The following is a 72,089-nucleotide window of genomic DNA, read 5'->3' as shown; positions in this document are numbered from 1 at the left end:
CTTGTGTCCAGTGCGTGTACAGTATCTCTGTGTTCAGGCCCATATGAATCAAAATCCCTACATATATTTGTGCTGCCACATAAGCATTTCAATAGCATAGTGCATGGCACAGCTTGTGCAGAGCACAGCTTGAGTACTCGCCTGTCTATGAGGGCTTTGCTTGAACTCTTAGGGGCAGATTTACTAATCCACGAACGGTCCAAAGGCATCCGAATGCGTTTTTTTCGTAGTGATCGGTATTTTTGCGACTTTTTTTTATGTTCCGCGACTTTTCCGTCGCCGTCGCGAAAAAATCGAATTGGTTTTTCCTTAGTTTACAATCGCTCAATATGAACAAGTCGCGACGGCAACGAAAAGACGGCAAAATGTTCGTTTACAATCCGAATTTTTCCCTTTCGGGATTTGGATTCGTGCATTAGTAAATCTCCCCCTTAGTGTTAATACTTTTCTTCTCAGTCACTGGGAGCACATGGCTATCTATTAGGTCTAGTATGACTTGCTATTGATTTCTCCTTATAGCTTAGTCAAAGCACTTGGCACTTTTTTCCCCAGACTTTATTCCAAATAATTGCTTGCATTTGCTGTGGATGGCATCTGACATTATGTACACATAAATCTTTGTCAATTACAATTGAAGGATGAACTGGGGAGGAAATAAGAGATTTACAGGGTGGAAGCTGTACGTTTGTGTCTGTCATTTTATCCTAAACAAACAGTGTTTACTGGACTGTTATTTCAATTCAGTAGGCTCTAGATATAAAGAAAAAAGAGAAACTTTACTCCTCATCAGTACATATTGGCTGAATTTTTAACCCTTGCTTTAGGGCCCTAAGAGCACAACACAGGGAGGTGTGTGACTGTGGGCTGGTGGTACAGGGATTATGACCGGAATCAAGTACAATTCAATTGTTTAGAATGTAAAAAGAAGGGCGCAAAGCCTTGTCCTTCTACAGATTCCACATTAGGTAGGCGGTTGGGCAGGGCAAACACCCCACAGACTACAGGCACATAGTAGCATTGCCACTCAGGTATTTGCCCCCTAGCCCATCCTGACAGCTACACAGTCCATAATTATAAAAGGTACTATTTCATTTTACAGTAAAAAAAAATTATGGGGGGATTGGTTAAATTTCAGAATCTCACAAGGGGGTAACCATCATGATGATCTACCATGATAGTACAAATAGTTAACATGTGCCTTTTGCACTAAAAATCAATTTTATTCTAAACATCACTTCTCATTCACAAATACAATATCCATACAATATGAATATACAATACTCATTTAATTAAAGGCTCATGAAAACACATATAAATTAAGTCACGTGACTGAGTCTGAAGGGCGGTGAAGGACTCTATTTATGTGAATGTGTTACTCTTCAGGATTCAATACCAAATATGTGATTCTATAAATGGAGGGATTAGCAGGGTTGACACTCTATTCAATGAGAATGTAGTGGAAGAGAAAATCTGCTATAAACAGCTCTTCTGTGACAGATGTTGTTGTGCTAATGCCTTCACAATGGTTACCGGCCTATAATCAATAATATGCTCACAGCTGGATTTGCTATGCCCTCAATCCTGTGATCGAGATGATTCAACATGTCAGGCTGCTGTGTCTATAATCGGTTTTAGCTCTCGTGCGAAGCTGTGCAAACATATCACAATATTGTATATATAGTATATGGCCATATAGTTATATGGCTGCAAAAATATATAGATGTGTACCTGACATGCTAAGAAGGTTCAACATTGCACATGTAACCAGGGTGGTATCAAGTATTCTGCGTTGTGTATTTGAAGATGAGGGCAAGTTGGCATCCAGAGAATGTTGACCCTTATGGCTTTGTGCCTTACTCCTCAAGTCTAAAACTGCCACAGGGCACAGCGAGAACCCTTTACTTACCCAGGCTGCCAATGATAATTTCAGGTTTCCTACTAGAGTAGTGATCCCCAACCAGTGTCTCATGAGCAACCATGTTGCTCACCACCCCCTTTCATGTTGCTCCCATTGGCCTTAATGTAGATGCCCATTTTAAAATTTCTGTCTTGGAGGCAGCAGTCTATATGGGGCTACCAAACAGCCAATCACAGCCCTTATCTGGCATCCCCAAAAAACATAGTGTGGCTGACTAGTATAAAAGGTTGAGGATCCCTGTTCTAGAGACTTGCAAACCACAAAGTTAACTGTTTCTACCCACAATTGAGATTCCAACCCGATACACCTTGCCTTGCAAAAACATGGAACTGTCATCAGTGGGGAATCTAAGTGAAAGGATGATAATGCATAGAGATATAGCAAAAATGTAAGATACCAGGATAATACAGGTAAAATATATCTTTCTCAGCTGGTTACCTGTCTCCTATAGACCTCTCCTTCTTGTGCCAGGCTATATACATATATCTGGACATATTGTGTCAAGGACACGTCTTTGCCATTGTATTATTCACCCAAAGCCCCTCAAGCTCCCCGCAGCTGTTCCACCTTCTGCTCCCTCAGCTGGAAGCTCTTAGCACCTTACACTGTGGTATAATAGCCAATTAGCACCTAGATAAACATGGCTTCACTGTGCCCTCTCCTGTGCAAAAGCTGACCTGTGATTGGCTACCCATATACCACTGTGCTTCTGGTTAGCTTAGAAAAGAAAAGGTCTAGGTGCAAGCGGGGTTTAATCCTACATGTTTCATTCACATAGTTAGGACTCATGTGACAATAGACTGTCTATAGCAGTTGAAAGCAATTGTCATGGGAAATATTAGTTTATACGAAAGTGAAATTTGCAGGTAACTAAGGAATTTTAAATTTATTTTAAAAAACTAAGAAGGTTCATCTGTGCATACAGTGTATGGTTTTAATAAATTATCCCCAATGGCTTTAGGCAGCTTCTATATTAAAAGAGACCAAAGATCTCAATGCACATCTCAATGCATCTTTGAAGCTCCTAGTTTTATGTGTTCCTGGTTGATGGGATGATCTGGTCCTAATATTCCTTGTGCCATTGCTAGGTTTAGGGGTGGGATTAGCTAAACTGGAGTCATTTTTATCTAGGGAATAATCTGGATCTTAAAATAGGAAGACCAGATGTTCACAGGTCATAGGGAGAATTCATACTGCAGAACATATCTGAAATCAATGCACTCATGAATTATGCAGGTTTCATAAGCAAAGTGGTTTAAAGCATACAGTAGTTCTGGAAACCCTACCTAAAGAAGAAGTCAGAAAGGACACTGTCATGTGGAAAAAAATGTCAACGTTTTGTTGAAGGTCATACTAAACCCAAGAAAGGATTTTCTTTCTTTATCAGTGACGCAGTGCCGATGAACGGTTGTGTGTGATATTAGAGATGCAATGATATTAATTGTTAATTGCAATTCCGTTCTCTCTGGAGCACTGCCGGTTGCCATAGCAATAGGGTCATGTGTGAGCAGTAAGCCAACCAAACCTCCATTAACATTTCATGCCACACAGCTAAGCTGAAGCTTTTTAAAGAGGATGATACCGGTCCTGAAAACATTATCGGGTTATAACATTATATCAGTATAATAAAGGTGCTATATTAAGGGCAAGGATCTTATGTCTTGCAATCGATTTTCCTTGCAGTATTCAGCTAGGAAATTTGAAGGGGATAAAAAATGACTGGCACATATAAGATATGTATAAATTCATCTAAAATATAGTCTAACCATCTACAGAACTGATAATTACACTGAACATTTTTAACATGTGTACTGTACATATACAGTTTTGTAATGATATATGTAATGATTTCTACCCTATACCAATGTAACATTAGAGAACAAGGCATAAGCATAATGAAAGCAAAAGTATGACTGCTTGATATGGGTTATTTTTGTGGAATAATGCTGGAGTATTCTTGTTGCTTCATGTTAATAAATTAATAAATTATATTTTAGCCATAAAGCAAGGAAACATTAAGTCTATAAAGAGTCAGTTCTTACAGTTACATGGACTAATCGACATATGCAATGATATCTCCAATAGAAATACTGGGGATGATTTATAAACATAGGCAACTGATCAGCAGCACTTTGTTTTTATTGTGTAACTTGTAGTAGACTGTTCAAAGCTATTTGCTGATTGGTTGCTATTGGCAACCTAGCTTGTAATATTATGTTAGTAAATGAGCCCTAGTGTCTTACAATAATGGAACACATGCTTAGGTCTTAAACCAACATATAAGTGCCTATCCCACTATAATTAGTTTATTGAATTAAATTTAGCAAATATCTCCCCAGTGTTTTCCTGTAATAAAAACAATTGTATTAAATGGCATAATGATTTCAGATGCAATTATACTGTAGCCTAAGCACTACCCCTACAGGGTGACACTTTGCTGCAAATTAGCTTTAATGCTGTATCACAAGGTAAAATCCTAAATTTTGAGTCATGCAGTAGCTTCACCTAAATCTCTTTTTCAAGCTCAGATGTCACAGGAGGAAAAAGGGGGCCCAAGTACTGACAGTTTGGCAGGAGGGCTAAACTGAGCAGTTGTTTAGGGTTTCAAGATTTCTGTGCCTAAGCACAAGAATACATTGTAAGCTAAGGTCAAAAGGGAGTCAGCAGGATGCATGTAGCACAGCACAAGTAATAGACATAGTGCTCAGAAAGTATGTAGTGAGCAATGGATAAGAACAAGAGGGTGAATGTCAAAGGCTTAGTGCCCCTGGGCAGGCAAGAAGATCACTTGACAACTAGGCATGACACCCCAAACACTACACAAAGCAGAGCAAAAACCTTTAGAATAAATAAACCATATGTCTAGTTGTCTAACGTAATTCAGATCCACAGTTCCCCATTCTTTATGTCTGCATCAATCTATTTAGTGGGTCGCAATCACTCTGCTTTTTATAGTATACTGTGGAGCAAATGAGTAATGTATGCACCCTGTTTCTATGCTAGCTGACACTACAGGGGTTAGACTGTGAATCCAGGGTATGGGATGTGGCAGGATAATTCCTGACTGCAACAGCAGCATTCAGTCACAGAAGTCATAGTATTTTGTAATAGAAAGAATCTACCAAGTTCTCTTACTTCCAAAGTGTCTTGGAATGTGAATCACTCCAGTGTTAAAAGAAGTCAAATGAAGATGGGGAAACTTCCAAAGCTTTATAAGGCATAACCCAATAGAATCGGTTAACATGTGCTTACACAGTGAAAATAGCTTCTTGCAGCCCCAGGTGCACGCTGTACCCACTGCCCGGGCAGATAAATTCAAGAATGAAGAAAACAGCAGCACTCCGGTTGTTTTGAAAAATGTGAATCTTTACTAAGTGCCAAAGGCAACGTTTCGGGCTTCACTCCAGCCCTTTATCAAGCCTATTAGTACAAATACAAACAAGTGTTTAAATACCCACAGGAAGAGGAGGATCAGTCCATATTCACCTCCATTTAACCCATAATATTCTGTGAATATATTTAGTGCACACAATGAAATGCAAACTAAGTGCCTATGTATACAATATAAGAAGTGCCCTGTGGCATGTATCACATATAACATATATAACAAATTAAACAAATCTTGAAATGGACAGCATCCCACTGCAGTGTATTTCATCCCTCAAATATCTTTCTGGCTCCAATGCCGAATTAAGGGGACAATTAACCCCATATTCACTTCCATTTAACCCATAAAATTTAGTGAATATATTTAGTAAATACAATAAATCACAAGATAAATGCCTGTGCATGCAATATACTAAGTGCCCTGTGACATGTATCACATATAGCAAATTGAACAGCTCGTGAAATGGACAGTATCTTACTGCAGTTTATTTCATCCATCAAATATCTCTCTGGCTCCAATGCCACATTCAGGGGACAATTAACCCCAGAACTAATATGGATCAGGAGCTCCCACATCTTTAAATCTTACTGTCCTAAAGAAAAATGAAACAAAACATATAAGCAAAAATTTAAGACATAAAACACAAGTATTTGTTAAAACCAAGCACTTAACATCAACTTACTCATATAAACATCATAGGGGTATATTCCCTATTGAGACCGCCAGGTGACAGGGTACCTAATGTATTAATCCAACGCATTTCCAATTTTTTTAGTAATCGCTGTCTATCTCCTCCCCGTCTAAGTGGATCGACATTATCTATCACTTGATATCTTAACTGTGAAATAGAATGTTTCATTTGATGAAAATGTGCAGGTATAGGTAATTGCAATTGTTTACAACGTATATTGGATTTATGTTGCTTAATCCTATCCTTTACCTTCTGTGTAGTTTCCTCTGTTTGAGCTAATTGCTTCAGCTCACTTTCAATCATCTGGAGGCGCTGCTTTGTGTCTGCAACTTCACTCTGTAAATACTCAATATTTAACAGAATAATATCAAAGGAGCATTTATTCACTATTTGTTCATATTTTGTTGTAAACTCCACATTGTCTTTAAATATAGTGGGGCGCAGACTCACTCGCAGACCCCTAGGGATACGCTTAGCCCGATAATATTCAGTTAGGGTAATCACATGCAACTCCAGTCCAATTAACTTGCGTTTCTCCCTTTCATAATCTTTGATCACATCTTGGTTAGACAGAGAAAGTAAAAAAGTACTACTACCTTTACTTGATTCAATTATCCTGGCAGCTTCAACCTCGCTGTATGCAAAAGTAAGTGATTGTTGATCCGGCTGTGTTGATTGAGACATTGAGACAATCACTGGAGCACCACTGGCAATAATAAACAAATAGAATCGGTTAACATGTGCTTACACAGTGAAAATAGCTTCTTGCAGCCCCAGGTGCACGCTGTACCCACTGCCCGGGCAGATAAATTCAAGAATGAAGAAAACAGCAGCACTCCGGTTGTAAGGCATAACCCACCTACTGTAGGGCTGGCACTCTGGAAGACCTAAAGGATAATCCACCATGAATTAATTGCTGTTCCAAACACCTAAAGCAACTATAGTTAAATAATGTTTTTATGTAACTACAATAATATTGGCTGCTAATATGTGTGTGTTATTTTATTTCTGTCTAGGGTAGGGCTAAACAAAATCGTAAAGCATAAAGATGGGCTTGAAACAAAAAGAGTCAAGCAATAAACAAGTGTTTAAGAAATATACAACTTGATGGAAGATGTAGGAAGATTAGTTGGGAAGCTTTATAGGAAGCCGGTATATTATACGCTGAGACAGTGAGCATCAGGTGTCTAGTGTCCCTTTAGTTAATGACTATGGGACATGGGTGCAACCTAGAAACACAGGGGTGGGGAGGGTAAAATCATTGCAGTAGTAGGAAGTGCTTGCGCTTTTACTTGCAGCAGGATAAACTTTCCTATAGTTCTGTCATTCTGATTCTGTTACTGATATTCATGTCAATAGAGTGAAATAACTGATTTGTGTACTATATAGTGAAAGAACTGATTTGTGTACTATATGTATAATATGTGTTAAGCCACAGAGATAAGGTTATTAGAACTGATATGCCTGCAGTTTATGGACAGCTGCCTCTGAAGTGTTGTACTGAGGTGCAAGGTGCCTAAAAGCTGTCTCATTTCCAGTATGTAACATCTGTTGTACAAAGCAGTCTGCACAGCACAACGTTCTCTATATTCTAAATAGAGAACTGGTAAAATAATTTTGCACATACACACACACACAGCCTACAAAAAAAGTGGAAATTTTGTGGCTATTTTTCATTCACAGAAATGACTATAGTGGCTCAATAACGTGTACTCGTCACTGTGTTATTTCAAGCTTCATACATGCCTGATAGAACCATTTTGTCCTGCGCATTACATTTTAAGAGATGTAGTAAATCAGAAACAATATAGACAGCTTTCTAGATTTCCTCTGAGATTAAATCATCTTTAGTAGGGTGAAAAGACATCAAGCTATTTAGTAGCAGCTACTTGCCACAGCTACTAAACGCAAGAAAATACCCTGCCATAGACGAGACAATTAACAGTAAATGGTCAGCATTGTCTATTTTTGTATCCATGACAAATAGCTGCATCTAGTTGCTCTGTGTGTGTTCACCCTTAAGTTAAAGGGCACAGAGCACGTCACATGGTGATGTTTCAGGCCATAGCAGACAGTTATCAAGAGATGTAGATAATAACACTACCCTTGTACCTGAGCCTCAGCAACAGCAGACAGCTGTTCTAATATACAAACGAAATTCTTCTAAATGTAAACAATGTATGTTTAAAATTCAAATACAATTAGGAATTGAAGTGAAACATAGTAGCTATGTGAACCCAACTTAGCTTATTTTACACTTTTTCTCCCAAAAGCCGCACTGTATCCTATTATAGAATCCCACACAAAAGCTATAGCTGGGAGTGCTGTGAGTCATACTATTAACCTTGTAATCGTGCTTCTATTCCAGTACATTGCCTCATAACGTATAATCTTATAAAGCTTCATTTTCCAGGCCATGTGATGCTTTTACAGTCATTCCATGACGAGCGAGAGATGAAAGATCTGGTTTTAGTAAGGGAAATGTCTAGAGTATTGGAAGTGATTGGGAGGAATAAAGGTGCCCTGTCTAATATACTGGACCCAGCAGTTATAAAAATAGCCCAATAATAATTATATAGTCAAGTTTTTGTATAGATCAAGCCCACATCTCCAAACTGCTTTTGATGTTACATTAGGGGATTAAACAGAGCTTTATGAAGAGCTCATTAAATATACTGGGAATTTTTTTAAATAAAATAATCCTGATTTAAAACTCCCCTTTTCTACCAATGCTATCAATGTAAGGGATTGTTGATGTCAAGGCATCACTCAAAATGCTATATCACAAGGTTGCAGTCCTGAAACCCTTATGGGCAGATTCATCGAAGTAAGAGTTCGAATCCCGAAATGTGTAAAATTCGGATTAGATACGATAATTTCTGATCATCGCAAATATCACAAAAATGCTTACGAAAAAATCGTATTAGTCACGATAATATCGTATCGGCGATCCGAAAGTCATGAAATTTGCCGTATCCAAACAATCGTATGGCGGGAAAACCTTTCTGGCTTTGATCCTTCTGTGCATGATTTTGGAAGCCTCCCATAGGACTCAATGGCACTCTGCGGCTCCAACCTGGCCAAAGGAAAGTCACGATACCAAAGCTTGAATGAATCCGAAACTTTCGTAGTCGACGCGACAATATGATTTTGTCCATAATTTTTGATGCACAGTACGAAAAAGTCACGCAAATTAGCGAAAAATCGGCGAAAATACACAAGGTAAGAAAACTTACAGATAAAAAAAACTTATAGATAATTGTTTTTTGTATTCGGAGGCAATCGTACTTTGATAAATGGGCCCCTTAGTGTCTGCTTCTCCATATTGTACATGTAACACTGTATGTCTTTATTTAAAAATCCTACCTGTTAGCTGTTTGGCGCTAGACATTCTAAGTGGCATACGCCTTTAATTGTAGGCGAAGAAAGAGTCATAGATTAGCCATTCTGTTGGGTATTCTGCACTATATCCATCACTAGCCAATGACTGACTGCTCTAGCTGGTTTGCTGGTACCTTGAGAGACAACTGTGTGTAATGTGACATAAATGTCAGAACTGAGTGATGGTTTCCAGCTTATTAACAACAGAAATTATCCTCACCTTCAATGTACAGGTAATGCAGTTGCTACTGCACTGTACATTCAGGTCAGAAGGGTAAAGATGCGCAGTTGCAGCTGTAGCTGTACATGTGCATTGTGTTGTATAACTGTTCAGTAGTTGCTACAGGAGCCTGCATGTAGTTATGGGAATGCTAGGATGGCAGGCCTGAGATACTGAGAGTAGCCAAGAAGGTAGGGAAGAAATGTTACAGTGTCACAGAACAATGTCTGAAGCAAAGTCATTTTGATATCATTCACGTCACAACGGCACACCGTTATCTGTTTAAACAGAATGACATGAGGGCTCATTTCTGTCTGCAATTTCCCTGCAGACAGTTGTGCGTAAAACCACTTTCATTAAAGGGACTTGCAGGCTCAGAACACTTGCCCTAAAGAATCTAAAGCAGCCTTTATTCACACACTGAAACTGAAAATGATATCAGCAGTGCTTGATTTACCCAAAGTGTGCACATAGTTGCAGTCATTTTTCTGAATCAGGTGCAATTACGGTAGGTATAGTGCTATTGCTTCAAATGCATCTCCCATAGCAGAGCTCAAACCATCTAGTATGTCTTCCATCAACAATAACTCTCATAACGCTGGATGCACTGCCATTTGTGGGTTATAACAACAATACTGACTGAATTTAACAGCCACTATTGCAGCACAATCAGACTGCAGATTTGCAATTAATGGTTAAAACACAAGACTAGACTGTAATATGAGACAGAAAAAAAAATCAGATATAATTTTCAGTTTTCTCCCAGACTGCGGCTTCTTTACATAATGTAACCTCTGAGAGCACTGGCAGCCTCTTATCACAGCAGATACAGTATTTGTTTCCCTAAGTGCAGAGAGGCTGCTTTCTAAAATGTGGTGCTGTGTGTGAGTTCTAACATATTTAAAACCATCGCTACACTGCCAGGAATAGATTATCATTTATTCTTTCAGCATTTGTACCAGGTAACTCTGCACATCAGAAAGAGATTCTTCTGCATCCAAATCAATTGCTTTTTAAGAAAAATAAATTTGTAGGAGATGCAACTGATGAAGACTTCAGCTTCTCTAGGTTACTGCATGCCCAGGCTGGCATACTCAGGAGACTAACACCCTTCCCTCTGGCTAAAGGCAAAAATGCAGGGGCTGAATCCTTCAAAGAAAAAAAACTAAATTATATATATAAAAAAAAAGAGTTATAATGTAATAGGACAAAGCAGAAATAGCTCAGTGTTGACCAAACTCATGGCAATACTAATGGTAAAATTCAAATTGATTGTATTTGGGGGACCTTTTATAAATTGAGAATCTTAAGAAATGGTTTTCCATTGCTATTTGGAAGGCACTGGCATTTCGGTTAAAGATAGACCCAAACAGCCCCCCACATAGTGACTGTCTATGGCATCTTACAGCAGCCCCTCTGGTGTCTGTGAGAATCCACAGATTGCCAGTCTGGCCCTGTTTGGAGGGCTTGTCAGGAGTAAGTTTCTTGGGTTACCAGGGTAATACCATTCACACCAGCGTAAAACTGTGCCCTTAAAATGCAAAAAATTGTGCCATAAGGAATAAAGCAACACTGTACAGTGTCACTGATCTTGCCTGGATCCACATATCTTTGCACTTTACACCGCAGTGCAGAAAAGGAATTATTCACAAGGAGGAGTGAAAGCTAAAAAGGCTGTTGCACAACCTGGAACATAAACATGGAATGAAAACATTTTTTAAGCTTATTCTCTTTACACCAAATCAATGTTCCTATACACAACTGCTATACAAATGAGGCTGAAGAGATCATTAGTTTGTTTCCATAGAAACACTACACTCAAGCATTCAGTACAGTATGCCTTTCTGTGTTGTTAGAGGGACAAAGCTGCCACCTGGTGGAATCATGTAGAAAGGCAGTGGTGTAATGCGGCATTGGTCAATCGTTATTTTCATCTGAGCCTCTCTTACTTATAATGGCTCTACGTAGCACCCATTTGAAACATTGCTACATCTAAAATTACAGTTAATCCCCAGATATGCCAGTATAATTACTGTAGAAATGGCCAATGAGCACTTCATTAACTCCAGACATGCCAGTAATAAGAATACAGAAATGGATAAATTGAAAGTATTCCCTCACCTACCCTTGCACAGACAGGATACCAACACCAAAGTTCTTCTTTCCTGCTGCCCCCACACTGCTTGTCTCTCTCTCTGCCTCTCTCTGCCTGGCTCCTGTAAAAAAAGATGGTCATGCATCCCACAAATTGAGTTAATACTCTTAATCAAAACACTGCACCATACATTTCCCATTTTCATAATAAAATATAGGTTGCTACACAGTGGAAACAATGTTTCTTATAGCTCTGGTTGCACGCTAAACCCTCTGCCAGGGTACAGTACTTCAGAACAATAAAAAAAGAGCACCACTGCAGTACTCCAGTATCTTGTAAAAGTGAAAAACTCAAGTAACATTGTAACATAGTAAGTTAGGTTGAAAACGGACACACGTCAATCTATTTATAAACTGCCTAACTGCTAGTTTATCCAGAGGAAGGCATCTGAAGCCTCCCTAATTTGCTGCAAAGGGGGAAATAAGTGCCAAAGGCAATGTTCTGAGCGTTAAAGGGGATGTTCACCTTTCTAACACTTTCAGGAAATAAACATATTTCTATTTAATTAATATTGCTAATTTGCTTTCACTAACAAAAATGCATTGTATCCAATATATTTACCTAGAAAGGTGCACTGCTTAGGATAAAGGATCCTTTATCCTGCCTAGAGAGTAAACAATGTCGCAAACTCAACCTGGGAACGCAGGTATCATTCGCTATTGCACATACCACCTTTATTTGCATATATGCAAATGAGAGAAAATGACCAGCAAGGGAAGGGCAAGTGCTCATGTTTGTGACTTCATCAGATTTCTCATGGTGGGGGAGTAGACTCCTGGCTACCTTTCTACATGAATATATTATTCATTTTGCTAATAAAAACGAATTTAAGGGTGAACATCCCATTTAATTCAGCACTTTATTAAGCCCTATTTAGATAGAATTATAATATCACAATCATCTAAATATAATGAATTACACTAGCTGTGTTCACTAAGGCTGAAAAAGAAGTACTGGTGTTGGAAATAAAGAGTCCTCACCTGGGAAAAAGGGGAGGGCTATGAGTAAGCTCTCTGTCCAGGAAGTAGGATGTAAACAAATAAAGCAGTGAGAGAATATGAAAAAACTAAAAGACTGCAAGTTAAATATTTAGAGTTTTCCTGGCTTAAGTTCCACTAATAGTGACCAAGGCACTGTCAAAAAGCAGGTATCTGAGGTATTCAAACTGCCAGTGGACCAATCTGGTGGCAGAAGAATGAACAGTATGTTGTACATTTAATATAAAAGTGCCCTGTTTTGTAGAAAACCCTGCTGTGAATAAAACACAGGTGAATATCTGCTTGAATATTACATTGGGTTGTGGCATCTCTTCCTCTGGGAAAGGTATAGCAACTTCTGCCATTTCAGTGAATGCTCACACTATATAGAGGCTTGGAATCTATTATGCAGAATGCTTGGGACCTGGGAAAATGTGGATCACCATGCCTGAATGTCACTAAAGAACGTTTAAATATTAACAAGTTAACAAGGTACTGCCATTCATTACATAGAGAATACAAATCAAATAATATAATTCTATATAATGGTTTCCTGTTTAATAGACCCCATGCCAGTACTTTCCTGCACATGCACTTGGCTTCAGTACTCAACACAGTTTTGGAATTGCTGCTAATTCCCCCCGCCATGCTCTATCCTCAGCCATGGAACAAAGCTTTGATCCTCTCAACACCTAGTACTCTTGCTTTCACACTCTAGCTATCTTGAGTGACTTTTTTCTCAGCAGCAGTGCAAAGATTATTCCTGCCACACTTTCATGTTATAGCTAAAAGCATCAAGTGTTTTCATCCCCTCTCAGAATTTTAGCATTAAGGATCTAGCTGTCTTGCATCTGTGTTTTATGGCATGTGTGCTTTATGGACAAGCTCTTATCTTGCTATATCTTATCTGGGATTAACACAAAAATAATGCAGTGATGAAAAAGGGGGGGGGGGGGGGTGTTTGTAGAAACTATTGACAAAACAGCTGGAATTACTGACAGGCCCAAACATCCCTTGAATCAATGTCTGTATCTGTATGTAAGTTGTTAGGGGGAGAAAGCTGCCTCAATACTCTATCCAGAACTTTGCTGGACTGGCCCAGGTTCAGACTGGCAATCTGTGGATTCAGGCAAATGCCAGAGGGGCTGCTTTAAGATGCCATAGTCAGTCACTATTTACTGGGCCTGTGGAGTGAAGTTTGAGCCTCTGTGTACTTGAAATGCCAGGGCCAATTCTGAATCCTGGTCCAGACTTGAACTGGTTATATTGCAAAAAAGGGAACCACATGGGGGACTGAGCAGTAGATTTAAATAGCTGTCAAATCTACTGCTTGCCTAGTCCCCCATGCAATTTTCCTATTTGTGAGCAGGCCAGCATCCAGCATGCACAGTTGGTTTTGCTTCCTGAGGGTTTGTGGGGGAAAAATTGGGAGGGTGACAACAGAGCAGTTGGGCATACGGGACAAGACAGAGAAATCCAACCCTAAGCATGAATGGGTTGGCTAGTACATTCTTATTGGTCCATCATTAGAAAGTTGCTGTGGATGCAATATAGCAGGTGCCCCCAGTTTGTGGAATTCTGGAAAAAATACAAAAAAAATCTATTTGCACCAAAAATGACATCGCCATTGTAAATATATTTATTTTTTTTACAAGTGCAATGTGCAGAGTGGACAAACAGATGTAAAAGTACTTGTGCTGACATATTCACCTAATTTGTGGAATTTCCAATGCCCCCCTTGTGCCTGCTATGATGAATTACATGCAAGTGCAAGGCTTTGCATATGGGAACCATGAATTACCATCAGACAAGGCCTGCCAGTGATTCCAGGGATTATTAGTGGGTTGTGCCAATAGCTGCAACTGACTTGTGCCACATAAACTGCAAGCTAATGATGTTATTAACACTCTGTGCCAGAAGCAACAACATTCTTACTCAAAATCTAAGGGAACTATGCACCACAACTTATGTGCAATATAACAAAATGAATGCTAATTTGCATCCTTATTTTTGCATTGCATGCATGTTTGTAAATTTATAGCCCACAATATTCCAGGTTGTTGTCAGAGTGGTTTTATCTAACACATCAAGGCCGATTTGTAAAAACAAGGACAAGTGCAAAGTACAGACTTTCTTGCTATGGCACAATTAAACACAACTTTCTCAAGGTATTTACGTACATTCATGTTCCTCTATAACTGTGCTTTGCATTACGGTGCCAGTTCATTTGCCTTATTCTGAAGGTGCAAAGAATAAGACCTACAGTACAAATGCAAGGCAACCCTGGAATCAACACTTGCCTTGAGAAAACCTTACTGCCAGGGCTCCCTATGCTTGCTTTGCCTACACACTCAGTCGCCTTGTGCCTAATGAATCACTAACACAATTTTCTGTGGAATGAGAGTCGTTGTGGTGAAAATGACCTAATCTGCACATACTGACTGCAGAAATCTACAACTTCCATGTCATTTCCATGTCATTTTTTGCTGAACATACTTTTGACTATTGGTTTAATTAAGAAATATCTATGGCTTCTAACGCATGATGTGAATATCATCTGTTTTAAGAAAGCTCTCATTGCTTGTCTTGCATTGGAGGAGGGCTTTTGGGTTCCTTTTAACCCTTCTCCCCCTGACTGGAATGGTTTCTTTGCCTTATTATTGTTAACTCATTCCAGTTCACTCCTACCTCATGTATAAGCAATGACAAGGAGATAAGTGGGACTGGGAATTATATATATTTGCTTAGCTCCATGACCCTCTTTATGGGGATATGTCCATCTTTCTATTTGACTCAGGGGCACAAACTTCTTTAACTAGGAATATATTTTCATAGAAAATGTCTGTCATCAGGGTATAATATAAAGGGAATGAAGCTCTGCAAATACATCATTTGTATAATATAGCAATTTTTCTACAACTGTATGTTTCCAGCAAACACCTCAGGAAGGCACTACGTGGTTTGTGCCACAAGGCGGCGCAGTGCGCGGGAAAACTACCGTCACAGTGAGCCCAGTGCAGCGCCCAGTGATATGGAAGGGAGGAGTGGCCGTAAGGTGAAGGCTTCTAGTCGTGACACCTCAAATGAGAAGAAACTTTTCAAAGCGATATATATAAATCGCTTCGGAAAACACAGCTCAGGGACAGTCTTACAATATGGGCTTCGGTCCGGAGACAAGAAGGTCCTAATTTCTGTGGCAGGGGAAAACCAGGCTAAGAGACAGCATGGGAACCTGAGGCGCAGTAGGAAAGCGGGGAGTAAAGGAACCGCGTCCCCTGAGATCCCGCTGTTGCGGCCTAAACACGGATCCTGGATTGAGACTTCAACAAACCGAGAAAGAGGTGGCTAAATTGTGACTAGGGACACTATTATGGCCTCATTCAGCATTGCTGGGCAGATCTGTATTACAGATATGTATCCCATGGCAACCAAATATTGCTGGCTCTGTTATATCTGCAGCTGAGGGAATAAAGCTAATCCCTGGCTCGTCGCTATTGGTTACTGCACAGGTGCAAATTTGCCAGGTTATTGATAAACTAGTCCCTATAACATGAGGGGCAGGATTATGTATATGTTTGTGTATATTGTATTGCTAGTGGGATCCAGTTAAATAAGTATTTGCCCCACATCTCACATTAGTTTGCTTTGGCTATGGGCTAGTCCCCATCTCAGGATATACAATGGGTGCCAGCCCTATAGTTAGGCTTTACAGCATTATATGCTGCAGGCTGTGTGGTGTTTGCCAGGCTCCATGGCTGCCCAAACCATAGCCCTCCAGTTGTATTACCCAGTCAGCTATAAGCTGCTGAGTACTGTAGCCCAGGCCTACTGGCCCAGGGCAAATCATCTTTTTTCTCTGTGGGGTTAGGGAAAATGCACTCAGGCTTTTGTGCATGTACCAGTGTTCAAGGTGGGGTGCATTCCTATGTAGGAGCATATATCTTGAATATTTTGCTAAAAGAAGCCATATTGGAATGGAAGTAGCCATGCTGCAAACCTAGTATTTATATCTGACATAGGCACAAAATTTGCAGTGGAATAACCCAAATAAAGATGTTTCTTTTTAAATAGGTAACCAGTATATGCTACCTGCTTATTGGTTGCTATAGGTGACTATACCTGTTGCTATACCTTAATACAATGATCCCCAACCAGTGGCTCAGGGGCAACATGTTTCTCCCCAACCCCTTGGATGTTGCTCCCAGTGGCCTGAAAGTAGGTGCTCATTTTTGAATTTCTGATTAGGAGGCAAGCTTTGGTTGCATAAAAACCCAGTGTAATTGCCAAACGGAGCCTTCTGTAGGCTGTCAGCACACATAGGGGATATCAGATAGTCAATCGTTGCTCTTATTGGCACCCCAGGAACCTTTTTCATGCTTGTGTTGCTCTCCAAAACTTTTTCCATTTGAATGTGGCTCACAGGTATAAAAGGTTGGGGATCCCTGCCTTAATACATAGCCCCATAGGTGTGCCAAGTTCAGGTGCAGGGTTTTCTGTGCTATTCAAGATCCTGTCTGTGCCTCATTCAAACAATAGAAGTCTACATAGCATGGTCAGGGTACTTGTGTTTTATCTAGAGATATACTGTACTTGTCATATGTTATATTCACTTGGAATAGCCCATTGATAAACTAAACAGAAGGTCCTATTTGCCCAGTTTGTGCTACAGATTTTGGTGTAATTGTCATCAGTGTTGGTTAGAGCAAGTGCAACTAATTAAATCACAGTATTGAAAACATTTTTAAGTCTGCAAGAAATTCAAAAATTAAAAATACAAGTCATACAAAGTCATACCCCATGTATGAAGCCTAACACATTTCATGCTAATCTAGCACTTAATCATAGGCACAACAAAGTTTGTTTACACATCTATATATACATGGTAAGGCATTAGCATGAAATGCATTAGGCTGCATACATGGGGTATGACTTTTTAATGATTTATAATAAAGACTTTTATTTTTAATTTTTGAATTTGTTGCTGACTTAACATTTTTTCAATATTGCATTTCCTTCCTTTGGCCACTAGAGGGTTGAGTCTTTAGTATACTATATTTAAATTGATTTTTTTTTCCTAGTTTGGCCTTTTTTGATAATAATTAAATCACAGTTCTAATTATGACGTCTCTGCATTATGTGCCTCAGGGCTTATGCACAGACTTCAGTACATTGCACGTGACTAGATCTGACAGCTGACAGTGGGATCCAGCTTTGACTCATGTGCCCATCGTTACAAGTTTACTGCAGGTTTATATGGCTTTAGAGTTAAAGAAGCACTATATTTTTAGAAGGATTCTCAGTAATTATGAGAAACCATGGGACATTGCCCTGGCAGTGCTGTATCATTCCCCTGTGACATCATGCAACAACTTTTTTTGGCTTTTGGGATAGGATTCTATACATAGTAGCTATGTGGGGGGGGGATAAGGAGATCAGTTTTTTTTGCAAGGTTGCCAAATTTGTTGCTCTTTGGCCATCCATGTGGTAGGGTCATATCGGGCTGATCTGATTGTTTGGTTTCAGGTCCAAAGATTGGATCATTATGCAGGCCCATGCAGACCAGGAGAGAGGGCTCGATAAGAAAATTACCCCTCTGCCTCAAGTCTTTCTTTCCTGGTTCTTGATGATGATGTCACACTTGACGCGTAGGTGAAAGTCTGAGCCTGACTTCTGAAATGCATCAGGTGTGATGTCATCATCAAGAACCAGGAAAGAGAGACTTGTGGCAGAGGGGAACGCCAGCTTGTAGATCCATCTGTACCCTCACAGAATCCTGAACTATGGGACTTGAATGTTTTTATTTAGTGCCTTGGAAAATGGAAATCTAGTAAGTGCTATATTTATATTTTTATAACTTGAAATTAAATGATTTTACTCTATTTGGGCACTCCCCCCACTTTTCATATATTGTAGTGAATAGCTTTGGAGACCATCATCATCATCATCATGTTTTATTTATGTAGCGCCAGCAAATTTTGCAGCACTTAAATTTAAACATACAGGGATCTTAAAAAGTTTGAGGGGTCTTTAAGTACCCACCTTAATTATCTGTTGGAGTATGCATTTTGGCATCTGTCAAAAAACTTATTGCCTCCTGTAACTATAGGGAAGTGGAGAAAAAATTGAACACTTTTACTCTAATTTCAGACCTTCAGTCGTCTTAATAGTGCCCTTAAGTGTCCCCCTATTTCTCCCATTCAGAAGATCAGAAGTCAAACAGGAAGAAAAAACGCTGAGCTGGGTAAAGAAAGTTCCCATAATGCCTCGCTCCTGCACAGACACCAAGACCAAGTGAACATGCTCAGTTAGTAAGGCTATGAGTCAGCTTCCTGCTGACTCGGATCCACATTCCTAAGGGGGGGGGGGAGTGAATTCTTAGCATTCTTGAGGGAGGGGGGAGCAGGAGAGAGCAGAAATCTGCGTGTCTGTGGCACAGGAATTACAGACACAAGAAATCTTTTTACAGAGAAGTCAGTGCAGCGTTTCTGTGTGCTTATGGCTGTAGTTACATAGACCTTTCTGATAAAGCTTACTTAGTTTTCACCTTTCTTTCTCCTTTAAATGTATGGGGTATTGCATATGAATATGTTTGTTTTGGTTGTTGAGCTTAATTAATGGTCTCATGCATAGTGACAATGTTCTTAATCTGCTGAACAGTATGGAATACCAGTAATTATTCTTGATTTCTTCAATATTTTGCAGGCAATCAGCATACAAATGTACATAAGTGGGGTGAGCATACCGCAGATATAAATGGCAGACACAAAGGCAAATCTCATAATAAAGAGGTACTTGAAAGCAAATTTGTTATGTTATGTTTTTCAACAGCAGTAGACTTGTACATACAATTATCATTAGACCTTATGCAAACTGGATATGCAGCCTGAGTGACTTGCATGGGAAGTTGGCCAGCTGTATGTAACTGTATAGCAGAAGTCACATCCGTTGTATTTAGCGCAAGTCAGATGCAGTTTCTAAAGGGACATTTGCATCAGTCAGATTATGCTCACAACAGTCTCGGTCACACTGATATTGCTTTAAATTTACCTATAATGCAGACACCAGTGTACTAATTTAAGAGGGGTAATAATGGTTAAAAGAGACCACCCTAAAATGTAATGCTAGGCAACTTTCTAATAAGCATTATTTAAAAATTGTCAAATGGCTTAAAGTAGGAATGAACTGAAACATTTCAGGATTAGGCTGAATCCTGCGTGAAAGATTTGGCCGAATCCCAAACTGAATCTGAAGCCCAATTTGCATATGCAAATGAGGCGTTAAAGGGGTTAAAGCGAACCACACACTGCACACGGCAAAACATTTTCAGCTTCCATGTTCAGGTATCGAAAAGTCATGTCAGTTTTGTCAGGTACTTGGATTTGCCCAAATTCTGCTGTAAAAGGCCAAATCCTGGATGAATCCTGACTAAATCCTGGATTCAGTGCATCCCTAATCAACATTTTCTAATGTTATTGCTATTGAGACCAGTATCTGGCTGACTATATTCTCTGCATGGAGGAGAACTGACCTCTTCTACGGTACTTAGCAGTCAGAACCACAGAACAGAATGGGATAGAGAGGTGCTTGAAAGTTTGTGAACCCTTTAAAATTTTCTAGATTTTTATATGAATGTGACCTAAAACATCATCTGAATTTCAAATAAGTCATAAAAGTAGATGAAGAAAACAGAATTAAACATATGAAACAAAAATTATTATATTTGATCATGTATTTATTGAAAAAAAAAAAATGATCCAATAACATATCTGCATGTGGCAAGTAAGTGAATCCTTAGAATTATCAAATAATTTGAAGGTGAAATCAGAATCTGGTGCTTTCATTCAATAGGATGACAATCAGGTATAAGTGAGAGACCCTGTTTTATTTAAAGAACGGGGATCCATCAAAGCAAAGCTTGATCACACAACACATTCGTGGATATGTATCATGGCTCCAACAAAGGAGGTGTCTGAGGACCTCAGAAAAAGAGTTGTCGATGCCCATAAAGCTGGAAAAGTTTGCTAGATTGTCTCTAAAGAGTTTGGACTCCACCAATCAGCAGTCAGACAGATTTTGTACAAACAGAGGAAATTCAAGACCATTGTGACCCTACCCAGAAGTGGCAACCATCAAAGAAGAACCACAAGGATATTGGAAGAAGGTTTTGTGGATGGATAAAGCCAAAATAGAATTTTTTGCTTAAATGAGGAGTGTTTGGAGAAAGAAAAACACTGCATTTCAGCATAAGAACCTTATCCCATCTGTGCAATATGGTGGTAGGAGTGTTCTGGTTTAGGCCTGTTTTGCTGCATCTGGGCCTGGATGGCTTGCCATCATTGATGGAACAATGAATTTTGAACTACACCAGTCACTTCTAAAGGAAAATGTCAAGACATCTGTCCATGAATTGAATCTCGAGTGGGTCATGCAGCAAGACAAAGATCCTAAACACACAAGTCGTTCTACCAAAGAATGGTTAAAGGAGAATAAAGTGAATGTTCTAGAATGGCCAAGTCAAAGTCCTGACCTAAATCCAATTGAAATGTTTTGGAAAGACCTAAAGTGAGGGGTTTGTGTGAGTAAATCCACTAACATCCAAGAGCTGAAGCTGTTCTATATAAAGGAATGGGCTAAATTTTCAATGTTCAGCACTGATCAACAGTTACCGCAAACATCTAGTTGTCGTACTTGCTGCACAAGGGGTCACACCAAATACTGAGAGCATGATTTTTCAATAAATACACAAACAAATATAATAATTTTTGTTTCATCTACTTTTAGGACTTGTTTGAAAATCAAATGATGTTTTAGTTCACATTTATATAAAAATATAGAAAATTTTAAAGGGTTCACAAACTTTCAAGCACCTCTGTAAGTACATTTTGCCTTCAGTTTATAATAATATCATGTGTGTAAGATGTATATGCTTCTAAATTAAATTACACTCTTACACTCCATTACAGTAAATTCTATTCTATTCTATTCTATTCTATTTAGTGAATGTAGTTTATTCTGCAACTTAGCATAATATTGTAATCAATATCTGAATAATGGATATTCCTTATTTTAACATTTAAACTTTTTAGAGAAAAGTCTTGGATGACCAATTCCGTTTGAAGCGAGGGGAACCAGCACGGCACAATGGGACACCTGCAACATGCAGTCAGAATGTTAAGGTAAGTTGGAATTGTAAATGATCTTCCCTTTACTGGAGCAGGGAAATCAAAGTCATTTTCTAAGAGGATATACATATATTTTTAAAACCGCTTTGGAGTATTTTTTGTGTTGTGGCACCTTTGCAGATTTCAGCCCTCATTGAATCCTATTGAAATCACCTGAAATTGTTTTTTGAGGCAATTTTTGCCTGACAATATATCAGTTTGTGTTTTCAAGCAATAATCATTTGACAAGTATAGGTTTTTGCATCAAGCGGCTCAGTGCTGAGCATTTTTGGCATTTAGGTCATGCATGTTCTGGCCAAGCACTTTTGCATTTAGTAGGACTGACTTTCGGCATTTTAAAAGGGCTATGGTACAGTCAAAAAAACGTGCTCCTGGTAACTTTAAACTGAAATACCAATTTTTAAATTGGAATTTCGACTCTACTAGCACAACTGAAGGCTGCAAAAGAGCCTGAAATGCCCGGGTTCATGGCATCTACCTTTTCATTATTGCACTTGTAAGGGAGAGTATGGGTCTAAAGCATTTTTGTGAAGGATATTGCAAAAAATGTATTTTTATTCCCTAGTCGTCATTCTTATTTTCATTCTCTACCACATGTTTATTTCTTTACACTAATTATTTTTAATTAGTTGTGGTTTTCAAAGTATGGTTTAGAAAAACCATACACATGCTCTGTGCTGCTGTGTGCAATCATACACATGCTCTGTGCCACATGTTCTGTGCTGTTGTCAGTTACCTGTACTTAGGGACCGACTTACAATATATAGGGGCACATTTACTAATGCACGATCTGGCCGAATGCGTCCGAATGCGGTTTTTTCGCAATGATCGGTATTTTGCGATTTTTTAGGAAATTGTCGCGACTTTTTCGTATCCATTACGAATGTTTTGCAAAATGTCACGACTTTTTCGTAGCGCTACGACTTTTTCGCAGTTTTCGCGCAGAGTACGAAAGTTGCGGATTCATTCAAGCTTCAGTATGGTGACTTTTCTTGCACCAGGTTGGAGCTGCAGAGTGCCATTGAGTCCTATGGGAGACTTTCCTTGGGCCAGGTTGGAGCTGCAGAGTGCCATTGAGCCCTATGGGAGACTTTCCTTGGGCCAGGTTGGAGCTGCAGAGTGCCATTGAGCCCTATGGGAGACTTTCCTTGGGCCGGGTTGGAGCTGCAGAGTGCCATTGAGCCCTATGGGAGGCTTTCCTTGGGCCAGGTTGGAGCTGCAGAGTGCCATTGAGCCCTATGGGAGACTTTCCTTGGGCCGGGTTGGAGCTACAGAGTGCCATTGAGCCCTATGGGAGACTTTCCTTGGGCCGGGTTGGAGCTGCAGAGTGCCATTGAGCCCTATGGGAGACTTTCCTTGGGCCGGGTTGGAGCTGCAGAGTGCCATTGAGCCATATGGGAGACTTTCCTTGGGCCAGGTTGGAGCTGTAGAGTGCCATTGAGCCCTATGGGAGACTTTCCTTGGGCCGGGTTGGAGCTGCAGAGTGCCATTGAGCCCTATGGGAGACTTTCCTTGGGCCAGGTTGGAGCTGCAGAGTGCCATTGAGTCCTATGGGAGGCTTCCAAAATCATGCTAAGTCTGAAAGTTTCGCCCGCCGCTTACGAGCGCTCAATACAAAAAAGTCGCAACAAGATACGAGCAAATCGTAACGGCCACGAAAAAGTCGTGACTTTTCGCGCAAGTCGTAATGGTTACGAAAAAGTCGCGACAATTTACGAAAAGTCATAATGGCGACGAAAAAATCGCAAAAAATACGAAAAAGTCGCAAAATGTTCGTTTTCCAATCGGAATTTTTCCAATTCGGATTCGAGTGTCTTAGTAAATCAGCCCCATAATGTTCCACTTTAAAGGCAACATGATTACTTTTTTATAGGGATGTACTGAATCCACTATTTTTGGATTTGGCCAAACCCTGAATCTTTCATAAAAGATTCGGCCGAATACGGAACCGAATCCTAATTTGCATATGCAAATTTGGATACAGAAGGGTTAAACAGCAAAACATTTTCAACTTCTGTGTTTATGTGACAAAAAGTCATGTGCTTTTAAGGATTCGGATTTAATTCGGCCGAATCTGAATTCTGATGAAAAAGACCGAAACTTGGCTGAATCTGAAACAAATCCTGGATTCGGTGCATCCCTGCTGAAACACGACTTGTGTGGCAAACAGATAATTGCTTGGTATTTAATTTGACATCTCGTGTCTGCTGATCTGAATGTAAATGTTATCCACATGTTTGGCTTTCTTTGAGGTTTCTTATTCCTAAGAAAAAGCTTTGTTGTCTTCATTTTTTAGTTGGACAAGCACCATAGTGTATTACATGTTATTGCAAAAATGTTAGAAGAAAATGAACAACTGAGACAGAGACTTCATGACTGCAGTCAAAAATGCACCCAATGTAAGTTTCAACTGCATCATTTGTCACTGTTGCTATTTGCATTGTGGTACAAAATAACAAAAAGTTGTTTTAATATTTCTCTTTGTATTATAGAGAAAGAAAATAGTCTGAATCCTGCCCTGAATCCTGCACTGAAGAAGTCGACAAACTTTAGTTACATTCAAGTCCACTGCATTGTTGGTTCTCTACCCCCTTTACATTGAGTAACAGAGTTATTGCCACAACCTTTTCAGCTAGCTAAGCCAGCTGCACCATATATATACATGAAATGGCATGTTTAGTTAATATGTTTTGAAGGGACCATAGTGTCATAGGAAACCATGCAGGCTGCTAACATGGTAAAACTACTTTTGAGGTTTAGTTCCACAGTTTTTTGTTTACAGTATTTTTTGTAGTGTTTTCAGCAGATTGTAAGTTATAATTATGATAAATTATTTTGTTTGCAGTTTATGTGCCGTGGTCTTATTTAAACCCTTTTCTGTTCTAAAAGTGCAGCTGCAATGACTACATTTACTACTTCACTTGCCACTCTTGCATTGGATCGGATGATTGGGTGCAGCAGCAGAAATACATTAATTGTGTGATCTCATATTTTGATGCATGAATTTTCATGAAGGGACATTATAATCACAGATTTGTGAATACAAAACACAAAGAACTTCAACAAGCAAACTTAGTACTCATATTAACCAGGGATCTTTAGAAAGTATGTGGTTTTTAACAAAAATTTTGAAATTGGTGAGGGGGATCTGTCCTCTGGTTTTAGGAGCATCCTCTGACACTGAAGTCATGATGTCGTTGATTTGTTCCTGGTCCCTCATCTGCGCTCACTATTTGGCGGGGGACTCTTAAATTCCTCTATTTGTGGGTAAGTTCTCGCTAATATACCTCAATACTTATTAATAATGTGATGTAGTTTCAGCATTGCTGGATGAAATGTATGAACAAATGGAATGCGTTTAGAACTAGATTCTCTCTGTCTGTCACCTGTTAACAAACATACTCAATCTGTCTGCCTTACTTTATGTAATTCACTCTGGAGTAACTCTGATGGATACCCTCTCTGTATAATCATTTTATCAAGTCTCAATTCTAGTCTCTCTTCTTCACTTACTATCCTCTTTACCCAAAGGAATTGTGACCTGGGCAGAGAATGTATACAAGCTTGGGGATGGGTGGAATTATCCTGGAATTATATAATTGTTGTGATCCGTCCCTTTCACGAATAAATCTGTTCAAATCTTTCCATCCCTTACATAGACAGTAGTATCCAAAAATGTTTTAGGATCATATACCATTGTAAATTGTATTGTAGGTAAATATATATTCATCGCTTCCTTAAATCCTATCAGGGATCCAATGTTCGACTACATAGGTCCTCTGCGCCCAGCCTTCCAGACCTCATGCATCAAACCCCCAGCAATAGAGCCGCACTCCTAGCCAATGTCCAATCGAAAAATATATATAGGGGGGAGCACAAGACAAAAAGCTAAATTTCTGAAAAAAAGTGCTCTTATTTTTATGCCATACATGACATGTTTCGGGCCTCTTTCATGCCCTTTATCAAGTGGATCCAATGTCGCCCCCCAGACAACCAAAAGGTTGTCTATAAAGCACCACCAATATAAACAATTCTGAAATAATGGATTTGGATACACAAATGTCTCCTCAAAAAAAATATTGGCGTATGCAGGGGCGACACTGAAACCCATCGCCATACCTTGGCATTGCACATACCACTGGTCTTTAAAACATAAAAAAAATTGTTAAATATGACCAATTCCAACAACTCCAAAATTAGTTTTTGCTGATCACCTGTGTAGCTAGAGCCCTGGAGGGCCCAGCTTATCCCCTCCACCCCCAATCTATTGGAAAAGGATTATATATATATATATATATATATATATATCTATATATATATATATATATATATATATATATATATATATACACACACACACGCATGTAGCACTTTATAAATAAAGTTATGCATACATACATTATACTCTCCTGTTTTGCACTTCACTTCATGGTTCTTTCAGTCAAACCTTTGGCGCCACCATGTGGTTGTACTGAGTGAACCACTCCTAATACACTGAATCCCTTTCAGCTGCTTCTACATTTTTCTAGCTTCCCTCTTGTTTGGTGTGAACCACTTTTTTTTTAGTATGAATTATTTATTGGGAAATGTAGAGACATTTCATGTAGACTGCTGATTATGACAAACAGTTTAACTTATTGTGCCTTTTAGATCTGAACGAGAATATAGAAGAAATAGCAAGTTATTTACTCAGTTCTTAATAGCAGAGCCACTTTGGCATTTTTACTCTGTTATATTCAACAAAAGAACAGTATTCCACTTTCTAAATGTCACTGCGCTTGCAAATCAGGCAGCTAGCAGCTGGAATGCCTTTATATAATGTCACACTGGTGATTATGTTACAGAAAAAAAAAATCTCCCAGGAGAGTTTGTACTTCTTTCTCCAACAGAAAAACAATGTGACAATGGATGTGTCTGTATGAGGGTGCATATTATCATTTTAGAAATTTGCTAATTTCTGTACTGTGTATGTGCCCAGCATTAATAGGTTAAAGGAGAAGGAAAGGCTACCAAAGAGTTAATCTCAATCTGCAGGCATACTTCAGTAGTCTCAATAGTGCCCTTAAGTCTCCCCAAATTGCAATCGTTCAGATGATCAGAAGCCAAACAGGAAAAAAAAACACTGAGCTGGGTAAAGAGGATTCCCATAATGCATCGCTCCTGCATTGACTTGGTGACCATAACTGTAGGCGTTGCATGCGCAAATGACCCTATTCAGCACAAGCAGGTGCCCCCCTTCAGCACATGATGGCGCCCTCCCCTTCAGCACAAGCAGACGCACACCGGTTGCGCTGTCTGCATGCGAGAAGGGGAGCGCGCAGGGGAGACGGAAAAAGTTCTTCGGGGGAGGGGAGCGGGGGGGGGGGGGGTTGGTGACTGTGCCGGTGGGTGTCTGTGCAGGAGTGAGCAGCGCGGGGGGGGGGGTGGTGTTGCTGCACAGCCTGCAAGTGCTTGAGCGGGGGGGGGGGGGGGGGTGTTATTGTGTGGGACTGGGACAGACGTTGCCTGCAGGTGGTGGGGGGGGGTGCTGCTGCTGCTGTTATTGTAAGGGACAGACGCATGTGCAGTGAGGTAAAGGAAGTGACCATCCCTATCAAAGATGGCGGTGCTGTTCACTGAAAAGAGTCTATAGTATGTAGTAAGTGTATCTCAATAAATCTTTCTCTAGGCAAGCCAGAAATATAGCGTTTCTACATAGTGATAGTAGTACTATTAAATAGTGTGCTTTATTGATTTTCCTTGTCCTTTAAGGGGATGCTTGCAACACAAAAACGCAACATGGCGGTTACAGAAAAAGTACCCCATATGGTGTATTTTTGGTTGTAGTAGAGGGAGGGGTTGGGGGCTACAACTTGACACCCCCAGTGATTCTACCTTGCCTCCACCTTTAATAATGAACCCTGTGGCATCAGCTTCTGTGCCAGACTAAGCTCATTTTCTACAGACCCTATGCTTAGCTTCTAAGGGACACTCAAATGATACCCTAACAAGATCAAGGATGGAAAGTTGCTCTCATTTCTTTCATCTGAGTTGCAGTTCAATGTTCAATATAAATACTAGTGGGACCTACAAATGTTTGAAACCCAGCCCCACCACTAAAGATTTCAATGCTAGGGATGTGGTTTGGTACAAAACCCCAAAACACAATTAGCAGTATTTGTAGCCTACTTCTCATGGAACTAGATCCTACATTTTGCTTAAAGGAGATTCCTTATATGTCAGGCTTGTGTACCAGCCCAAGGCCACCACAGCTCTTTAACAGTGATTGGTGCCTCCATCAATTCCCCCAGTAGCACCCTATCTTCTTTTCTGCTGATTCCCAGTATGCTCTGTGCTGCTTTTAGTTACTGAGCTTAGGGTCCCATGCACAATATACTGTATATTTACTGTAAAACATTCACAATGCATGGCTGATAATTCTGATTATCATTACAGGCAGCAGAGAAAGCAGGACATTCTGCTTCAACATAGATTAATAATCCTGTAGCATACACTGCTAGAAATTATTTCCCAGGACCCCTATGCTTAGCTTCTTAACAGCAACCCAGTGCACACGGAGCATGTGCAGTGCCACTGACAAGATGACCTAACAAGATCAGAAGAGGGAAAGATGCTAGAAACTTAATTTGAAAGCCTGGCTGATTGCTATTATAGGGCTGCGGAAACGCATTTCTTGCCATTTACTTTTTTAGGATATAATACTCCTTTAAACACATAATACTTTCTTAGAATGACGGTGTATGTTCACCTTAAATCAGGTGCTCAGTGCTTTCGGACCAGCCGTGGAACCGATTGGATCTGGCAAGGAGCTATTTATGACTGCACGATTTCACAATTCTTTGCTGACGTAGGTGAAAGCGCTAGGTCTTGGCTGCTTTTAATCCCGTCTCCAAGGAAACATAACACATATTTTTACCAACCTCGCAATGCGTTTCACACTCTGCCAAAAAGTAAGGCGGACTCATTAATTCGTACTGGCACCGTCTCCATACTGGGAGGCATCTAACCCTATTACACGCCGGACCCGTCATCTTGCGGGGCTTGTGTCGTGCTTCTCACACAATGTAAAGCATTAGCAGCAAAAGGAATAAAATGAATATTTTGCCTTTTCTTCGTTCTCTTTATCCTGTAGGAGGCAATACCGGTTAAGAGAGGTTTGAGAGCCGCTAAACACCCACTACTTTAGAGTTGCAATGTACCTTTCCAACAGCAGGTGGCGCTGCCGGGCAAGTGACTAGCAGAGCGCTCCAGCCGTAGTGCCGCAGAAGCAGTGTAGTGAAGCAGTGGGCGCCCTGGTCGCTTTCAGTAGCTGTTCAGCACCGCGGCCAGCTCCCGGCTCATTCTGAACTACTTGCGCTGTGCTAGGAAGAACGCTTGTGTGGGTAAGTACATGCCCCTTACGCTCTCTTCCTACTCTTCTATTGTGTTGTCAGTGTCATTATAAATACTGGTGGAGGTAAAGGTCTAGACAATAACCGCGATTGTGCGCTGTTTTCATCTAGTCTTAACACACAGGTGATCATCCTTCATATACACGTACCCTTTATTCTCGCTGCTAGCCTGTCCTTGTGTGCCTCCTACACAGCAGGCAGTTACTGGAAGCTTTGCTTTTCTAATAGCGCTAGGATTGATTCTCTTCTGTCTGGTCTAATCATCATTTGCATTCTTCTTGTAACCCATACTATCTTTATTATTTTGAGGTCTGGGAAGTGAGGATTAAGGATGGTGAAGCTGGGGAGTAATCTAAGCGACAAGAACAAGGAGCCTTCTGGTGAGGATGGCTTTCAGACTGTTCCCCTGATCACACCCTTGGATGTTAATCATCTGCAGTTCCCTGCTCCAGAGAAGGTAAATCTTCCTCTCTATCTGCTCATCTGTTTGTCACTTAGCTTTATGTCAGCATCCATCAGTCTATTGGCACCTATCTATCTATCTGTAATCAAATGGTCATTATTCATCTATGTTATGTGGCCAGAGCTTTAGCCAGTAAATCACAAGGCAGGATTTGATGTATCTCTGTGTGAATGGGGTTGATGCATGTCTATTGACAAGATGCTTTTATAGCCTATACGCACTGTGTTATTGGGGTGGAAATAGCATGGTCTTTAGAGAGAAAAACATTTCAGATATTTGTTTCTTATTGCCAATGTTAGAAGCAGGAGTGGCAGTGTGTAGTGCATTTAAAGGTCTGTGTTGTGACCTAACTTCTTAAAGGGGACCTCCCAACCCCATGATTTTTTATTATAATGAAATGGTTTTTCTAAGCAACAATCCAATATACTATTAATTACAAATGCTCAATGCTTTTAGAATTATTTGTAAAGTTATCTGCTATTAAATGCAATATATATCTCCTTCTTTATTCTTCATATTGCTAGTTCTGTCTCTTGAAATGGTGTAACAGAAGTCAGCTGATTATTAGACCTGTAAGAAACAGCATGCACAGCATTGTGGGAATTGGAGTATAGGCTGGAGGAGAGAGGGCTGCTGTCTTTTCAAGAGTCAGACCCAGCAGTGCAGAAAGAGGCAAATATTGTATTCAATTGCAATTAACTTTACAGCTACAGGTATGGGGGCTGTTATACAGAATGCTCAGAACCTGGGGTTTTCTGGATAAGAGGTCTTTCTGTAATTTGGATCCCCATACTTTAAGTCTGCTTAAAATAATGTTAACATTAAATAAACCCAATAGGATTGTTTTGGCTCTTATTGTATCTTAGTTGGGATCAAGTACATGGTACTGTTTTATTATTACAAAAAAAAAAAGGAAATCATTTTTATAAATTTGAATTATTTGATTGTAGTGGGGTCTATGGGAGATGGCCTTCGCATAATTCAGAGCTTTCTGGATAACGGGTTACTGGATCCTATGTCTGTACTAACAGTTTTTTTTTATTCATGTATTCTGGAATTTTGCTTAAAATTACTTTTTATTTAATTATGCCAGAATTTAAAAAAAATGGGAGAAGCTAATCACTGTCTGGGCATTTCATCATTTGCTTTGGTCAAAACAGCAAAAACAGCATGATCAGTTTTCTTAAAAATATGCATTTGGGTTAAAAAATAATGATGGCCAAAGTAACCACTTGATTTATTGGCATCCTCTGGATTGGTTCTGGTTATGCCTGTTATACAAAGTGGTTCTGCTCACAGTCATGTTGCCTAGTGGGGGGGGGGGGGGGTCTGCTCATTGCAGAATACACAAAAATGAGTTAGTGACCTCAGTGGCACCCCTGTGTGCAGCATTCAACAAAATCATTGTAGAACAGAGAACTTATTGATATCATTATCCCAATGGACCCCATCCCCCTATTTATTTAACACACCTCCCTCTATTACTACAGCCAACTTGATCCCGCAGCCTAGTATATTAATCTCCTATGATGGAGTGCAGGTCTGGCTACATTATGTGGGCGGCACAGAAAAAAACACTCTGTCTGAGACATCAGATGCTGTTGTCTGCCCTGTCAGATGATTTACACTTTTTTTTATTGAAGAATAAAGGCTTTATTTTATTATATCACTCCTGCCACTCCTGGATGGTGACCATTGTTTCGAGTGCAGTCTCCTTTGTCCAGGGCCCTCTTGTATTGGTTGTTTTGTATGTTTAATGTATACACCCACTTATTGTGCATCTCTGAGGAATATGTTGGTGTTTTCTAAATACATTAATAACAATAATAATGAATCTCTGGATTTCAGTTGCAAGATAACTCGCCAGTGAGAATCATCCTTTAGAGTGATTTTTTCTTGTTAACGATACACTATTATTGAACTTCAGGAGGGCAGATAAAGTACTCCATTGGTGTTAGGGACATGGAAAAAGTCTTAAAGCCTTGATAAAAGAGAGTGAAGTATAAACAAAGCAGATGGACCTCTAATATATATTAGGCTTGAGGCCCTGGAGGAAGCATGCTAGTAGTTGTAGACAAGCAGTATTTGGTTAGAGCAAGGTTGCTATGCAAGGTAAAGGTCCCTTTTAAATTTAAACTAAAGATTGTCTTCCTTTTGTTGTTCCTTTAACAAACAGTAAACTATCAGGGTATGGCTAATTGTGGCTTATTACAGAAAAAGAGAAAATATATTCGGTAGTCTACCTATGCACATATAGTAATATATATATATATATATATATATATATATATATAAAATATAAATAAAATAAGTAAAATATATATATAATTTACTTTTAAATAGATCCAGCCCAGTCAAGGTATGGCAAACAACTTCTGTGAACATTATCCATTTTAATGGGAGCTGACACATTACTTTTCCCATAGCACACAGTTTATGGTGTTTAGCTGTGTGCAGTCAGTAAAGTCTTAGATGGATTGTGTATCATCTGCATCACTGCCCAAATATTGTTTAATGTGACCAACAGTTACCTTTATAATATCCAACCAGCATTTTGTCACAGTAGATGCAGTATATGTTATGTATATGTGTGACTTTGTAAATTACAATAAATTATAATCTTATTATGATAAAATTCTATTAATTAATATTTGTCCTATCATCAGCATTTTATTTTGTTGTTTCAGTTGCTGATAAACTTATCATTGTGCCAATTTTTTTTTTTTTTTGCTTCTCCTGTTTTGTAGCCTCTCATTATTGTTCTTTAAATCTAGAGAGCACCAGTTAAATGAGCTGTTTTTCCTCACTGCTTTTTTGTGATGTTAATTGTTTCATTTGATAATAACTTCACATTGGACCCCACCAAATTGCCTATGTGTTAGGATCTTGCAATCTATCACAACCTCTAGGGGTTTAAAGAAAACCTAAATTTTTCTCTAGGCTCTATCCTCTGCCTTCTATGCCAAAAGTTTTCTTTTTCCTCTTCAACTTTCTTGCAAACTTACATTATGATTCAAGGCATGTACAGATGTAATACCCATGCCATGAATTATTCTTCTGATCACATTCTGCATTATCATTCTGGAAACTTTTACATTAAGGCATGTAGGGATGTACTGCTGACTGGCAAGCTGTTTCTCAGCAAGTGAAGGTTAAGGGCTTTGTGTCTAGACCTTGTGTAGTTATTAGAAGTTTCTTAACACTTTTTAAAAGGATAGTTCATCTTTAAGGCAACGTTTAGTATGTTATAGAATGGCCAGTACTTAGTAACTTTTCAGTTGGTCTTCATATTTTATTTTGTATAGGTTTTTTAATTATTTGCCCTCTTCTGTCTCTTTCTAGCTTTCAAATGGGGGTCACTGACCCCAGCAGCTAAAAACGATTGCTCTTTGAAGCTACAATGTTATTCATATCAATTATCTTTCTTTTCAGTCCCTCTTCTATTCATATACCAGTCTCTCAGTAAAACTATGGCATGGTTGCTATGGTCATTTAGACTGTCATTTAGTTGCTAAATTCCAAATTGGAGAGCTGCTGAACAAATAGCTAAACAATTAAAAAACCACAAATAATAAAAATGAAGACCAAGTGCAAATTGCCTTAGAATATCACTCTCTACATCATAGTAAAGGGTAATTATAAGGTGAACAACCCCCCTAAGGTTCAGGAAGTAGAAGGAGGCATTCCTTTAAAGTGAGGTCCAGGAAGTTGTGGCCTGTCACCAATAAGAGTAAGCAGAATTATGGTTTGAATACAAGTACTATAACCAGTTAGGCTCTGTCCTAACAAAATATTTAAATTACATTCTGTGTGTATAGTATATCACATGGAGTTTTGTCAGTAAATCAGAAGTGTAATTAAGGAAATCAGTAGGATAAACAAGTATTTTAGAACAGAAGAAAGCGGTCATCATTTCATGCAATTTGTAAGCTAGGGATATAGTAACGTGCTGGGAAAAGCAAATGAAATGAGACGTTGAGAAATAAGACATTTAAGCAGCAGTGTGAGGGAGGTTATAATGGCACTTTATGGGCCTCTTGTGAGAACTGGCCCTTAGCAAGGCAATAAACTAGAAACTATCTGAGTGGTGCTGCTGAGAGTGTTGCCTAAATAACAGTGTATATTAGGAAAGATTTCATGAGTTTAAAGAGCAAGTAAATCTCAAGGTTAATTGTAATTGAATTAGTGCTAAGGCAAATGGTTCCAGTGCACCTTCTCACAGACAGGACCATATGCCTATAAAGTTGCTGCATCTCTTTCAACCCCCAGTTACTGTCTGGGTTCCTCAGGCACTTTTCATTCAGGAATGGGATCCAGAAAGCAGGGTATTAAAGCACATGCAAGGTATAGGCTTCTCGACTACAGAATCAGTGTCTTTATAGAAGACACTGCTTTTTTAACATATACATAAAAAATGGCATATCTAAAAAATGAATATTGTTGCAGGTGGTCGTGAAAACAAGAACAGAGTATCAGTCTGAACAAAAAAACAAGGGTAAAATCCGGGTGCCAAAGATTGCTGAGTTTACTGTCAGCTTCACGGATGGGGTGACAGAAAGGTTAAAGGTAAGCAACATATTATAAGAATTCATCTGAAATTGCTGTATATTGCTGTGTATTTAGTTGCATGGATCAAATAATAAATATAAATGAATGGAGGGCACTCACATCACAATCTCAAATTACAATATAGGAATTTGGTGCAAAAACAACAAAAATTGTACCCCCATTGTACCAGAGTCAATATATTTTACTTAAATAAGGACTTGCACTCAAATAATCACAGGGACAGTGGTAGTATTAAAAAGTAATTATCTTTTATATAGTATACAAAAGGATTAACAAAATAATACACTAATCAAATTTAACCAATACAATACAGTCAACTTCACATGATTCTATAAGATAATGCATACCACAAAAATGTGCACAGGTAAAGACAAAGGACACACAGGTAAGCGGATACACTTGCCAAAGATGAGAATTACCCCAACGTTTCGGCACAGAAAGCCTTTTGCTGGGGGTCACTGTATTATTTAAGGCTGTGGATCAGTGTGTCATTTAATGCAGTGGGTCACTATTAATGCTGTGAGTTACTGTGCCCTTTAGCACTGTTAATCACTGTGCCCTATTGAGCTGGAAGTTTATGCACCATTTACGTATAAGAGTCTCTGTGCTATTTAGTGCAAGAAGTCATTAGGGTTGATTCACTAAAGTGCGATAACGCATATCGCATGCTTGTTTGCGTTAAAATTGCTGCAAAAAAAACGCGTCATTCGCGAAAGTATTATCGCATGCGTTAAGTCGCATATCGCGTGCGTTAAATAGCGCGCAACCGCATTCATTAATTTTACTGCATTGCATTAATTCTTGCGCAGAAATAATACTAACGCATGATTCACAAACACTTAGACGCGCTAAATATCGCATTAGTCTGTGCGAAAATTAACACCTAATAGGGGCAGGCGGTAATTATAGAAAAGTACAGTTCATGAGCTTTTGGCAACGCAATATGGACTTTGCAGTGTGATTTATTGAAGTCTGTGTTGGCCCTAGAGTGATGTAGCCTCCAGTTTGCAGGGAAATAGTCATTTTCACAAAAAGTAGTTTTACGAACGTAATGGTGTGTATGGCTAATATGGCGTGTGCGCGACAAGTAGCGTGCTATGTTAATTAGCGTGTTGCGTCGTATACCGCACGAAAATAGTCTTTGCGACTTAAATAACGCAAACAGCATTGCGTCTAAATTAACTCAAATATACTTTTAGTGAATCGCGTGTTAAGACGCGGTAAATCAACCCTATTGTGTCATACAATGCTGGTAGTCACGCTGCCATATAATGCTGTGGCTCTCTGTGCGATTCAACTCTGTAGGTCACTTTTGCCATTTAATAGGGTTGACTCTTTTGTTTGAACCAAAATCTGGGCAAAGGGGTTGGGTCTGTTACATTGGGGGAGGGGTGTGATGTTGGGGTGGGTCATTGACATTTGTGGTTTGAAGGTAGAGCTATGACATCACACATTATGTGGAGCAGGGGATTTTGCCCAGTTTTTCTACCTGGCAGAAGGTTTTGAACCAGACAGTCCCTTCAAAAACCAGACTATCTGGTTAAAAACTGGACAAGTGGCAACCTTCCATTTAATGATGTGGATTCGCTGACTATTTAACAATGGGAGTCATTCTGCCATTTAATGCCATGGGTCACTGTATCATTTAATGCTATGAGTTACCGTACCTGTGGTCAATATATTATTTAATGCTGGCATGGCCAAGGTGTGACCAAAACCCCCTAAAAATCACCTCTGGAAGGTTGACACTGTACATATATAAATGTCTTGCAGAAAAAAAATCTCACATGGATTAAGAATCATGATTATTATGACTGTTTAAATCAACCATTTATTCCTATGAACATTCAATTAGCCATATCTTTTGCACATGTATAAAATACAATAGCTAACATTAATATTCTTTTCATTAACAGGGATAAAAGATTCTTTGTTTTTTTTTCTAATAAAATATATAATTATCTCTCCTCTCCATGAATATTGAATTAGTATGCCAAAGTCAGATTTGATGGATAAACTCCCGATTGTTGGTTTAGAACTGCCTGCAAGTCTTTTATTGTTTCTTTCTGTATATTCCTCTTTATCTTTTAATTCAGCCATTACAATGATAAATGAAGGGCAAACCACCACTGCCTGGTCTCTCTAGAAATGTTAATTATAGAGATGACAATCCCTTTGGTTGGTCATGCATTGCAATATCCCTGTATAGCTAGAAATACATATTGTTTGCAAGCTTCATACCAAACTGCAATCCTATTGTCACACAAGTTGGGTAAATGCATTTATTGTAATGGCCTTCAACTTGCATTATAGTAAAGAAACACGTTGCTTCCTCTAAATGTAATTGAAAAATCTATTTAACAAAAGGTGCAGTGGAAGATAGTTTGCACAGTGGCAATTGTATACATTATATTGTGTCTGGGTATACTCTTCTATCTGTTCATGTGTATTATAAACAATATATAAAGGATCTGGTTTTATAGTTAACATTTCATGTGCCCAGTCACAAACAATTCTCTCCATTGCATGCATGTAAGTGTGCCATTTTAGTTTCTGTAACACCATGTCTGATGCAGGGACCTTTTTTAATAGACCATTGGCCCTGAAAGCTTGAACTCTGCTTTGCTTGCCAATAGGGTTATCACTTTAAATCAACTTCTTTTAACTTTTCTCAATGTTACACAGTACAACAATTGTCTACATGTACACACACACACACATCTCAATCCCCATCCTGCTGGGTTCTTCTGCAATTTCATTTAATTGTATCTCTCAGGAATAGGGTTTCTATCTGTTTAAATCTGATATTGATCCTAACAAGGGATGAGTTTATTTGGCTTACAGATATCGTGCCTATGGGAGTCTTTCCCAGCACTGTGGGGATTGGGAGGAAAAGGTTATCAGGCTCACTGCAATGAAATCCTTCCAGGACTGATATCTAGTAATAAATTGCTGAGTGCCGTTGCTTTATATTTCAGATTCCAGAAGACTCACCTAAACCTATTCTGCTTTTAAATAACAAGTCACATGTGAAAACATTTTCAGGCATTTATAAGTGCAACTTGTCTTGGGAGTGTGTAGGTCACACACTTATTTGCATGATATTTGCTATAGGGACAACATTGTGCATAAGGATTCTGTGAGCAATCTATTCTGCTCAGCCAAAAAACAACACAAAACTAACAGTAAAAAGTGATTTCAATAACAGTAACATCAGTAACAGAATAAGAACTAACAGAACACCTTTCACTGCCTGAATGCTAGATTTCAGAGTACATTGTTTTATCACCATTAGATATACTTTGCTAGTAACCAATATTGATTACAGTTGGTAGATATATTTCTTAGGGCTCCTATTCTTATTACATGTATATTGGATTTGTTAGTATTATATATCTGTAAAAGCTGTGGGCAGCAGTTTAATCTCACATCAGTAAGAGGGTGGAAAGGTGTTTATTATATATCTGTATTGCAGTGTTCTGTTTTGATAGAGGGGGGAAAAAGAGAGAGAGAGCTTGAAGAGAGGAAGCTGCTTAAAGATTCTAGAAAGGTGAATGTAACTGTAATGGCTTAAAGGAGGAAGGAAAGGGCAGCTAACAATAGGATGCAAGCCAGCTGCTTAAAGGGATGCTGTCATGATTTGTATGGTGTACTTTTTATTTCTAAATTAAACTGTTTACATAGCAAATAGTTCACTCTACCATTTAAAATGGTATTCTTAAACCAACAAATGTTTTTTTTTCAAGTTGTAATATTGCTGTGTATGCGCAATCTCAGTGCATTGTGCCCGAGTCTGAGCTTTCAGAAGGAGCCAGCGCTCCACATTAGAACTGCTTTCAGGTAACCTATTTTTTCTCCTAATCCCATGTAACTGGAGGAGTCCCAAGCCGGACTTGTATTTCTTACTATTGAGTGCTATTCTAAAACCTACTGGGAGCTGCTATCTTGCTCCCTTCCCATTGTTCTGCTGATCGACTGCTGGAGGGGGGGTGACATCACTCCAACTTGCAGCGCAGCAGTAAAGTGCTTATCAGAGCACAAGTCACATGGCTGTGGTACCTTGGGAAGTAAATAATATGTCTCGCTCCATGTAAAATTTTGAAAAAGGGATTTCAATGCAGGATTCTGCTAGAGAAGCTCTATTAACTGATGCATTTTGAAAAAAAAAACTTGTTTTCCTATGACAGTATTCCTTTAAGGAACCAAATTAGAGAAGAGGCAGGTACAGCAGGAAGAGGAGCTGGTAGGCTTAGCTTAGGCTTAGTCTGTGTTATAGCTCTCCACAGTGGTGAGAGACAGATAGGTCAGTGAGTACTGTGAGCAACAGATGCTTCTGTGATAAAGTGATTGATTTCTTTTCCTTTAGAACTCCTTCAAAGATGGATAAAAGTTTGGCTAGGGGCATTTTGATAAATATGGGTATTTTCTATCTATGTACCTACACAGTGAGTACAATTCAGCTTTACTGGCACCTGTTTGACATGTGCTGATACAAATTAATTGTGGTGGAGAAGGAGAGCTTGTATGTTGGTTCATTGTATGAAGCTGCTCACTCAGCAACTATTGTTCCATGTGTGCAGTGGTACAGTCAGCCAATAGAACACAGCCATTTTGAATTGTATGCCATTTTTGGGGCACACAATTAGATACAGAGGCTTCCTTGAGAAAGCATTTTCACAGTGGCCCATCTGTAATATGCATTGTATGCCAAAATCAAAATCATGATGGGCATGGCAAGTAGAGAACAAAACATTACATCCTTTATGCTCAGGTTAGCTAGATTTGCTGTGGAGTATTACACTGACGTGAATTACTAGACCAATTTTACAAGCTACTCTAGAAATTATGGGGAATATCACATTTCTGTTTGTTCTTTTATTATAAAATAGAAAATGGCTTATTAAACCTCTTTGGGCTAATATTTGTCTGTTAGGCTCTTCTTTAATTTTCTTCTTTGGGATATAATGATAGCTTATATCAAAGCCCAGGCCTATACCTTGGGCTATTGTCAATAATCTGAGGACTTTATTAGTAGTAGACAGGACCGTATTAAATACAAAGAATGTCAAATAAATTGACTTGCTTCTTATGATCTAATAATCAGAAAGTTGAACAGTGAGGTTACTGTAGTTGTGATTTGCTTTACTTCAGATTCTGCCCAAGCCTGTTATTGTGTGTATATATGGTTTTTGACTTCTGCCTATATATTGACCTAGATCCTTGCTGCTTGCTCTGATTTGTTTTCATCATTCTGGTCTGTACCTTCGCCAATTACTGGTAAGCCCTAGGAAGAGAGTAGGCTCCCCATTGGCACTATGTTTATATTTTCAGGGCCTAAAAGATTTCTGGTGAAAAGCAGTGCTGGCAGAGGTTCTTTCAGCTACATTTAAGAGTAAGACTAGTGCCAGCTGTCAGGGTTCTTCACATACTGTGTGTCACAATTCTTTGACCATAATTTGTCTCAACCTTGCCTGGTTATCATTATCACCTCATCACCATCATTCCCAATGTAATTCCAAGAATATCTAGGACAGCAGACCAGTGTTCATTACAAATCTACCCTAACTGATCTTCAAGATGGAATTTTAGGTATACCTAGAAAGGTTATTTTTTTCAAATTCTGTTATTACTGCTTTTCAGATTGGGCCCTACTGCCACTGCTCCAGTGACTCTTATGAACTGCATAAGAGATGCTTTAAACCCTATTTGGGTCATGGAGGCAACCAATGGTAAATGTAGGTGTGCCAGTACCCTAGTTACACCTGATGTTCCCCTTTAGCTCTGCTACTGTTTAGACACATGTACATCACAGAAACTGTATTCGTCATGTGCCATGCCAGTATCAGAGATGTTCAGCAAGGCACTTCTCCTAAGTTCCTATAATGGATTTTGCTGCAAGACTCCACTGGTGCATATAGGTCTAAAATATGTTCATAAACCCAAAGCTGCATGTCATCTCAAGTGATGAAAACCAAAACAGACATTGCTTCCCTGGTATGCTGGGTAAATCACCCACTTTTTGGGCAGTAGCATTGTGTATTTTTCATTTTTGAAGCTGCTTTGCTAAATTTGGTAGAGATTGTTCATAAATATATTATCAGCTGTTGTGTATTGTGTGTAGGTGGTAGAAACATTGTTAAATGAACTGAGAACAAGGTTGTGAAATGATGACAACCAGACAGGTGCAAAATACCCAGGAACACAAGTGGTTAAAACAAAATGGATAAATAACCAAAAGTATGACAAGCATTCGCTTTTAGCTAATTATCGCTAATTATAAAAACCGCTACTTCACATTCCATTTCTCACTTTAATATGAGCTTCTTGAAGCAGTGCTAGATGTGTGCTAGAGTGCAGAGTGCTGTTTAACACTAAATACAGCATTCTTAGAATGTCCATTAAGGCACACCAATGTATCTCTAGAGAAGGTAAAAGGAAGAGGTTAAGGGACAAGAGGTTTAGCATTAACTCATTATTTATGCTTGATTTTACTGCCCTTATTAGGCAACGCTCGAGAAATCTCACATATGCTTCAACTACAGAGGAAAGCGAATCAGTATATTAGTCTTGCTCTTGCTTTATACCTTTAAGTACAGGTATGGGACTTATTATCCAGAATGCTCGGGACCTGGGGTTTTCCGGATAAGGGATCTAAAAAAATCTTTTAAATAATGAATAAATCCAATAGGATTGCTTTGCCTCCAATAAAGATTGATTCTATCTTAGTTGGGATCAAGTACAAGGAACTGTTTTATTAATACAGAGAAAAAGGAAATCATTTTCAAAAATTAGAATTATTTGCTTATAATGAAGCCTATGGGAGATAGCCATTCCGTAATTCAGAACTCTCTGGATAATGGGTTTCTGGATAATGGATCCCATACCTGTATTAGCATACTAACACCAACCACTTTGTTCAAGAAGTAATTATAGGAATGGGAAAAGTTGCTGCTGTAAAGATTTTTTTTTTTTTTTTTAAATATTGTTTATTTGACAAAAGCCATTGATTTTAGATTCCTTTAAGGCTGTTATATGATCCTTACCTTCGAATTTAATGCAAAATCAATGTCAGTGCATGACTCAGGAGACACAACAACATTTCACTGTCTAAGGCTCTTACACATTGGTGCAGGAAAGAATGGGCTGCTTTCATTCTGGGCTCCCCTGTGGTGGAATGCAAAAGAAATCCACTGCAGTGGAACGCAGGGTGAAACACCCATGTGTAAGAGCCCTGAATAACTGAATCTCCAGTTGACCAAACCCAAGTTTTAATTATTACTTTTAATTAGCCTGTAATTTTGATCACAGATTGTTTATTGGCCTCAAACATTTCTTCTTAGGTTTGCTAGTGACTGATGCTACTTAATGTGTACTTAAAGACTGACAGATTATAGAGCTGATTTCAATAACCAATCAGCTCTTTGGTTTTATTTTCAAACTTGTAGCAGACATATCAGTGTTGATTGGTTGCTCTTGGCAGATTAACCCAAAAAAGAAATAATAATTGCAGGTATTGTATCTGTCTATTGACTGGAAATCTGTTATTCAGGATGGAACTATGAACATAAGTGATATGCTCACAAACACATGCATTTTTTTGTTTTTAGTGTTGGGAATAAAGTTTATCTGTATCTGTATTATGGAACTGTTACTGAATCATTGCATGGAACTGTTACAGAATCGTTACAATCATGTGTCTGCTGCTTCCTGTAGTCTTGCTGCTGGTATATCTACCCCCTAACTATAGCACTAGGGATGATGTTGCTGGGCCATTTAATATTTGTTGGTTTCAAGTTTATTTACAAGGTTATGGAAGGTTTTATGCATGGAAAAGTTTAGCACCCAGACCATGCTAGCTGCATGTTTAGCAATGTCTTGTTAAATAGATCATGTCAACTAGATATAGTTTAAAGAAAATACTATTCACTTTATTGGCTAAGGGTTTGTGGCTTTTGCGCCAGGATCAATTGTCTTTATTTGTAACTTGTACTACTGTACTGAACTACAAATGTGTTCTTTTTGTACTTGTACTTTGTACTTGTACTACTGTACTGAACTACAAACGTTTTCTTTTTGTTGATAAGTTAATTTATTGGATAGCCACCACCCTTTCTGATCTGTCCTTGAAGCTCCCTTCTGCTTTGGTCTTGGAGGTTTTAACCATTTTTCTGGTACAGTGACGCAACACTGTGCCAGACATTATATATTTCTTGAGTGTTACATAGTACAAAAGAGGTTGTTTTTTAAATAAATCATTATGTTTACCCTTCTCTCTGAACTATCAGAAGTTTTATGGCCTTTTCATTAATAATAACATTAATGTCTTGTAAATTTATATGTCTTGGCAAAGAAATTCTAAAAATGTAGCCAGCTAAAGGAAATGAAATGGCCAGTCTTTAACATAAGAGCTTATCAACTTTCTAAGCCTCAAGAGGACAAAAGATCATAGCAGAAACTAAAGGGTAATGGTTCCTACTGACCCTAAAACCAAGTACTGTTGAGGCTTCTGACAGTAATCAAGTTAGTAGTCCAGGGACAGTGACCCCAATAAATATAAGTCTGTATATATAAAGTTCAAAGTGGAAAATCATTCATGAGATCCATAACACAACACATTTGTGGATCAGCATCCCATCTTTCCTCTTTCCCATGTCCTGAAGAGTTGACTTGACAGATTTATTGCAGACATATAATGGATACATAGTGCATAAACACGCTGTCACCTCTAATTTCAAGGAATAGCTAGCGATGAACACACACATTACCAAGGCAGCAACAGGGAAGTATCATGAACTTACTACAAGCAACATTTTCAGGATTTGCTACATAAATTCCTCTTGTAACAAAAAATTACTTATGGATAGAGAGGATATGCAGTAAGCTGTTTATCCTCTTTGTCTATAGAAAGGTAGAAAATAATCAGGAATACTTTACTATATGGTAAGTGGCTTTTTGTGGCCCTTCCATGTATGCCCAATCTCACACACCCATGGTGCAAATTTATGCCATTGAGCAAAATTTTAACAATGCTGTTGTATTGTTGGACTAGTGTACCATATTTCCATTATACATAGCATGCCAATGGGCACATGTTGTCATTTTGTTGAGGTCTTAGCAATCCCTTTTAATAATCATTGTGTGGGGACTCTCAAGTGGATACAGTAACATAGTAACATAGTAAGTTAGGTTGAAAAAAGACACACGTCCATCAAGTTTTAACCTTAAGTATTATTTTAAGTATATTTAAGTTAAATATATAAGCTGCCTAACTGCAAGTTGATCCAGAGGAAAGCAGAAACCCCATCTGATGCTACTTTAATTTGTACGACTGTACCAGTACGACTGAATCAGGGATTACACAACTTTGCAGCTTTTACCGTGGAAAAACCTTTCTGAATATTTCAAAGGAAACTACCTTTCTTCTAATCTGAATGGGTGCCCTAGTGTCTGCTGGAAGGACCACTGGTAAATAAAGCATTAGAGAGATTATTATATGATCCCCTTATATATTTATACATAGTTATCATATCCCCCCTTCTCCAGTGTAAACAACCCCCAACTTAGCCAGTTTTTCTTCATAACTGAGACTTTCCTTACCCTTTACAAGATTCCTCTCTAACTCAATAATATCCCTTTTAGCAATGATTGTTGTATCTGTCAAATCTAATAAATAATAAATTAAAAAAAATACAAAATAAAAATAATATCCCTTTTGAGAGACCAAAACTACACAGCATATTCTAGATGGGGCCTTACCAGCGCTCTGTAAAGGGGAAGAATAACCCCCTCCTCCCGTGAATCTATTCCCCTTTTAATACAGCTCAAAACCTTGTTTGCCCTGGCAGCTGCTGCCTGGCATTGGTTGCTACAGCCAAGTTTATTAGCTACAAAGACTCCAAGGTCCTTCTCCATTATGGATTTGCCTAGTGTAGTCCCATTAAGGGTATAAGTGGCTGCATATTCTTACATCCCAGGTGCATGACCTTACATTACCAGAATCCAGCTGCAATTCTATCCACATTCTGGATAGAATTGATTGGGCTGCAGAGTTTTGTGTCATCTGCAATCACTGATACATTATTTATAATACCCTCCCCTAAGTAATTACTTTTTTAAAAAGACATACAGTCGCACACTGTCTTAAAAATATATAAGGAGTTGAACCATTTGCTACACATTTGTTTAAATAATATAAGCTTGAGCTGATAGTTGATATACTCTCAACTTTTATTCAATAAAGAAAGGATATAACAAAAATCCATTGCAAAACGCAGTGTTGATGATCTCTCTGATTATGACATCCTTGATTATGTGCAAACATATTTTTTAATTTCAAAGTTATTCCTAATTAACTTCTTCCTCCAGGGCACACATAACTTATGCAGTAACAGTTTATATGTACTATTTTCATTTATTTCCATTTCATTTCAGTAGGGAATACAGGTTTCCATGGTAACCAGCACATGTGAGATATTGGCAAATGTCAGATATTCGTAATGGTATTTTCAGTGCAAGTCCCTTTGGCACCAATAAGGTTAAGGGCTGCTGCCGAATTAAAGCTGAAAGATACAGCTTATATTTTGCATGAAAAAATGTAACAATGCCCATTGGTTGTGAAATGTTTCTGTTATATTGTGACATTACAGGTGCACAGGCCTTTGTATGGTTTCATGATTTGCACATTCTAATCAGATATATGCTTATTGCTAAGCTTATGACCCAAAGACATCAACTACGCCATTTTTATTAGGGAGATAGTAAAGTAGTGCTATGGGCTAAAAAACTGAACATCTTAGAGTCTTGTGCACTACAGCATTATGTCTAGCCCTTCCACCACTCCTACTGTTTCCTGGCCCAGATTAAAACTGCGATGCAAAGAATCCCTGTACCTAACAGAATTTGCTTCTATTATATACACAGGTATTCAGTTGGGTTGAGGTCAGGCTTCTGTGTAGATCAGTCAAATTCTGCCTCTTCCAGTGGCACCTGTGCTAGCAATGATGGGTGCGGTTCAGCAGGTAGCATTTACAAGTCATCAAACATCTTTTGGTTGCAAACTTAGTGCCCTTTATTACATATTGGGGATAGTGTCTAAACTTGCATATGGTTGTCACCAATACTATTCTGACCCGATCATGATATTTACAGCAAAAATTGCATACACCTCAATAGTCATAAAACAAATCCAAAACTTACCACAAATGCCAAAATGAACACTAGGTCTAATGTTTGAATAAAAATTCTCCTAGTGCACAATAGAGCTCTCTGCACTAGCGATGCTGCCCCCTCTGGACCCGCTAAAGTTGCAAGCGCGGAGCGGGAGATAGGGGGTGGCATCCAGACTGCTCAGGCAGCAGCAGCCCCAGGATAGGCAGTGGGTATAAACAAAAAATATCAATATTTCTTATATACAGTGGTGTGAAAAACTATTTGCCCCCTTCCTGATTTCTTATTCTTTTGCATGTTTGTCACACTTAAATGTTTCTGATCATCAAACACATTTAACTATTAGTCAAAGATAACACAAGTAAACACAAAATGCAGTTTTTAAATGAGGGTTTTTATTATTTAGGGAGAAAAAAAATCCAAACCTACATGGCCCTGTGTGAAAAAGTAATTGCCCCCTGAACCTAATAACTGGTTGGGCCACCCTTAGCAGCAATAACTGCAATCAAGCGTTTGCGATAACTTGCAACGAGTCTTTTACAGCGCTCTGGAGGAATTTTGGCCCACTCATCTTTGCAGAATTGTTGTAATTCAGCTTTATTTGAGGGTTTTCTAGCATGAACTACCTTTTTAAGGTCATGCCACAACATCTCAATAGGATTCAGGTCAGAACTTTGACTAGGCCACTCCAAAGTCTTCATTTTGTTTTTCTTCAGCCATTCAGAGGTGGATTTGCTGGTGTGTTTTGGGTCATTGTCCTGCTGCAGCACCCAAGATCGCTTCAGCTTGAGTTGACGAACAGATGGCCGGACATTCTCCTTCAGGATTTTTTGGTAGACAGTAGAATTCATGGTTCCATCTATCACAGCAAGCCTTCCAGGTCCTGAAGCAGCAAAACAACCCCAGACCAACACACTACCACCACCATATTTTACTGTTGGTATGATGTTCTTCTTCTGAAATGCTGTGTTACTTTTACGCCAGATGTAACGGGACACGCACCTTCCAAAAAGTTCAACTTTTGTCTCGTCTGTCCACAAGGTATTTTCCCAAAAGTCTTGGCAATCATTGAGATGTTTTTTAGCAAAGTTGAGATGAGCCTTAATGTTCTTTTTGCTTAAAAGTGGTTTGCGCCTTGGAAATCTGCCATGCAGGCCGTTTTTGCCCAGTCTCTTTCTTATGGTGGAGTCGTGAACACTGACCTTAATTGAGGCAAGTGAGGCCTGCAGTTCTTTAGATGTTGTCCTGGGGTCTTTTGTGGCCTCTCGGATGAGTTGTCTCTGCGCTCTTGGGGTAATTTTGGTCGGCCGGCCACTCCTGGGAAGGTTCACCACTGTTCCATGTTTTTGCCATTTGTGGATAATGGCTCTCACTGTGGTTCGCTGGAGTCCCAAAGCTTTAGAAATGGCTTTATAACCTTTACCAGACTGATAGATCTCAATTACTTTTGTTCTCATTTGTTCCTGAATTTCTTTGGATCTTGGCATGATGTCTAGCTTTTGAGGTGCTTTTGGTCTACTTCTCTGTGTCAGGTAGCTCCTATTTAAGTGATTTCTTGATTGAAACAGGTGTGGCAGTAATTAGGCCTGGGGGTGACTACAGAAATTGATATTGAAATTAAAAATTGAAATTGATAAACCACAGTTAAGTTATTTTTTAACAAGGGGGGCAATCACTTTTTCACAGAGGGCCATGTAGATTTGGAGTTTTTTTTCTCCCTTAATAACATAAACCTTCATTTAAAAACTGCATTTTGTGTTCAGTTATGTTATCTTTGACTAATAGTTAATGGTTTTTGATGAGCAGAAACATTTAAGTGTGACAAACATGCAAAATAATAAGAAATCAGGAAGGGGGCAAATAGTTTTTCACACCACTGTAGTTCCAAGGATGCATTTTTGTGGTCTGTGGTCTTCAGGCTGAAGTATATCTTTGTAATGCATTTTTCTGTCTGTTCTGATAATTTAGTACCCATCTAGCTGACTTCGTATTCATAAACTTGTCCTTGTGTGTTCATGTACAAACCTCCCACCTCCATAATCTCTACATCTATTTCTATATGAGCCCAAAGCTATAAAAACTGGACCAAAACAACATCCTCTAACTCTCCTCTCAAATTACCTAAGCCTGTGAATAGGAAGAATGATTTATGATAAATTATCTGTTCCCGTTTTCAATCATGATATTGTCTGAAAGCAGGTATTTGGGGTTGATAGAAGTCCGATAATGGCATGAGTTAGTCAACTTTAAGGGGCAACCAGCCAAGTGATTATAGTGAAAAGTTCCATAAGTTAAGGAGGAGAAGTAGGCCTGGAGAGTAAGTGATCAGCCTTTACTGGGAGATCTCTTGGTTTGATTCCCAGTGGCAACTCCTTGTGGCACTGGACAAATCAGTCAATCTCCTGGTGTGTCAGCACACATAGTACGCCTATAATGACTGTTTGTTTGTTATAAAATGCTTTGAAAAAAAGCCCTGTATAAAAACAATATCCCTTCCCTAATAGTCCCACCAAAAACATGTTCTCTGGTAAACCAGTGTTATGGAATACCTTCCAGTAAATGTTATTAAGACATAAACCCCCAAACTAAATTCCCTTGTATCTAAATTGTGTTTACATTAATGTCATCGCAGACAAGCTGCAAGCTACAAGCTACATGTGTATCAAATGGTAAAAGTCAAAAGTGGTGCTTTTAGATCTGGTTTACATTACCCAAGCATGATTAAGTGGAAAAATACTCACACCTACACTGTCCACTGTTTCCCGAATGGAAGGGAGCCACAAGACTGACCACGGCTATTCAGCTGGCTGAGAAGCAATGCACGAGACATTAGCCAAACGCTTGTATAAACAAGCAGCAGAATTGCCTCAGAGATTAAATCTGACAAATACAACAAAAAATGAATACTGTTGTTTTAGATGCCATCAGATGGCACATAACATTGCTTCAGTATCTGCTGTTTGTTTTATTCATTGTGCACCAGAGAACAGCACGGATGGCTGATAAATAAGTAAAGCAATACTACATTATGAGAGAATTTGCATGTAGCACTCACAAATATTTCAAAGGCAACCATTAGAGAAGATGGGGAGGGGGAGAAACAACTGAAAGTCATGCCTGGAAGAATTGGGCTTTTAATTTCCTAGCAATTCCCTGGGAGATCTGACAACATGCAGGAAATTCATTTAAAGGAATAAGTCTTTTCAGCCACGCTGTGTTGTAAAGCGATCTTTAAGGCCTAGATCTACAGTGTATGATAAAATCCTAGGAGGGGCTTCTTCATTATCCTGCCCTGAAGGCAAACTGTGCTCAGAAGCAGCTAAATATATGTCCAGTTATTGATAAACCCAATGTTGTAATGCTGTAGTATTTGCACATTAAATAAACACTTCGTAAGAAGCACAATACATGACAAAATAGGATTTTAGGAAAATTTGCAGCTTGTACATGTGTAATTACTGTAATGTGAAGAATGTTCTATCTGTAGATACTCCTTATATAAAGTGAGCCCTGTATTTTACATTTGATCAAAGACAGTACAAATGCATTGGGTAAAGAATATTTATGGGTGTGCCCGTTTTACTGCCATCCAGCACATATAGCAATTAAGGCCTATTGTGCATGGACATATATGTATATGTGTATTGTATCTCACCTAGATTTGCATGAACTCATAGTGGAATGTTTGATAAGCAAATAAGCTGTTATAAGTGTCTTGTTAAAATAAATGTTTGATTAGGGTCCATGCCCTTTACTATTCATATGTACACGGTACCCAAAGTCTGTTCACCTTCCACAATTCAGACAGTGACTTGGATCTCTAGCATTACATTAAAGGCTCTTGAGATGTGTCATTTTAAGATGTTATTTACAACAACTAGTGTTGCCTTGTGTATAAAATTAGGAATTCATTTATGTAAAGTCTGTATACACGGCTGTAATGACAGAAATCCTGTGGGTTATAAGGAGATAAGAGATCTACTATGGCTGTGACAAAAACATGGGGGGGATCCAACTCCTACAATATTTGTAAATGCAAGTATGGAGGAGTATCTTTCTTTGCACAGCACTTTCTTTGCCCTCATGTCACATTTTGTCTAACTAAAACTGAATAAACCAAATTATAGGCAACTGAAAGTTAACTGGTATAGAATATGTAAAATTCATGTCATTTGCCAAAAAAAAAAAAAAAAAGTAAATGTATGCATGTGTTTTCAGTTACATTTTCTGTTTCATCTATAATTGTTTAATCACTGAATACTGGGCACCCACTGGGTTATTAAAGTGTCTAAAATATCTTTCATATGTGTGTAACTGTCAACTTGCTGGACTTCCCTGTGTCAGTTTCTGATTACAATGACATACAGTGAAAGTGATGAATATTTGTTCTGACTGGTGACATATTTAGTGGGTTGAGGCAAGCAGTGTGAGGAGCAGCGTGTCTGTGTTTCTCTGTCTCTGAAAGTGAACAACAACAGGTGCCCATAAAGTACACAATAAAACAAGAGACCTAATTGATGTTTTTTTTCTTTTAGAGTTTTAATGGGCATTTCTAGAAATGGTGGCATACTACCATTACATCACATATCCATATATGTGCCTCACGTCAGAAAGATTTAGTTATTATTAATTACTCGGCCAATTCAGGTGCCTCATGTTAATACATGTTGGTTTTCTAGTAACATAAGTTATGATTTGCTCTAGTCTACTTACCCACAGCAACCAATCAGTAGTTGGCTTTTACTTTATTGTTAGAATAATGAAGACGATAAGCGATTGATATACTTTTGTGCATTTGTGTGAAAGTTATTGTTATTTACCAGTTCAAGTATTCATTCAATGGTGTTTGGTATTTATGAAAAGAAAGTAGGAGTTTTCATTTTCCTAATCATTATTTATGATTGGGAAAATATATGTTTGTTTGGTGCTCAGTACAGGGTTGAGATGGAATTCCCCTAGTGCTCTCTGTACATTATTTATCAAGAAGCAAATGCTGCTGCGATTAACAATGCCAGACTTTATACAGGAAAAGGACATTCAAAATAACCATTTTAATAATGAAAACACCCCAATGAGTTAAATAATGAAAGCTCTTTTTAACAGCATTGTATTTTTCCCTAATGTGCTGAAATGGAAGATCTGTGTTCAGCTGATAATAGGTTGTGCTTGTGCATGCCTCATTTGGTTTCTTTGAAATGCACAAACATTAGTACTGATTTAGTCTGATGTTCTTACTTCTATGCTTTATCTTTATGACTTCTCTTTTGAGTATTACTGTTACATAGTTGTTTTGGGTTGGAAAAAGGATAAAACCATCAGGCACAACCCTCCAAATTAACCCCAGTGCACATATATACACATACTTATATAGAACTATTTATACACACATATATATATATAAAACTCAACAGTAGAAAGCACTCACAGCTACAGCATCAATCAGGTCAGTGATTTATTTCAGCATACCATCTACGCGTTTCGATCACCACAGGATCGTCATCAGGATATATATATATATATATGTATGTATTGTGATAATTTGCTGTCTGCTTGTACATGCAGGTAAACACAGCATCTGGAGCATAAAGAAAGGGACACCACATCATTGGCAAAAACACAGGTTTATTTGGGGGCAAACATTTTCCAACATAAAGATCACAGGAACACAGTTCATCAGCAGCTTCAACAAACTTACAGAAACGTGTCCTTTCTCTGGGAATCTCACCATCCAGGATAGCATTTAACCTCTGGAACCTTTTTGAGGTTTCTCACCATCCCCAGTTTCACACATCCACGGTAACTCTCACACTCGTGAACACTCTGGGCTACTCACTCAGCCCTGCTGTCTCTCCCCTCCTGGGATACCAGCTCACCAGCTTCTGGCACACTTTGGCTTCTCACTAAGCCTTGTTATTCTGGCACTCAAGCACGTGATCACAGCTCCCTCTGCTCCTTGCTGTGGCAGGCAGCACCCCCAGCCCCTCGGGGAGTTTCAAACACAGGCAGGCAGCCTTCCTGCTCTGAAAGACCTTTTGCTCTGAGTGACGCCTTTCTGAGTGACCCCTAGTTGTGGGGGGAGCACACCCCTTTTTACCTCTTTACCTTTACCTCTTTAACCCTCTTACCTGCCACTTAATTTTAACTGAGAGGGAATATTAACCTTATCTGCACTAGGTATCCCCCTGTAGTTCACATCACCCACCTTAAATGTACACTTTTCCCTTACAGTTTTTAGGAAAGACTGCCGTGTTTCCTAATCACACTGTCACTGGGTAATAACAGAGATAATAAATGATATCCTATGCTTTTTGAGGAATCACAGAATGGAAATATATCTTTACTCCAGTAAGGAATACCTAGGTCACGGTGCAGACATGTGCGAACAAAACTCACTACTTAGATTCAAACTCAAAGTCTAGTTACTGGTATATAGAAATAAGAAATATGTCATTGGAATTGTTATATAAGGATAAGTCATCTTTTATCCTATTAAACCAGATTTGAAGATTTTGAAAGATTTTCTACTCATTCATATAACTACAATATTATCTACTTTAACCTACTTTATAAGATTTTATTTATTTTTTTTATATTGGGACCCTATTTGAACCATTTAGTAGTCCATTTACTGCTTGACTGCATCTGTCTCCACCAAATTCTCACACATAAAACAGATCTGCTTCATTATAGAGTGGATACATTATTTTAGTATTGTGTCTTCATGAATTAGATCAAAGGTTCTTTCATTGTAGGATTGGATCTGATGGTCATTTAGGCTTAAATGTGTACATATTTCTGGAAGCCCAAACTTGAGGCCCATTAGTGTAGTATTTGGCATGAACACTTGTTTCATATTATCAACGCTCTTGCAGGATATCTAATTAAATATTATTTTCATATATTGATGACTGTTGTGAGGAAAGGAAAAGCCCTGACCAAATTTTTGACAGCAAAAATCTTGAAACCAATGTTAATTAGGGAAAGAGTGAACTTTTTTCATTATTGTGTAACTATGTAGCTATGGGTACCATTAGTATATTGCCACTTTAGAGGTGCTGCCAATCTCCAATCACTGTTTTGCCCTGACTTCAATGGCAAATAGCTTTTAAAGGTATTAGCTCACTTGAGATTACACAATATTTGTTTCAATGTTATAGACTGCTTTTAGTGTTCCTCCAGAGGTGTTATCTAACTTCAGTGGGTGGTTGTGTAAAAAAACATTACTAAACAGCATTGTTGTTTTTTTTAACAAATCAACACATTTAACAATGATAATATCAATGTCAGTTCATCAGAATGAGTTTGACTACTTTGAGCATTCTGATTATTGGGGTGGTAGTGCTTATATCTTCTCAGCAGCAGCACCGAGCACTGTCACCCATCCAAATCCTGGCTCATTTTACATATTGTATATGGAGTAAATAGACTTGGAGGCTGGAACCAATTGCTCCAACCCAGAAAATAATCTACTAAATCTGGAAACTGTCTTTAGCATTCAGTGAATGTATTGTAGGTTAATAAAGCCCCATAGTCTTATGCACAGTATCTGGTGATATTTCAGTGTCTTCAAACTTTATTTTTAAAAAACTATGCAGTATGTTTCAATATGGGTAACTATAGGACAGTCAGTGATTATAGAATGCCTTTAAGCACTGGGGATATGTAGATATGGGAGGAGGATGAAGTATGAGTTTGTGGATGCTACCAATAGATGACTTTAAATTCGAGAGCTTATGATTGTATACTCATATATGAAGGGTGGTCTCTTTTTGGTTAGGCTAAGGATCTGAATACCTTTATTATTTTTATCACCTATTAATGTGCCCTTAAATGGGAACTCTGGCTTCTTACCCAAAATGTTAAAGGGCCCCACACATCACAGATACCACTACCTTTCACTGTAATTTGTTCCTTCAGTAGGTATGAATAAAAACCATTTTATATGTTAAAATACAGCTGCAAAACAGTTTTTCTCTTTCTGCATCATTTGAAATCTTGGTATGGGAGGAGGAACTAATACACTGATGTTACAAATCGTAACAACTTCTCTACAGCTTACAGTTACTGTTACATTTATTTTGAGTCTCAAAGTAGTCAGCCAGATCAGCAGGAGAACAGGGGGCCAGGCTTAGGTAACTGTTCAAATCCATAGTATTACATTAAAAATAATGTAAAGGCTGCATGTTTTTAAACTGATGTATATTGCAAAGTTGCTTGAAATTATGTTCACTTTTAAGTTGTGTTTGGGTGCAGTTCCCCTATAATTGTGTCCTCTTATTATCACAACCATTGTCCAAAAATGTCACCTCTCTATAATACTTTTGTGTCCAACTATACATCTCTTTACAGTTTCTTATCATTCACGACGCCATTCATAAGTGTTTTGTTCCTGACATAAAATGAGGCTTTGTAATATGCCAGAATTCAGCTTTAGCATAAAGACAAACAGATGGCATTACATTGTGCTGTGGTTACCTATTTTGTGAGCATGTTGTGTGTATTGTGAAAATAAATTGAAGTTGAATATATCTCAGTAATTGTATGTAGTTAGATTTGATATAATGTAAATCAACAGTAAAATTGTCACTTCTGTGCTGTTTAGATTAATTTATCCTGAATGTATTTCCAGAGATGCAGTAAACAGGGGGGGGGGGGGGGGGGGGCAGATAATATGTTTTAAAGCTTGTAAGTGGATCATTAGGGTCACTCTTAATGGAAAAAATGTACAAGCCTTTTTTTTAAAGGTTTAAAGGGCTGAAAGCACAAACTCCTTGAAAAGCTTTCAGTCCTTTGAAAAAAGTCTTGAGATGCTTTATGTAATTTTATTCAGGATGCATTATCAAAAAGCTGGAAAAAAAGATGTGATATTAGCTTCTGAAACATTCTGCTCCTTCCTCAGGAGAACAAGGCACAGATGTACGTACAGTTCTGTTAAAAGAGGAATATCAGACTTACTGACATCCAGTGAAACCCCCGCCATTCTTTGGGGGATCCTGATGGTTGTACATCAAAGTAACTGGTGAATAACAAAGTACAGTGCTTGTATTGCAGGGTTTCCATCTTATGTAAGAATCACTAGAACTCTTTTAATTAAACACCTTTTAAGAAAGCCGTTAAAATGCTGTCAATACTAATATGTTTGCCCATCATGGGCACTTCATTTTTATTTTTTAGGTAACAATCCTAATAAGTCTGGCCCTTGCCTTTCTTGCCTGTATAGTATTCCTTGTGGTGTATAAAGCCTTCACATATGACCACAGCTGTCCAGATGGATTTGTCTACAAGGTACGTGCTGGGAATTTTTAATTTACACATTAAATCAGTGCTGTCCAACTGTTTCCAAGCTGTATGATAATTATCCATGAAACCACCTGTTTTGTGGCTGTATTTTTTTTTAAAAACAACATGATGTTATATAAAAGTTTCTGTGGAGCTCTTACTCCTACTGGGGGCCCTGAATTATGTAATATCTGCATAAACCATATCTACAGATACAGCTGCAAAATATAGTATTCAAGATATTTGTTGGTGTGGGACCCGTTACCCAGGTAGCTCTGAATTGCAGGAAGGCCATATCCCATAGAATCCATTATAATCAAATAATTCAAAATTCTAAAAACATAGTTACATAGTAAGTTAGGTTTAAAAAGGTACACATCCATCAAGTTCAACTTCATGACAATTTGATGCTTGCCTAACTGCTAGTTGATCCACAGGGGAAGCCTCTCCAGGGGAAAAGAATCCTTCCTGACTCCAAGATGGTATTAGACCAGTCTCTGGATCAACTTGTACTAAGAGCTTTTTTTGTTCTTTATGGTAACTAAGCAGCAAGAATCCATATTGGAGGCAAAGCAATCCTATTGGGTTTATTTAATGATTTTTTTATTTGACTTAAAGGAGAATGCAAGTCAAAATTTGCCCAATAGTCCTCCTATTGTTTAGTAAAAACACCACACTTTTGGCTCACCTAATCAAATATTTACTCAGTCACACTTACTTCACATTTTAGAACAGGCAGCCATCTCTAAAAAGGTATTCTCCCTTCCTCTCCCTCCTTGCTTCATACTGCACATGTGTTTCATTCCCTCCCCCCCTCCCCTCTGCCAGATCCACTTCTGATTGGCTGGTGGGCATGTGTAGCTCAGAACAGGAGACAGGATCAAGTTACACACATGCTCAGAGAATAGGAAGGCTGCCGCTGGCACCTACAGGAAGGACAGAGAGATTTCAGTGATGTCACTGTAGTCTTCACACTGCTGTAGGCTGCCAGCACCATATCTCAGAGAAGCAAGCAGGGATCTTGGAATTTAGATATGCAGTAAGTACTTAAAAAGAATGCCTTTAGACTTACTTTTAATTTATATTAACCTTTCCTTGTCCTTTAAGGCATGGTGATCCAAATTATGGAAATATCCCTTATCCATAAAACTCCAGGCCCTGAGAATTCTGGATAATGGGTCCCATACCTATATGCTAAAAAAATATACTGTAAGAAGTGGTGTTAGGAGCTGTCTTATATCATATTATTAAAATGCTTGATCAATAGATTATTGGGGTAAGAACCCCGTTTCCATTCCTTCTTGTATACATTATTGAAAAGACCAAATAAGCTTTTATGGTAACACAAGGGGTGGGGAAGATTGCAGAGATCTCTCTGCAAGTGCTCTTAAGAACACTCAGTTCTGCCATGGAGTATGGCACTCTGCATTCCTACACAATAATTAAAAACACATGCAAGAAGGGGGGGGGGGATGTTGTTAAAGGCATATTAACCAATGCTCTGTTGAATTAGATGCTGTATTGCTCTTTGATAAAAAAATGTATTTGCTAATTGACAAGACTGAAAGCTCAGAAAAGCACAAAATCAATCATTCTTTAGCCTGTTACGGGATACTTCATGTGCTATTTTTTGCATAATTTTACTAATAGGTTCATTGTCATAAGATCATCTAATGAGCAATTCACAAGTACAAAATGTTCCAGAATACCCATTAACTATTGTTATTAGCAAATAACAGCTTCGAAGCTAGCATTTCTGAGGCAATTTATAAAATTACCTTTTTGAGCTTCAGTAACTAGCATTTACAGATTGCTCCTGCATCAAATATAGATCAATTCATAGGTATCCAATTATGGATTGATCTCTATGTTATGTAAGCGTGATATCGGTTCGTCTCTACTTACCTGGGTAACATTTTTTATACATTTATTTATAGTACAAAGGGTACATAGAAAAAGGGAAAATGTTAAGCATATAAAATTAACAGTCCTCATAGTACATCCAAGAATAAAACCAGACTTTTACAATGCGATCTGTTAAAGTAATAGAATACAAATGACTAGATAATAGTTATTGGTCTAAAGACATTCTCATCAATAATGGATGCAAGAAACACTATAAAAAGTTCATGATTTGGGTGCTTAAGCTGTGGACCAATTGCCAGGTGAAATTGCACCAACACTTCTCCAGCCAGGTAACTCAAACCGATTTCCACATGGTGTTATGTAAAAAAAGAAAGTTTACATTTAGATCCAAATAACTGGATCTAGTGGTCCATTTACTGTAGCCCTGAGACCATAGCTAGGGAGAAATGGGAAATCAACACCAGAGAGGCACTTGTTGACAGACCACCAATATATAATATTGGTTAGATGCTAAACTTTATTTGGACACTGTAAAAAAAAAAAAACAGAGTCCATCAAGTTCAACCCTTCCAAGTAAACCCAGCACACACAACCCACACCTACCAATCTATACACTCACATACATAAACTATATATACAACCACTAATACTAACTGTAGATATTAGTATCACAATTGTATATTCTGCTTGTTCAAGAACTCATCCAGGCCCCTCTTAAAGGCATTAACAGAATCTGCCATTACAACATCACTAGGAAGGGCATTCCCCAACCTCACTGCCCTCACCGTGAGAAACCACCTACACTGCTTCAAATGGAAGCTCCGTTCCTCTAATCTAAAGGGGTGGCCTTTGGTGCGTTGAAAAAGAACATCCCCTATCTGCCTATAATCCCCTCTAATGTACTTGTACAGAGTAATAATGTCCCCTCGCAAGCACCTCTTTTCCAGAGAAAACAACCCCACTTATAGTTAAGTGATAGACACTAGCAAAGGGCGAAATAATTCGCCAGGCATGGATTCACAGCGAATCTCCATGTTTCGCCATTGGTGGATTACTATTTTGCGAAATGGGAATTGTCGCTACGTCAAAAAAAATTGTTGTGCGCGTAAAAAATATGACGGGCATCAAACTAAAAATGTCACATGCATCATTTTTTTGACGCACAACTTTTTCAGCGTTTCGCAGATTTTTAGTAGTGGTCCTTGAAGCTCACTTCTCTGTGGTATCTTACTATGATTCAGATTTGCAATTTATTGCATTATGGTTTTGTTTTCTAAATGACAGATGCAGTCTGGGTTTTCCCAAAGGAGTTCAGACAATTCATTTTATCTGTGAATTCGGATTAGCAAATTATATAACTATCTGGGATAGCCTGTAATATCACATGGCTCCAATTCTAAACAATGTAGTAGAATCCACAGTTCAGTATATTGCCAAATAGTAAAGCAAATGGAATATCAGATGTTTTAGGTTAAACCAAAAAGTAAGTTACTGGTGTGGAGCTTAACTTAGGAGATGTGTTAGGTATGAGAAAGATTAATAGTGGGGACACACAAAGTGAAAATCATGTAGCAATTCCTGGCAGCTAAAGGGCTGAAGGGACCTGCTGTTTTGTTAACAAGTTGAACAGTAGAAAACCAACCTTTAAGCAAAATAAACCCAAGGCAGGGTACACCATAAATCTGAGATAAAAGAGTAATGAAAGACCAGAATGTTCAAAGTGGAACTTACTGAAAGGTGTATGTATTGTTAGCCTCCGGGGTAAAGATGCAAGCTAATACCCATTATTGACAACATTATAAGGGGCTACAAAGGCTGTTAGAATAAAAGGTGCAATGTTTGCTCCAGTTCTAGTAACGCATAGCAACCACTCAGCAGTTTGCATTCACCAATGTGCAGGTTCAGTTCTGACTTTGATCATCCTTTGCATCCTTCTCTTACTGTTAAAGAGATGATATTAATGTGTTTGTGTCACTGAAAAAGATATTTACACAAAATTATTTTGGAAATAATCAGATTAAATAAAACATTGTTTATTATGGATTTAGTTGGGATTGTCGGTCTAATTAATAAAGCAGTAAAGTAGTAACAATATTGCTTTTATTCATTTCACTGGGGATGTGTTAAACATTGATTTATGTATAATTATAAAGGGACAAGCCAGTGGAGAAAATACACCAATGCCAATGCTGCCCTGTGTGTGTGTATTAGCAGGTATGATTGGGTTTCAACTGCCACACAAATGGTATATTTTGACCAGTTACTAGTAAGCATACACCAATGAATGCAAAAGATTATAACATTCACTACCTTACCTACTAATAATCCAGTACAGCACAGGACAATGGTGTGCTACAGGGCTACAGAAGGACATATTGATACAGGGGATAGTAAGTTAAATTTTAATTAATGATCAACAGTCATGTATTTTTGAGCCCAGTCAGCTTTATTATCTTAAGTTGCAGATAGCCCACCCATATGAATCACAGGAGGAATGGCCCTTGGTATGGCTGCTTCCATAAGATCATACCAAACCAATAAAGGTTACTGCTGGTATAGTATATGCATTTTTAAAAGGTACACATGTTAAATGCTAGATATTTAATATGTGAAAATAAATAAATTGTGCCTCAATAAAAAGTCAAGTGGAAAGACAAGGGTCAAAATAAATTTTAAGGCCGGACAATGTGAGCAGTTCATACGTTACTCTTGTTATAACACAAAGTGAGTTCAAAGAAGAGTCATGCATTTTGGAACAGACAGAGATGAGGGAGGTTTTGAAGTTTGAAAGCATATTTTTTGTTGAAGTCTTTCTCTTTGAAGCTGTTAAAAAAAAGTCTTGTGTTTTGACAGCAAAAAGCAGCCAACGAGCAGTAGGGAAGGGTTGCTAGGGGCACAAGTAAATGAGCTGAGATAAGCCCAATTTGCTTCAGTGCTTTTTAACTTACTCCAGTAGTACACTGCATGGATAGACATTTAGTACGGTCTTTTCCTTTCTTCCTTCTACATGTTCATTCCTTCAAAGCATGATAAAAGATCATAAATTTCCTTATTTTAACACTTTATAGCATATAGCATTTGTGTGTAGGATCAGTAGGATACCCCCTATCAATTCCTCTCCTTGTGTGCCTTCTTGCATGTTTAAGATCTACCTACAGATTTCCAGTGATGTCAAGGGACTGTGGCAGCCATTCCAAAACCATCAGCTTGGGTTTCCTCATGGTGGCTGAGTTATATTAAGGCTAATGCCACATGTACATGATTGGTTCAGGAAAGAAGGAATTAAAATTTGTGTTTCCTTCCACTCTAAAACATCAGTGAGGGCTGAGGTAGTATAAAGTATTAAGTAGATAAAATCAAAGCTATAGGAAGAGCCAGTAAACTTAACCAACACTTTTGTGGCCATACATTGATGATACATGTTGCTCCACTTAAACCAGTTGTGATTATATCTAAACTACACTGAAAACAAAAGTATCAATAAAGAGTATCAAAGAAAGAGTGAAAATATATTATTTTTTTTGTATTGGCAATACAGTCAATGCAATTTCTTTTAATTGGACAATACGTAAAAGACAGTTTGCATTGAAATGTTATTTGGGTAGACCTGGAGTATGAGATACCGTTGAGAAGTAAATATGCAATATTAAACTTTATCCATGAAAGAGTCTTTTGTTTTACTTCACTATATTTAATATTTATGTTCAACATAACATATAAATTCATAAATATGTGTTTTTAAATATGAATATAAAAAAACATTTTCTAATTGACTATTATGGTTAGCCATGGAGTACCCAGCAGCTAATAATAAACTGCACAATTCACCTGTGATTTTTTTTCTCGATAGTAAATGTGTTGTACTATGGAATATAGACTAACTAGGCATAATACAGGTTCTAATGCATTTCTTTCTATATGAGTTCCTACCTGTGCTGCCCTAAGCATTGTGGATGTATGAGAGGAGAAGTGAATGTACAGAAGAACAGAAGCAATATGCCCTTTAGCTCCTAGAAAAGATGTTCTCTTTAGATGTCTAAATCTCCAGCAGTGCAAACAGCCCTTGTAGGGGGGCATACTTTGTGCCCATTCACAGTAAGCATTTCTTAATCTATATGAAGCAAAGGGTTTCATTACAAGGAGATAACGTAAGGACAACACAATGAAAATATACATTGCACATACTATCATCTGCCATGTAGCATAACTCTTATTTTAACAGCACTGTTATTCTGTGGGTTTAGACAGCACTGGCCTTTGTTCAACCCCTGTTTGTATACAGAAATGTTGACAGCTCCGGCTGAGCAAAAAGAATGTTCAGTTCTTAAGTTGACTTGAAAAAGCAGAATGTAGTTTATCACCCTGGAACTATAAACTGAACAAAAATATCTGTAGAAGAAATGCCACAGACTGCGGTTATATACAACTATTTTTTTTAAACAGATAAGGACAAGAGTTTATTATATATAAATGAATGAGAAATATTTTATGTTGCTTAAGGGATTCTGCCACAGGAAAACATGTTTTTTTTTTTACAAAATGCATCAGTTAATAGAGCTTCTCCTGCAGAATCCTGCATTGAAATGCATTTTTCAAAAGAGCAAAAAGATTTTTTATATCTAGTTTTGAAATTTGAAATGGAGCTAGACATGTTCTTAGTTTCACATGTGCTTTTTGGCTTTTGTGCTGTGATAAACTTCAGTTGCTCTTTACTGCTGTGCTGCAATTTGGAGTCCCCCCCCCCCCCCCAGCAGCCAGCAAAACAATGGGAAGGTAACAAGATAGCAGCTCCCTATCACATGCATTGCTAAAAATACTCTAATGTTCCTCCCAGTGGTAGAAATGAGAACCCATGACTCCTCCAGTTACACTGAATAGGAGAAACAATGGGGCTTTGCACCTTACAAAGTAATACTAAATTGGCACAATATGTGAATATTCTGAGAGGACTTGGTAAAGAGCAGAAAATGTGACTAATAAATATAATTTCATTATTTTTTAATTTATATCATTAATGATTTGCTTACATTCTACTTACATTCTTTACAATTTTAGAAGTAGAATTCTTGAAAAGATATTTAAGATAATAATGTAAAGTTGTGTAATATAACATACAATAGAAAGTTGGGTAAGTAAGAAGTAGAGGACATTTGGCACAAATATAGTACTTAGCAGAAATCATATTAATTACTACGGTATGCATATTTGTAGGCAACAGTCTAATCATTAAGGATTGGTGTCAGGCAGCCACTCCTAAAGCTAATAAAAGTTATTATTGGGAGATGTAACTACATTAAATGAGAATAAAATGTTGTCCTTGGCTTTACTGTATTTTCAAAATGGTATTCACTATATGACACTGGTTTTAAAAAGTTAGAATGTGACAAGAAATTAAAGGACAACTTGAGTTTCTGAAGAAAATAATTACCTGTGTGATATGCTACTAGATGCACCATTCATCTGCGCAGAGTGACAATTTTATTTGCCTTAGAATATATCCCACTCTTGGGGGCTGATTTACTAACCCACGAATCCTACCCGAATTGGAAAAGTTCCGACTTGAAAACGAATATTTTGCGACTTTTTCGTATGTTTTGCGATTTTTTCGGATTCTGTACGAATTTTTCGGATCCAATACGATTTTTGCGTAAAAACGCGAGTTTTTCGTATCCATTACGAAAGTTGCGTAAAAAGTTGCGCATTTTGCGTAGCGTTAAAACTTACGCGAAAAATGCGCAACTTTTCGCGTAAGTTTTAACGCTACGCAAAATGCGCAACTTTTTACGCAACTTTCGTAATGGATAGGAAAACTCGCGTTTTTACGCAAAAATCGTATTGGATCCGAAAAATTCGTAAAGAATCCGAAAAAATCGCAAAACATACGAAAAAATCGCAAAGTACCGATCATTACGAAAAAAACGCAATCGGACTCCATTCGACCCGTTCGTGGGTAAGTAAATCAGCCCCTTAGTGAATGATCATATACCATCCTCTGACCCATTTAATTCTGTTTACTTCCGACAGCATAAGAGATGCATACCATCTTCTCTGGATGCTTATTATTCAGCACAGGATTCCAACTCACGGGGAAGGTTCTACACTTTAATCAGCCATTACAGCATGGCCAAGCAAACCAGCTCACGGTCTTTGTCTCCTTGGCTATCTTCAGGAAGCACCAACCATGAAGCCAAGGCAAGTAAAACAGAAGGTCATTAGGAAGTCATGTGAACAAGGAACATCCCTGTCTCCAGGCTCCAGGGCATGGCTGAGATGACAAGCTACATTAAGGATGTTAAGCTAAAATAAACTTGTGGGAGTTGTTGAAAGAAACAAGCAAATCTTTCTTTTCGTGCATTGTTATTGTTTATTTGTTACCGAGTCACAACTTTGTACAAAGGCATGTTCAATGTTGATCGTTAACTTGCAATGTAAAAAAAAATCAGCTAAAAATTTACAAACTTCTTGTATAGCTTTTTTTTAAAGTCATTGGCAAATGTATAACCATGGATCTCACTGTTAACTTACTATAAGCTGCAGAAATATGCAACCAAGTAATTATTTGCTTTGAGCTCATTTTCAGTAGGTAAAATACCTGTTTGTTGAATGATCATAGTTGCAATAGAGGAATGAAGAAAGCTTTAACCACTGAAGCAAATTCTGTTACAGAACTACCAAGCTCCTGCCTCCTACCCACCCCCTGGAAGCAGAATTGAATATAGGCCACAAGGTGCCCTACACTTACCCCTTGCCCTACGGCAGGCCTGCGCTCTGTGTGCTCTTGCACCCCTTAGTGCTCTTGCACTTTTTATCAAGTCTAGGTAAATGCCCCCTATAGTCTTACTGACTCCTCCTACAGTTTCTAATATTTCCTTAACGGCACAATATAAAAAGGACATAGACAATGCCATATAAACACATTGCTAATCTTTATCAATAGAAGAAAGGCTTGCAAAACAATGTTACCCAACGCATTGCTTTTAATCCGAGCTCCTTTTTTTGGTAGTAAGAAATGTGAAGAGCTTTTAAAAATGTGCTGTGCTACCAAGTGTACTCTCATAAACCTTAGGCAAAGGTGTGGTGTGTGCTATTCCAGATTTCTAGTGCCAAATCTTTCCTTTTCTGCTTTCTTTCAACTCTGTTTCACCTGTAAATGTATTGTCATTCAACAAAAAACAAAACAAAAAAATATCACCCATTGAAATGTTTATACTTCTGTGGTGTGTTTCTTGTTGGTAGCTAGCAAAGAATGGAGTAATTTTGGTGTGATTCTTGCACTGTTCTTGACAGGACAGAAATAAAGCTGGAAGTGTCAGAATAAGTGTGTCTAATTATTTTGTAAAAATGAAAAAATCCTTAATATAATTCTACTGGGAAAAATAGAAGCAACCTTATAGGTCAAAAATAGTATTGAAAGAAGCCCTTATTGGTTCCATTAAAACACCATCAAAGTACCACAAAAAGTGGCCACCTGACTACAGACACAATGGTTACATATCCTTGCACCTGTAGCAGCATGTTTGTCACACTTGGGCTACTGGCACAATGGCCAATTTCTTGACCTATCATCTAAAAATGATAAAGCTTATGCTAAAAATAACCTTCCTATATTGGGCCAGCTCTGCTAAACAATGGTTTTGTGATTAGGTGGGCAAGCCTAGAGGAAACTACTGGGCATCCACTTTGGGAGGGGTGGAAATTGATGGCTTCTGATATGTTTCGTGGCTTTTTAACTGAACAGCCATACTGCCCTCTCATTGCACACTCAAAGGTTTTCAAATGGTTTCCTTAAAAAAGCCTCTACAAACCTGGGACAACATTGTATTTTATTAAGAGTTTATGGGTTTATATGCAGAAAAGTTAAGTTACCCCAGCAGCCACATTCTTTTGTCTCCTGGATATCTCTCTGAATTGTACTTATGCAATAGCTTGAGTCCCAATAATTGTCTGCACCCACTATTACTCAGAAATCCCCTAAGCCTTGCTACCATACTCAACACCGGCTTTCCAACATCTCTCTTACCAACAGTACATGTATTCTGAATACCTAAACTGAAGATAGCAGAGTGGCAGAATGGTCCATCTATGAATTTGTAATTGAAAAATAATGCTTCATACAACTTAGTTCCCAACCCACCCAAGATCCATAATGGCCAGCACATGGCTAAACAATCATTTATGAAGGATTAAATGTTTATATTCACAAGTTTGGCAAAATATCTCAAGGTCAAGAAGATGATGGTCTTCAAGATAAAAGTAAACCCCTCTTATACTGTATTAGTAATGTACTGCCCATATTGTGCTATTAGCCATGATTTATATGTCACTACTAATGCAATCTTCTCTAGACAGTTACCCTAATCACCTACAATCACAGGAAAACAACGTAATTACTTCCATACTATATACTTTGCAGGATGCATTTAGACATGCTACTGACTGATAAGGACAAATGAAATATCAGAGAAATAAATGCAGGGACTCTGTTACACTCTATAGGTGATCAACATAGTTTGCCAAAGTGTAGAATAAAGATAAAATTCTATTACTACTGGATTTGTACTTTTTAAATGTGATTTCTAAAAGGTCAATATTGACTTGTAAATTATACTATCAAGGGATGAAAGTTTAAAAAAACCCATAGATTGTTATTTTTATTTAATTTATACATTAAATTGACATCACACCTTGAGAAAAAGTCTATTCTGTCAACCAAATCATATTAATCATCTATAACTTTTACTTGACTGAACAGGTTTCTTATTGTAAGGTTTATTATATGATTTCAATTACCCACACCCACATTTTCCTCAGGGATTTAAGCTACAGTATGTTAATAAAAAAAAGAGACACCATGCTATGACCCCCATTTATGTCACTTGTATTTGGTGATAGTTGTAACTAGTTTATATCCTTTGCTAACAAAATGGCATTTTTACTTTGCCACTAGCAGCAAACCATAGCACCCTATAAGATGACTGCTTTTAAACAGATGACCAGTAAATTCTACCTGCTGATTGGTTGCTATGGGTTGATGCACCTGGTCAAGGTTAGTGTTCTTTATTACATAGCAAGTTTATAAAGCTCTTAACAGAAATGTCTTCTAAATATAGTACAAGTGCAGGTTTGGGATCTATTATCTGGAAACCCTTTATCCAGAAATATTCTACAGGAGGGCTCTCTCTCATAGACTCTATTTTAATCATATGTAATCCAAATTTTAAACAATTAAACAATGATTTCCTTTTGGATCAAGTATAAGGTACTGATTTATTATTACACAGAAAAGGGAAATAATTGTTTTGAAATCTATGGGACATGGTATTTCAGTAATTCAGAACTTTCTAGATACTGGGTTTATGAATAAGTTATTCCATACCTGTAGTTCATATCTGTACAAGGTTTTGCCTTCAATGTTAAGGTATCCATTTTTCCTCATTGATAATTAGTCTCAAATTCATCCAAACTGGTTTTCTTTCTTTTTTTACCATGCCATGAGATAAATGTAGGGCTTAACAGAAAATATGTTATGTTAAATTATAAACAACAAGCATAACTGGTGTGTGTTGGCCCTTGGGAGTCTTAAATTAGAGTTATCAGGGATAGGTACCAGTTCCCATACACCGTTGGTTATCTGCACCACACCATTGCACTAGAGATTAGGGAATCTATCCAGATCCATGAAAATTTCTGAATACTAATTTATAAAAAAAACACCTTTCCTCAAGACAATGTTTCTTCAAAAACACAACAAAGTCCATGCTCACTAAGTGGTATTATTAATGACTAATGAATGAATAGTGTGATTGGAATTGCCTCTATGCCAAAAATATGGCAGTTTCCATAATGTTTACTCAAGTATATTTCAAACAACTTTTAGGGTTGATTCTTTTTTTAGTGGTAAAGTAATGAAGGATATACATGAAAGGTATAGTCATGCCCAGACAAAACCAAACCTTTTCAGACACCCTTTATTTTTATAAAATGGAACTATTTAACTTTTTCAACCTTCAGGTGTCATTAAACTTTACCCCTATTATTATTATTATTATTATTATTAACATTTATTTATAAAGAGCCAAAATATTCCGCAGTGCTGTACAATAAGTGGGTTTCATACATTAGACATACAGAGTAACATATAAAGCAATCAATAACTGATACAAGAGGTGAAGAGAGCCCTGCCCAAAAGAGCTTACAATCTACAAACTAGTGCCCCAATGCAGCTGTTTAGATTGTGGAGATTCCTACGTCAACTGATGGGTGTTAGGTTAGTAAAGTGTTGCTGTTGCCACCCTTGTCTTGCCCAACTATATCTGCTATTCCAGGGGTGGGCAAACTGTTCGGCTCAGGGGCCACATTGACTTACTGCCGGGCCAGGCCAGTGTTACGCCATTTCTGCTCATCAGTCCCCAGGCACCAAGTCTCACGTGATGAGACTTGCGGAGTTGGCGGGCCAGATTAAAAAGACCAAGGGGCCGGATGTGGCCCACAGGCTGTAGTTTGCCCACCCTTGTGCTATTCCAACTACTGTTCTGTGGGTCCCAAAGACTATTTACAACCTTTAAAATACAAGTTGGAGTTTAGTTATAAATAATCCGTAATAATATATCAAAAGAACAAATAATGCAGGCAAAGAAAGATTCAAGCCATTGAATCTTTATTATTATTATTATTATTATTCAAGCCATTCAAGATGGCAAAGGTTTGGTGTCAGATCCCAGTTTTTTCTTGTCCTTTCAATACTGTATTTGATAAACAAATTACATCTTTGCATTTGCAAGTCATATGGTCTCCAATTTGCAGATAGTAGTCAGCACAACATCTTGCCTCTGTTTTGAGATGGTCTCCAAGTCATAAGCCACCAAGTTTGCTTGGAGCAGTAACCCATAGCAACCAATAAGATGACTTATTTTAAACAGGTGACCAGTAAATGCTTTGTGTTGATTGGTTGCTATGGGTTACTGCTCCTGGGCAAACGTAGTGCCTTTTATTACATAACCCCCTTGTCATTGATTTTATTATGACAGAATTATTTAATTTAATTATCTGGGTTTTCTTGGCCAGTTCTATTGAAATTTGGTTTCTCAGTCCTGATACAGATGGACCAAAGTTTGTTTTAATATCTCACACATCTCACCACAGCACACCATAGCAGATCACAGCTATATTTTAGGTGGATGAATGGAGCAACATGGTGAGCCATATGAACCTATTATCCTATATTGCATTTTCCATCTTTGCCTCAACCTTTTAAGAGATCTGGATTTTTATTTTAAATAGATGGACTGGCAAATAAATCTACAATACAATGATATCTGGTCTGGATCCCCTTTTAAAAAGTATTTTCTGTGGATACTCTCACCATCCTTGACACAGTTAAAAACTATCTTCTGGGTTTCAGACCCTCTAGTTTATTAATAGCAGCCACTCTAAACCAGAACTAATAAACAGTATTATTGGGTCACCTACAGTGGCAGGTTAAAATGGTGTATAATAGGGTCTGGCCTTAGGTAATGCCTGATTCCATGACAACAAGGAATTTTAAAGTTTCCTGCCCTATTGATTCTTACATTTATTCATTTGTCAAAGTAAATGAGGTCAGATCCACATTACACTTTGAAGATTAGGAAAGTCTATATTGATAAAGGTACAAAGTAATAGAGAAATCTGGCTTTCTTCATTTATTGATTCCCTATAATTTTATGTCAGTCAGAGGGAGGGAGAGAAAGGTCATGCTTGATGCTGCAGTCAATACATGTTCTTGTTAGTCTGGGTCGCATGCTTCCTGACATGTCTAATTTCAACTCTCTCTGCTCTACATTGTGGTTTATGTTCTTGTGGTCTTGGAACCTTTAGACGATAAAAAAAAAAGAAAACACTCCCCCTCAAGATCCATAACATTATATCTCTCCAGGGTGGAGGAGAATGGTTAAACCTATATGTTACACCCTCAACCTTGCTAGTTAGCTACAAGTACATTTTTATTGCCTTTATTTTGCTACGAGGACGAAGAAATAAGGCTCACACACTATTCATACAATACGATTAGCAAGGGGCATAAAAGAAACAATCAACTAATCAATCAGTTATACTGTTAGATCTTTGGGTTTCCAAATGCAGTTCAAACACTTTCTACAATTAAAATATATTCCCTTTATTTGTTTGTTATTTGTGTGCATGGTTGAACAGTCTAATCTTAGACTGAACATGAGATTGGTTTCACAGACCAGATCTATCCATTTATTTAAAGATTATTATATTATAAAAGTGCAGCTTGAGTGAGACTGAGGAGCTGGCAGTCTATACACCTATAATCAGAATTATATAATCTGTATATGTGTAGATATATGGGAAATTTCTGCAGAAGGTGGTTATATCTACACACTCACCATTGAGATCAGTGATCCCCAACCAGTAGCTCGGCAGCAACATGTTGCTCAGCAACCCCTTGGATGTTGCTCCCAGTGACCTCAACAGGCCAGGATTTGTGGCAAGGCTACAAAGGCCCGGGCCTAGGGCATCACAAGTTTTGTTACACCCGGAGCACCAGGATCTAGGCTTTCTAGATGAAAGGATGCACTTGCAAGAGGTCCTGGGGGTGGCAGGGCCATGGAAGAGGAAGATGGTCTCAGGGCATCCTCAGAAGAAATCCAGCCCTGGGTCCCAAAGAAGGTGCTTATTTTGTAATAACTGACTTGAAATCAAGTTTTGGTGCACTGCCAATTCACATAGCCAATTACAGCCATTATTTGGCACCCCAGGAACTATTTTCTTGCTTGTGTTGCTCCCCAACTCTTTTTGCATTTGACTGTGGCTCAGGGTTAAAAAAAAGTTGGGGATCCCTTGCATAGACATTAGCCAAATAATGATTTTTGTAAAAAAAAAAAAACTAAAAAAAACAACAATAATTAGATTTTGTTCTGCTTATATAAATAAGACATTTATAGTCAGTGCCTACAGTACAATTAAATATTCTAGTAAATGGCTTAACTCAAATATTAATTCATAAACGCATGATACAATCAATAAAAATTTTAGGGAATCAATTAACACCAGGCAATGTATAAATGATTAATATTAACCCCCTCCCTAAAATATAGAACATTAATAGTAGTATGAATACAAGTAGTATGTAAATAGAATCAATGGCTCAGAATTGTTGGTGCTGGTATGTATCCACAGTGACCAATCAGATCTTTGTTTCACATTGGGGAAATACAATTCACTGTGCAAGCTCCAATAGGTACTAGAGGATTAAAATAAATAATTTCTTGCCCCTATCTTTACATAAGATTAGATGTTTTCAGGTTTAAAGCACTGTTGTGGGGATAGTGTCCCTTTAATTTAGCAGACAACTATATAACTATAGAAACAGATAATAGCAAATATTTAATTTTTATATTGTTCAAGGATACAGGATATTGTTCAAGTCATTAAAAACAATGTTACATTTTTCATTATGCCCAAGGTACAGTGAATATTCTGGAGAACAAGGAACAGAATTTAGTTTTGAATTTATCTTTCTCATATAAAAAGATTATCACACCTATGGAGAGCAGACTGCTCTTACTGCAATCTGGAAATGACAGATATGGTTTCTAGTATTAAAGAAAGAAGCAGAAAAATAAAATATCATTTATTTGCAAACACCTGAAAAGAAAGATTCTCCCATTTGCCTATTATAAAAAGTATTGAATCTGCATGTATATCCCCAGTGACTTCGGTTCTTTTTGGATGCCAGTAACAAAAATGCTAATTTGTGCATGTGGCATGGCAGTCAGTACTAGGTTATTAGTTTCCCTATCGGGATATAACAGCAGAGATGAGTCTCTCTTGGGCTCTGCATCAACATAAAAACTATTAGATAGCAGCTTTACAAACCTGACATTTGCAAATGAGTAATTATTGTGCTTAAATGGTATTTGGGTGTAGAGCTTGCATTTTGCCTTATCTCTATGCTAAAGAGCGCCTGTCATTCTGAAGGACCCATGCTGATTCTACAGTGGATAACTGACAGGTTGATCATAACAAGCTGCTTTCCTCCATATCCCACCCACGTGTTTCCTGGAAACCTGCACCTACGTTCTGCTCACTGTGGACACAATGTGTGTAATTAACAGGTACATATAAAAGGCAATGATATAAATTTATCATATAAATATATATAGAAAAGGCTGTAGAAAAGGTTATGTACATTAAGACCTATGGAGTGTAGATTTCTGAAAATAAGGATGAAAACACATTAGTAAATATAATGTATATTCCCATCAACTGGTGAAATACAAAATTGAAAATAAATGATGTAATTATAATGCAGAATCAACTGGTACCTATACCCATAGAAGACACTTGAATAAAATTGAAGATATCAAGGGTCATATATATAGATGTAGCTGCAAGTGCATCATACCCGAATGTCGGTGACATCCATTATAGTTACTTGCAACCAAACACGCTCATTGCACTTCTGTATAACTTTGCTAAGTGCATCTGCCCTGCCTCATCTACTGGAGCTGCTGCCACCCTGTCCAGGGTTCCAGGGCCGGAACTAGGGGTTGGCAGGCGCAATGGTGGTGGTGGGGGGGGGGTGCTAGGCACATACATCTTTTGTCACCAACTCCTAGTCTGGGCTCTTGTGATATTGCTTGTTAGTGCACTTGTTCATTCAACGCAAATAAGCAGATGCAAAGAATGAGCACACAAGAAGGAACAAGTACAGCTGCGATGGGTGAGGCAATGTGGGTTCCCAGGTTGCCTAAGGCGCCAAGGTGGTAGTTGCAACCTGTGTGGCTTCAAATAGACTAGAAATCTGGGAAGAAAACTCTGCCTTACCTGTTATTAATGTATTTAAAAATCTGAGCTGCCAATCATATATTGCCTGCCTTAGGCATAGAGGCGGGACAGTCAATTACTTTTTACTTTCCATTCAGCACTTCCTAGATGTCCCTGCACTCCTAACATTCCCCTTCCTATAATTATATAGCAAGTGCATGGGCCTGGGCATCAGCTCCCCATTCTGGCGCATACACAAGTGTTTGGGGTAATACAGAACTTGCCTTAATAACATGGTCAAAAAAATGGCACCTGCCTGCTTTCTATGATTGTGACTTCTAAGACTAAAGGAAACAAAATTTCATTTCAAAATCATTTATACAGTGTAAATAATGTTTATTTTGCTCAACTAACATGATAGAAAAGGATTTGGAATTTTTTCTTAGGGTGACAGGTCCCCTTTAATCTTGTCCTGTAATACCTGTAATCCTTATTGGTCCACCGCCTTGGTTCTATATAACACAGTTGGTTAAATCAATGTTGTCACCCTTATATATCTGGAAGTGTAGAACTAGAATCCTCTTTTTTTTCTCTGTTGATGTTGTATCCGTTGTTTATTTGAAGCTGAATCCTTCCCCAGGTGTTTCAGCATTTTGGCTTTTTCTTTTCCT

General features: G+C 38.2%; 2 protein-coding genes across 2 annotated transcripts; both read left to right on the top strand.

Moving 5' to 3' along the window:
• Positions 1-15,638: 15,638 nt before the first annotated feature.
• On the top strand, positions 15,639-24,761 carry LOC100489417. The gene is made up of 5 exons (XM_012959797.3): positions 15,639-16,071; positions 19,433-19,518; positions 21,817-21,906; positions 24,209-24,311; positions 24,405-24,761. Coding segments are annotated over exons 1-5 (699 nt in total). The 5' UTR covers positions 15,639-15,653; the 3' UTR covers positions 24,407-24,761.
• Positions 24,762-29,283: 4,522 nt separating this feature from the next.
• On the top strand, positions 29,284-63,961 carry nsg2 (neuronal vesicle trafficking associated 2). Its single transcript, NM_001078729.1, is given in 5 exon segments — positions 29,284-29,294; positions 29,613-29,760; positions 34,213-34,332; positions 54,676-54,786; positions 62,671-63,961. Coding segments are annotated over 4 exon segments (549 nt in total). The 5' UTR covers positions 29,284-29,294; positions 29,613-29,634; the 3' UTR covers positions 62,863-63,961.
• Positions 63,962-72,089: the final 8,128 nt, after the last annotated feature.

The sequence above is a fragment of the Xenopus tropicalis genome, chromosome 3, assembly GCF_000004195.4.
Source record: "Xenopus tropicalis strain Nigerian chromosome 3, UCB_Xtro_10.0, whole genome shotgun sequence".
Lineage (NCBI taxonomy): Eukaryota > Metazoa > Chordata > Amphibia > Anura > Pipidae > Xenopus > Xenopus tropicalis.
This window is presented reverse-complemented; position numbering and strand designations above follow the sequence as displayed.

Bases quoted from the DNA above. Each gene is read 5' to 3' on its own strand.
- LOC100489417 (XM_012959797.3), top strand. From the start codon at position 15,654: ATGTTTCCAGCAAACACCTCAGGAAGGCACTACGTGGTTTGTGCCACA. The intron at 19,519-21,816 runs GTACTTGAAAGC...TAAACTTTTTAG, and splicing joins GCAAATCTCATAATAAAGAG to AGAAAAGTCTTGGATGACCA. The intron at 21,907-24,208 runs GTAAGTTGGAAT...TTCATTTTTTAG, and splicing joins CATGCAGTCAGAATGTTAAG to TTGGACAAGCACCATAGTGT.